The sequence below is a fragment of the Arachis hypogaea genome, chromosome 18 (assembly GCF_003086295.3).
Source record: "Arachis hypogaea cultivar Tifrunner chromosome 18, arahy.Tifrunner.gnm2.J5K5, whole genome shotgun sequence".
In the NCBI taxonomy this organism is placed as follows: Eukaryota; Viridiplantae; Streptophyta; class Magnoliopsida; order Fabales; family Fabaceae; genus Arachis; species Arachis hypogaea.
In genome coordinates this window covers 26859090-26917318 of record NC_092053.1, presented here as the reverse complement: position 1 = coordinate 26917318, position 58229 = coordinate 26859090, and the positions used below count along the sequence as shown (strand labels likewise).

The following is a 58229-nucleotide window of genomic DNA, read 5'->3' as shown; positions in this document are numbered from 1 at the left end:
ATCTTCTAGATTTTTTCCCTTTGAAAGCAATAGCTGTGCTTCAACCTTTCTTTTCTTTCCTTGAAGGGTGAGGCAGCATCTTTGGCTGATCGGTTTGGACTGGCAATCGGGCTTCCTGCAGCTAAAGTTGCCGAGTTACAAAAACAGATTCGATACCGATACTCTCATGGAATAGGTAAAAAAATGCCCGTGGTGCATTTCCTTCTTTTGCTTTAACATCATGTATGCCACTTTTTTGCTATGCAATTTCTGTTTTCCCTTTAACAGTGTTAGATTGTCCTGAGAAATAGAGGAAAAGTGGAATCATGTATGTTGCTAAGTGTTCTTAGGTCAAGGTGGCTTGAGAACTTAAATAACATTAACAGATAATAGAGGGGAAATTTAAGCAGGGACAGGGGCCCATTATACTCGCCTCACCATTGGATAACTCACAAGTAGGGTTAAATGTGAGTGCTGCCCGAGCTTAGCTTGTTGGAACTAAATTTAGTTTTATGGCTTCCTTTACAAACAATCCTTAAGGCTCAATCTCAACTGATTAAAAGTTTACGAGCTTCTCTACTTAGACATAAATTGAGCCTCTTGTCTGTAAGGAAACAATCTATGATATAATTTACATATCAATACTATGAACGTACACTATCTTACTAAAGTTACATAATAACGAAAGAATATTAGAGTTTAGTACAATTATAGAAACCAACACACACTTATTGAAAAATGGCTCAAGAGCTACTAACTCAAATATGATCAAGCTTAAACATGGCTGATTTTTCATTTAATAAATGAGCCTTACCCAAGAATCACTCTTCCGGAGGAGGTGCTCTCCCTACTAGGATGTTTGGTTTATCTAATTCTGGCAGTACATTTGGACTTCCCAGCTCTGCCGTTAATAGTTTAGTATTCATGCTGATATCCACTGATATGATATAATTAACTCTATTGATTCCGCTGGATGTTCATAGTTAGGGTTAGGGTTTATTTCGATGCTGTTTTTTAACCAATATTTACAAATGCTGCGAAGTATGAAGTTTATGTTTAATATGTATAGTTAATACCTCCCCTTTTTTTATGATGCAGATTACTCATGGACATACATGAGGGCTGACATAGAAGGTCTAATTGAGATTCGAAAGCTATGTGAAGCTGGAAAGTTGAAGATACCTGTTGATAAAACATATCCCATAACACAAGTAAGGGAGGCTCATGAGGCCAAAGACAAGAAGTTGATTCCAGGTAAAGTGGTGCTGGAACTTGATTAACATTCTCAACCTCATCGGGAGTTTACTTAAACCAGATTTTTTCCTTCAATAGATTGTTCAACATAATTGAGAATTGGATAGTGCTCTGCTCTCTCCATCCCTTCCCCCCCCAACACCCAAAAAAAATCTCTTTTTTTCTTTGTTTCCCCTGTATGTAAGGGGAACCTTTTTATTTGTTTGTAAATTTTGATTCATAATATCCAATAATAAAAATCTGTAAATTGGCTTGAGAATTTTGTGTGATGCTGAGGTTTACAACTGTTCACTTTTTTAGTTATGTTCACCAGTGAAAAGTGCTGGCATGATATATAACAGCACTAGAAGTTTGATGTGTCAATTGCGCTCCCCCTTCAATACCAAACCCATGTTCTTTTGAATTGTGACATTGAAAGAGAACATTGCTCAATTATTAGCAGAAAAATTGCAAATTGTATCAAGATTTGGTGCTGGAGGGTAGAGACTTACGCATCTTTTGTTATGAACATTGTTAGGCAGCATTTGTCCTTTCGCTTTATTTTACCTTCTATGAACAAGCTATGTTCCCTTCTTTTCTTGATCAAGTGTGGCACTCGTGTGGTCGTGATCCATATACGTTAACAAAGAAGTGTCTAGATTAAAGGTTGTAATGCTATTATTCGAAATGCAGATGTTCAATAATATATAGTCTTGTGGGGGCATAATCTAACATGGGTTGTAGAGTGTGACACACTTTGACAAGGCACAGCGATGGTCACCAAAACCAGCTGGGAGAGAATGGACCACATAGTTAATGGGATACGTAAACGTAGTTATGTACGTAGAATGCAAATTAGGTTGTCCCTTTTTATTCTCTAATTATTATTATACTACACACTAATCAGCTTAATAATTATTGACGTCTTTTTTAAGCTATAAAGAAAGGTACCTCAAAAAACCTCATTGGCCCACCCTTTTGGTGTTGGCTTTATCCCAAAACAGGGCTCATGCAGAGAAGCCCAAGAAATTAGATACAAACCTATCTCAAATTGTTATGTAGCATTGTCTAGTGGTTATGATGTATACCTTACAACAAGTGCATCTAGGTTCGAGACTTGGTAGTAGATGAAACCTTAAGTATTGTGTACGAGTGTAGTGTGGGTAACTTTGTAATACTTAGGATTGGGACTGTCCAATCCATTTGAACAAAAAATAATTGTTCAGTAGCATTAAGACAATCTGCTTTTCCTTCATTTGATTGATGTACGTGGCTTCCATAATGCCCTTTTAAGTTGCTGTTTTGTCTAGTTGTGGTGTTAATATTTGGTCAAACGCCTTCTTTTTAAGTAACTTTGACCCACTTAGTTGTTTTCGTTATCATTCAACTTTGGAGTTAGGATCATAAAGTGTGTGTGCAACTCTCTTTATATGAGTGATCTTTTTGTAGCAGGACTGCAGGACGGCAGGACCACACTACTACCCTCTAATCCATCCATATTAAATGCTTTCTTTTGTTGCATGTGGTGCGAATTGAAACGGTTAAGGAGGAGTATTTAATATTTTAATTTAACAATTCTATTAATTATTTATAATTATAATTTGGGCGTATAATAGCTTAATATAGATGTATTATTTGACTGGTGAGTGGTGACATACATAGTAGCTAGAATCTCGATTTAACTCTTAAAATCTTCCGATATTACGATTTTAAATGAGTTAATCGATTTTATGAAATTTATACTAGGTCTGACGATTTTACGATTTAAATCTTGTTAAGATTTTACGTTTTACGTACCTAATTTATTTTTTCGATTTCACGTAAAATCTCGATTTTCTCTACCTTGGTGACATAAATAAACTAGGTATGCAATTATACATACCGCAGCTGATTTCTTGCAAAGGCAATCCTGTTTTTATGCCACGCGCCACATGTGCGCGGATTTCTATCATATGCGTGGGGAGCACAGTACTATGCAAAAGGGATCCATTAAGCATTGTTAGAATCTACTTCCACTCTCCTTTTGGTGCGCGTGCATGCCTTTCTTCTCATTCATGCCGTTACTACTATAATTTCTTTTCTCTCTCCATCTTCTATTTCTTGTCCTTCGCAATGCCGTTATATCAGTTATACACCCCCTTTTTCTCCTTTCCTCTTTGAATGTTAGGTCCATACCATATTACCATATAACATAAAAAAGAAGTCATTCCAATTAAAATATCAACGAGTTTAATAAACTTACGAGTAAACAACTTTTTTGGCACAGCTCATGAAACGATTTTGATGAAAGAAAGATGATGGTATAAAGCACTATGATGATGATTATTCATTATTGTGATTGGGATTTGGAAGAAATGGAACTATGGAAGAGGGTTCCATAAGTGCGGTCACGTGCCATGCATATTCCTTCCTCATTGTTTTGTTCGCCACCTTCGGCCTTCGCCTTCCTATGATGATAATCGATCCTATATCTTATCCTATGCCCGTATCACGTGCATCACATCTTCTCAAACTAACCTCTCATTTTTCCACTTTATTTCCTAACGGCCACTCTATCTTTTTTTTTGGCAAGCGAAATTTATTTAAGGAATAAACTATCAAAATAGTATTTAAAAATTTACATAGTTAATAAAACAAATTCTAAAAGATATTAATAGTAAATAAATTCCTGAGAGATATAAAATACGACAAAAAATACTAAATATTAAATATATATTATAAAAAACAATCTTAAAGATCAAATTTTAAAGTAAATTTTTACAATCATTATTAAAAAAATAAGATATTTTTATTCTTAAAATTTGTTAATTTTTGTCAATTGAATTTCTTAAAAAATTATTATGAATAACCATATTTTTTTGAAAAATAAAAAAATTAGAGATTAAATTTTGTTCCTTTTTTTTGTATTTTCTAAATATTTATTCAAATGTTATCACAAAAAATATGAAAATTTGTTAAATATAAAAATTTTTGTTACTTACAAAAAATATAATATTTATTGGTTCTTTTTGTCATATTTTCAAATCATTCAAAGACTGTTTTGTTGATAATATTTTTTACAGACCTTTTAGATAACGGATGAATCTTTTGAGTACCGAATTGGTAGTTAACCTTTATTTAAATTAGTATACCATATTGCAACAAAAATAATTTTCATGGAATATCTAAAAATTAATTTAGTTATGGTCAAATTTATTGGCTCATTTTTTTAATATAAAAAAAGTGAGGTTTTTTTTGTTAAAATGGGTTAATCAAGTGTAATTGCAGGTGTATGGAGGTGGCAGACATATAGACCCAACATGCAGGTAGCGTGTTGGCCTAGAATGCAAGAATCAGAGTTTTAACACGCGAGAAGCGGGCATCAACACAAAGAATGTGTGTTGCGCATGGAGAATGGTTGTTAATGCAACACGTGATCTGTTTGTTGAATGATCATTCTCTTACCCGAAAATTTTACCTATAAATACGAAGCTTGTAATCATTTTAACTCATTGTGAGAAAAGAACTGTTTTAGTGTGGTGGTGGTGTGATGAAGGGTAGTATAAATATGTTGGTGTATTATAAACGATAAAATTATACAAAATATACATGAGGGTGTAAGCTTTGCGTATGAGAATTCGTTTTTTTTATTTCATGCACTATAACGTTTGCAGAGTTATATTATGGTCTTTGTCAAAGCATAGAAAGTGATATCTTAAAGAGGATGAGCAATATTCTGTACAATAATTCCATTATCGTATTTAAGGGCCTAATATAGTTTGACATTATGCCCATCATTGACGAAGTAAGTATGAACAGATATTTTATATTTATCAGCAAACTCAAGTGCAAGTGCCGAAGATTGAGTTGTATATTGAATTTGAACATATAGCTGTTTCTGGGGTTCAACATGACTCATAGATGGAAGATGACAGAGTTGAAGAATATGAAGAAATGAACAGTAATAGTGAAGAGGACTTCGAAACTAACTACGAAGCCAAAGACGAGAACGAAAATGGTGACAAGGCTGGTGATGAGACAGCCATGCAAAATGTAGTGGTTCGCCACACAGGCAATCAACATTTTAATGTTCCATCTTTTATGCGTAATTTGGATTTTGACATCATGCATGCACTGAAATTTTTTAAATATGCGATTGAATGATATGTTTCTTTAATTAATTTATATTTTGGATTGATTGATGAGTGACCATTTGTTTTTTTTTTTTTCTGTAGGTGTTGATGTTCTTAAGGATGGTGAGTTCTGTAGGTGTTGTTGTTCCTTAATTTATTTGCAAACATAGCCTTATGTAATGTTTTGAGTTAGTAAATATAGCGGATTTTCTGTCAAAAATTGCCATGTACTCATTGACCAAGAAGTAATTATTACTATCTATCTTTTCAGTAATGACGTCCCCATATCATTCGGAAGCCCATAAATTATGCCACATCTTCTAGTATTACTTTGTACTCACCTACTAGAAAGTAGAAAGTGTGAGTCTCAAACTTCCACCTTTTGACTAGAAAACTAAGTAATGAAGCATGTTCTCTTATCTTCCTAACCCTTGAGACGTGGTAGAACCTAATTGATCATAATAAATTAGATGCGATCTCATTAAATATCTCAGGTGGATCAAATTTTTGGAGCAAAATGTTTTTATTCGCCTCGTACAAACAACATAACAAACATTAAACATAGATGATCTTGCCTATGAAATAGATCGGCTTCAACTATCCGGTGATGGCCGAGCTATTACCTCGGAGGGTGAACGTCTGACACTTGAGTCCGAGCTTTTCTTTTTACTACGGCGTGAGTGTACGAGCAATGAAGAGGGGGGTGTACCTGCAAAGGCACTCCAAAGCTTAAGTCAGTATATCATCCTATTTGAACTTCATCCAGAAGAAATGCTTTACCTTGCTATATATGATGAATTCTTCGTCCGTTACATTCTCGGCATTAATTGTCGGATTCTAAAATGACTGATATTATAACCGATTTAATTATGCCGTTTGAATGTCGGTTATGATAGGAGTATTAATCTGACCGAGTTATGGCTCATGAAAGGCCGAGCTTATAACGGACGACAGTTATAATTCTTAGCGAGAAAGGCTATAATACCGAGTTATAGCTTGTATTAAAGGCGGCCATATCAATAGATATTATAATATTTATAAACTAACAAAATATATTATATTACAATTATTTAAGTTTTAATATTATAATACTATAATTAACATTATTTTAAAAAAATAAAATTTGAAATTATTTTTAATTATTTGTAGAATATATAATTGTTAAAATAATTTATTAATTATAATATTTACAAATTAAAATAATATTATTAACACTACAATTATTTAAGTTATAATAATATAATATATAATTAAAATTCCAAAATTATCTTTGATTATTTGCTAAAAATAATTAATTTTAAGTTATAATATTTACAAAGTTATAATAATATAATGTATAATAATATAATATTATAATTAAAATTATCTTAAAAAACTAAAATTCCGAAATATTTTTAATTAATTGCAGAAAATAATTAATTATTAAAATATTCTAATTATTTATTAATTATAGTATATACAAATTATAATAATATAATAAATATTATACTTAAAATTATTTTAAAAAAATAAAATTATGTAATTATTTTTAATTATTGTAGAATATATAATTATTAAAATTTTATAATGATTTCTTAATAATAATATTTACAAAAATTAAAATAATAATATTAACAATACAATTATTTAAATTATAATAATATAATATTAGATTAAAATGTTTATCTTAAAAAATAAAATTCCAAAATTATTTTTTATTATTTGTAGAAAATAATTAATTATTAAAATATTATAACTAATGCTTAATTGCAATTTGTATACGTTAATTATAATATAATTAACATTACAATTATTTATGTAATAATAATATAATATTATTTTTTAAATTATTTAAATAAAATAAATTCACAATATATCTTTATATTATTTACAGAATAATTAATTATCAAAATATATAACTTTAAATATACACTAGCTATATATATAACTCATGACTAGTTAAAATTAATAAAATAATTGGTAATACAAAAAATAATATTAATGAACTATATAAAATAAAAATAATAATAAACTTATATAATTGAGGGATTTTTTAAATAAATAAAATAAATCTTTTAATTACGAAAATATAAAATTTATAGATTTTTTATCGATTTAAATTCTATGTCTTATGTCGTTTACCGTTTAAACGAAATAAGAATGTGCGTATCTCGTTTACAGTATAAACCAGTTACGCACATTTTTATTTCATTTACACTGTAAACGAAATAAGTGATAAGCACGTCTATATATAGAATTCATTTTTACTGCCGTTTGACTTCTATTTTCATCTATTTCTTGTACTTTTCTTCCACTTCTAGCTTTTTCTAATTATATTATCAAGGTACTCGGAGATTATGGCACGTGCAGATGCATGGGATGAGGGCATCAACTGTTTGAACGTGACATATCGCTGGAGCAATCAACTTTCAGGTTAATATTATTATTTTTAAGTTTAAGTTAAATAAGCATATATTTATAGTCATTGTGAGGGTACTTTCATAGATGTAATATATATTAGGTGGTACAATGTATTATTAGTAAGTGTTACTTGATAGGTATGGTTTACCATTTAGTTACATTATTTTATGAACTAAATTTTTATTACGTTATGTTATTTATTTAATTTGATTTCTATATTTTTAGTTTTAGTTTTGAAAATTTGGTAGATATTTTTATAGTCAGTATTAATGAATAAGTGTGATTTTAGTTATTAGTTAAAGTATAAGTAAATTGTTATTTCATTTTGTTTTTAATTAATTTGATTTCTATATTTTTTATTTGGAAAAGTATATGGAACCAAAATGTGACCAGCCAAAAAGTAAACAAAACCGTTTAATTAAAATCACTTTTTGAATAATATGTTTGAAAATCGCTCTTGAGATCACGGAGCACAAACTAAAACCCGATTTTTCATGGAACCCAAACACATTTTGGCTAATTTTTGGCTGATATAATTTTGGTTCCCTAGTTGTTCTCTTTTTATTTTAATGTTGATAGCTTTGTATATAACATTTTTTAACTGTTATTCAATTTTTTAATAGGACTTATGAACAATTGATATGTCTTTTTGAACAGTCAATCTTTAAAAATTAATTATTCTATTTTTAACTGAGCTATGAAATGTGAAATACTTGTTTAGTATATTTTTAGAAAAAGTATAGGTGAACAATAATTTTAGTAAACAATATGAACAATAGGGTTACAAATGTAAATTACTCATAAATTTAATTAATGATGTAATTAATTTAATTATAATAATTATTTTTCAAAATTTAAAATATCAGATTTTTTAGTAGAAAATAGTTACACGTTTCCTATCCTTTCACACCTTATCTCTTCCCTCTCTTGGTGGACCCTTTTTTCTTCTGCACTCTCAACCCAGCCCCAACCTTCCGTTCGACACCACCGCCATCACCACCGGCGACCACCGTCGCCTACCCCCTCTCTCTTTCCTCTCTTCTCTTTTTCTTCCCTTTTTCTCCATTTCTCCTCAATCTCCTGTACGTTACCCCTGGTCTCTGTGCAAAGTCCAACCCCGCGCGAGAAACCCCAGTGCAACCCAACAGCGGCTGAGCTCTGTGCCGCTGCAACACCGCCTTTGCTACCCCTCTCTTTCCATTCTTCCCCTTTCACCAACACAGGTTCCATGCTTCCTCCTGCTCGTGTTCTTTCGTTTATTTATTTTAACTAATTTTTAATTCTGCTTTTAGTGTTTAGATTAGACTTAGATTAATGGATTGATACTTTTTGCATTCCAAAATGTTTGATGGCTGATTTTTCTGGATTGATTGCTGCTTAAATTGAGTTTAAAATCTCTGTTTACATATTGTACACACCATATGCTCGATGAAATGCCTGAGTGAAACTTTTTGTTTAATTCTTATGTTTGGTCAGTATTTGTCTTAAATTTTGTTATCTTTAGGCATTATAATTCAAAATTGTGTAATATTATGCTATTTTTAATGATGTTTAGATTGAGTTTTGACATGGCACTTGATTATTAGTTTTGTTTAAACACAAAATTGGTTTAAAATTTTAAATTTAGTCATTTGATTAGTGTAATTTAAGAAATGCATATCATGTTTAGTTAAGTGAATTGAATAAAACTACCAATTCAGGTATGTTTTAAACATTCCACATGGTTGCCATTAGATTATTTTAAATTCTCATCCTTATGCTTCCATGCCATGCATGCACAAACAAATTTGGTCACAACTCACTTTACATATGGAAATATATGCTCTAAGTGGAGATGCTGTTCATTTTGGATGCTCACTAAATGTGTTTTTTTATTTTTGCATTCTTTTTTATTTTTTCACGTTATATAATATTGTTAGAAAATATATGTACAGTTGTGCATAAGATACAATATAGTACTCAAATGTCCCAAAATTTCAATTAGCAAGTCCATAATATATACAACAGTGATTACTACTATAAAAAAAATAAATTAATTAATAAACAAATAAGGAGAAGAAGAAATAAGAGAGAATTGACAAGGAAGGAATTGAAGAAACGAAAATGGAGAATGGGAATGTATCATTCACATCCAAGAAGAAATAATGAGCTTTTTGACTTTTCAAAGCATAGAAATAGACTTGGTTTTAGATTGTGTAGGTGTGATTCAGATGTAGCAAATCCATGCATGCTCTATATAAATACTTAATATAAGCCTGCCTAATTAGGTGAGATTTTTTATAAGTACACTTTTCATTGTTATTATTTCTTGTAAGTTATGTATAGTAATAAATTTTTAATGATATTTTTGGAAAAAGTATTAATAAAATCTTTTTATTTGAAACTTGTTTAATAGTACGGTATCTAATTAATTTGTATATGTTTGATTGTAGGTCATAGAATGTACGGACATTACTGGAAGTGATGATACGGATCTTGTTGATGAGGTTTGGTCTCTAGTATATTGCTGTTTTTTCGTGATCTGTATATTTGAATCGACCATTAATCCTCATGCTCATCGAATGATGTATGTTTTGAACTGATTCGCAGTTACTGGATCATAGTTGCCTTGCCGAAGATGAAATACCAAGAGTTGGAATGCGGTTTGAGCATTTGAAGCTGGCTTAGGATTTTTATACAACATATGCAAAGAAAGTCAGTTTCGATTCAATAGCGTAGAGAATGGTTATTTGGTACCCAAATAGTTATTTTGTAATAGCCTTGGTGTGGTGTGTATAATTAGTTACAAATATATTAAACTGGATATTCGATTTAATAGGATAGCGGATGTTTATTTCTATTGTTACCTAGTTGGTTATTTTGAATAATTTGGGTGTAGTGTGTGTGATTTGTTAGAAGTATTATAAATTGGATGTTCGATTTAATAGGAAAGCGAATGGTTATTTCTTTTGTTACCCAGATGGTTATTTCGAATAATATGGGTGTAGTGTGTGATCAGTTGCAAGTATTTTAATATGGATGTTCGATTCAATAGGATAACGGATGGTTATTTTTACTGATACCCAGATGGTTATTCGTAATAGTCTTGGTGTAGAGTATGTGGTCAGTTACAAGTAATAAAGGTTGGATGTTCGATTCTATAGGCTAACAGATAGTTATCTCTATTGTCACCCAAATAGTTATTTAGAAGAGTCTTGGTGTAGTGTGTAAATAGTAACAAATAGTAGAGGTTGGATGTTCGATTCCATATGATAGCGGATGGTTATTTTTGTTGGTACCAGATGGTTATTCTTAACTAATAACTTTTACGCTTCGCTAATATCTTGAAACATAATCAAATTAGTTAGAGAACTAAAAATGTTATTCACCATGAAAATTTATCCTTTCTGTTGTAACAAAATTCCACCACGTAAACAATGTGAAAAATGTATTTGTGGTCTTAAGACTAAGGTCCAATTGGGGTTAACAACTTAAATAAACTCTTTTGAAAAAAGAGCTTAAAGTAGAAGGACTTTTATTAATAGCAACTTATAAATAAGTTATTTTGTGTTGATTTTTAGTTATAAAAGTACTTATTTTAAAGTTGTAGTGTTTGGATAAATAATTGAAAAAATACAATTTTTTACACAAGAGAATGGATATTAAAATTCTAATTCATAATAATCTTGATGGCAATGCAAAAGAAATTATTGTATAGTTAGTACTTGTTATTTTATTGTGCATGATATGGTAGGTGAAAATAAAAAATGAATATGAAATGTGTGTCAATGTATATTTTGTTGCTGTTTTTTAGTTTTTTTATTGTGACTTTTCATAATTTAAAAGTAAAAAAAAAAAAGTAGCTTCTTCTACTTCCCAAACGAGCTATAGGTACATCTATTGCTTTCTCTGATTCCGGTTCTTCCTCACAGGTTCATCAATAGTCCGCTCGCATTATTTAGAAAAGAAAATTTCACACACATAAAAAATATTATTTCTATATAACTATGTATTATTTTTAAAATTTTAACACGAGTCTTTACAACATCCATGATCGAAAATAATAAAGTCATGAATATGTAGACATCAAATATGATGCAACTATAGTATTTACAACCAATTTAACTCATAAGCCACTACTAAAAGCCATCTCTTTTTTGCATCCATCGTTTCTTACAAAATTAAACATGCGTAATTCATAGAAATTAAAAGTCAATCACATGAACCAGAAACATATAAAGAAAATAATTCTTAGATATGAAGCCCAAACTCCATCAAATTTCATACCGTTCGTTTTAATCCAAGCATCCATGAACCATGTGATATTACTATCAACCGCGTCGTGCGCAATATGAGTAACATGCAGATAACAAAAAATCAAGTAAAACAAGGTCTTTGGAAGCGTAGCAATCAAAATTGAACTCTAATTACGAACGTCACCAACACAAGTCATAATATAATCAGCTTGATTGACTCTAGATATTAGTAACAATAGAAATTGCTTCCTAAATGCTTTATATCATGTCACAAGTCTAAACTTTAAACATTCATCTAGTATAATTTTTTCCGTTACAAGTATTAATAAAATCAAAAGGACCAATTAACTTGCAAAGTCAAGGCAACGCACTGTTTATTTCGATCTGCTGTGCCAGAAGAACTATTCATATTCTATATAACTATGAATTATTTTAAAAATTTTAGCATGAGTCTTTACAATATCCATGATCGAAAATAAAAAGATTCATAAATATGTAGACGTCAAACATTATGCAAGTATAGCATTGACAACCAATTTAACTTATATCTAGTTAAGCCACCACTAAAAGCCACCTCTTTTTTTCATCAATTGTTTCTTACAAAATTGAACATCCCTAATTTTTTGAATTTAAAACTCAATCACATGAACCAGAAACATATAAAGAAAAGACTTCTAAAATATCAAGCTCAAACTCCATCAAATTTCATACAGTTTGCTTTAGTCCAACCATCCATTAACCATGTGATTTTACTATCTTTGCTGTAATTTCAAAAAAAAATATGAATATCACCGGCAGAACACCAACAGTGGTGCGCATTATGAGAACACAGACAGATAACAAAAGAACAAGTAACACAAGGTCCCTAGAAGCATGGCAGTCAAAATTGAACTTCTGATAACGAAAGTCACCAACACAAGTCATAATATAATCAGCTTTATAGGCTCTAGATATTAGTATCAATAGAAATTGCTTCCTAAATGCTTTATGTCATGTCACAACGCGTAACTTTAAACATTCATCTAGTATAATTTTTTGCGGCCCAAGTATTAATTAAATCAAAAGGACCAATTAACTTGCAAATTTAAGGCAACGCACTATTTATATTGACTTAGTCACTGTTTTTAAAGTCTAAAGCTGGTATATTTAAAATGTTCCAAAATATTGATTGCGATGGTAGTCAAATATCCTGATTAAGATGTAAATAGAGTCTTCACATGGTCAAACTCAATGCCAAAACTACTTTCATTTAGATCCTATCTGTAACAACCACCATTCTAGAAACAAAATTAAATTCAAAATTTGAAAATCAGTTAGGAGATAGGCTTAGAATTTTAAATTTATGGATAGGAATCTAGTAACCACCCTCGGTTTGAAATTAAAATTATCCCAACCACCCTATCCCCAAATGTATATAAATAGGGGTGCACCTATAGGTAGAAAATCACTTCTCTCAAATACCAAAACCTTTCCCTTCTCTCTCTACAAAATATATTCTGTGTGCAAATACAAGAGGCAGGCTCAAAGAAGCGTTAGAAAAAAAAAAAGAGTAGGGAATTATGTTTTTTTTAATGCTTGGCATGTGTTATGTTCCATTTTTATTTTTTCCATTCACGAATGTTATCATGGCATTAATTATTTTTCACTCATCCTTTATCCATGTTGATCATGTCTGACCATCATGTTATTCATGTCTTCTTGAATAATTAGTACATGTCTCCTTATGATGTTCATTCAATTAGTTACTATACCCATTTTTGTGCTCTTTCATATGATTATATTGTTAATATTCCCTTAGGATCGAGAGTACATGCCTTCTTATAATGCTTATTCAGCTATTTAATATACGCCATTTTATTATGTGCTCTCTTATATTATTATATTATTAATATTCCCTTAGGGCCGAAAGTACATGCCTTCTTACAATGTCTTATTCAACATACCATATTCTATTATATCCATATATGTGATCTCTTATATCATTATGTTATTATTACTCCTTTAAAATCAAGAGTACATGCTTTTTCAATATTTTATTCAAATATTTAATATACCCAACTATTATATGCATCTATGTGACCTCTTATATCATTATGTTATTATTACTCCTTTAAAATCAAGAGTACATGCTTTTTCAATATTTTATTCAAATATTTAATATATCATATTCTATTATGTGCATCTATGTGACCTCTTATATCATTATGTTATTAATACTCCTTTAAAGTCAAGAGTACATGCTTTCTCAATATGTTATTCAAATATTTAATATACCCTATTCTTATTATGTATATGATCGTTTGCACCATTATATTATTCCCTTAGGATCAAGAATACATAACTTCTTTAATATTTTGTGCAAGTACTTTGATATGACATCTTTCAATCCATGCTATTATACTACCAAGATCTTTTAATTAGAAAATTCATACATATGCCAGAGTCTCATGTTTTTCATATATCCCTTTATCATCATAATTGTCCCTTTTCTTGCATGATCTCTTCTTATATGATTTTCCTCTCGTGTATGGTTAAACAAAACCTAATTGTAAATTAAACTGAGAGAATGATCTTTCGGTAAGGGAAGGTGATCTATCAAGATGAACCTTCGGTAAGGGAAGGTGATCGCCAAAACGTTTGGGATAAGAACCTTCGGTAAGGGAAGGGGACTCCCACCTTTTATACCGGTTTGAACTCAATACCTTCCATAAAAGTTATAAGTTAAGAAAGGAGAAAGCATGAATGAAAAGTTTGATTATGTTTTTTTTAAGATATATTTATGACTATGTTAATGTTACTTAAGATGTTATCCTTCTATTCTCTTTCTATATTCTTTCCTTTTTACCTATATGTTTTACGCTTTACAAGAGGTTCATATTACATGTCATATCGTACGACTTTCTTTTAAAATTCCGCACGTGGGCTGGAGATAGATATGGAGGTGTTGCATAGCACTCCTACTGAGACGTTAGGTTCTCATCCCTTTTTCTTTTCCCATACTGTCTCCAGAGGAACATGGCACAGCGGATAGAGACGACGCAGTGCCCCCGAAGGTAACTTCTGAGTATGACCCCTCGAAGCACGCATGGGTAGTTACGACCACTACTACCGTGCTCCAAACTATCTACTTAGGTCAAGAGTTCGTGGAAGGAGAATCCCAGCTGCCCATCGAGTCCTAGTTCATCCTACACAACGGAACCAGATCTTCACTACGCGAAAAGGTGTTGGAGGAAAACCACTGATACCTCGATACGTGAATAACTGAAGGGTCCTGACCAAGGATAGGATAGGACACAAGTATGGGAGCCTCTCCAACGTAATTAGTTAAGACGTATTAGTTTCTTTTCTTTGTTTAATTACCTCTAAGCATTTTATTTTGAACCGTACTCATGGATAAGTTCATTATTTCATATTTATCATCGTTTTAGTACTACTTGTTTTCTTCTTCACACGTACTTCCTCCCTTCCTTGCGTAACGATTAAGTTTAGTCTCTTTCTCTATCGAGTGTGCCATCTTATTTAAAGACCCTCAAAGATAGGATATAACTTAGGGTGTTACACTATCCAATCAAATGCATCAAATACAAGTAGACATGTGAGGAAAAAGTAAAATATACTTTCAACTAAAACTAGAAAACTGTAAATTTATTCCAAATTATAATTACAATTTTTTCCTTAAATAAACAAACAGGATACCAATTCAAACCTATCTCTTCAAAATCAAACATACATAATCAGACAATTGAATAGTTATTCAAACGTGCCACCCAGTTAGGTTAGGTATTCGGAGGAAAAAATGTCTACATCCTAAACCAAATTTCAAACAGTTGTGCCAAAAAAAATAACCATCCATTTATGTATAGAAATGACCATCTGACTTAGATTGACTAAACAACTCATAAAGCAACAAATTTTAAGCATGTGCTTCACACCAATTGCTGACTAACTAATACCTGGACGCAAAACAAACCCAAATACAGTCAACCATTAAAAAACAAGTCACGAAGAACAGGGTCCTGAGCAACATGTACGGGTTAGTATTTTTTCCAGTTTCCTTATCTTAACAAACACTTGAAAAACTCAAACAGGCCCACCAAGTCCTACAAGCAGCAAAACCTTTCTATGCAACTCATAACATGAAAATTACTTTGAACATATATGCAACCCATAACATGAAGGAACGACTATCGGGAACTGACCTTCAATAGCGGCATGCAAACACACCCCACGGTTGCTTTGGTGTTGCCCGAGGAAGACTCCAAGCGGCGCAAACATGCAGTGACTTCAACCTCCGGAGATGGCCGTTAACAGACAACGTGGGTGGCAGCTGGCCGACTTCCACACGACGCCGACTCAGGGATTTGCCTGCTGCTGCTCTTCTTCACAATGGAGGCCTCCCGGGGATGGTCGATTCGGTGATGGGCAGAATGGACGACGGGAAGGAGCAGAGAAGAAGCACCGGATATGGGTTGGTCCGAGTTTCTTAATGCCGTTTCAAATGGGGTAGGGGAAGGGTACTAGTTTCTGAATGGAGGTTGAATTGAGGGGAAGGGGAAAAGTTTTTACGGGCTGGTCAAAAAGGGGGGGGAGTGGGTGGGAATGTGGGATGATTACGATGTTAATAATTAAGAGGATTAAAATTAGGATTTTGGGAAGTGGATATATATGGTAAACTGTGTTAGTAAGCTAATTGGGCTAGTTTTTAGGGTCTGTTGTTCATATTATTCAACAAAATCATTGTCCTCCTAGCATTTCCCATATTTTTATTTTATTTATTTTGACTGTTAAATGTTTATTTTTGAAATATATTTCTTATTCCATTTTTAAATTTTTTAACAGAGGTCTTGCCTACTTCTTCCTAGACGAGTGAGTCACACGTTTGCACCACCGGAAGCCATTGTCTTCTACTTGAGAGAGGTTGGGTTTGGCGATACGGTGCCACTTAGGGACTTTGTTTTTAACAACTCCCTGATCACGACATTTGTTGAGCACTGCCGTCAGGAGACCCATACTTTCCACCTGCCATGGGGTGAATATACCATCACCCTGTAGGATGTTGTGTACCATCTCGGGCTACGCACGCATGGGGAGTCAGTGGGTGAGTGCTTCCGTGATTTTTAGACATGGTACAGACACTCAACCTGGGATTGGGTAGAGCAGCTACTTGGTGCCAGGTCAAGAGCAGGGTGCGAAAAGGAAGGAATCTTTCTCCATCAAGCTGACATAGCTTTGGGACCGAGTCCTGCACGAAATTCGAGTGACCAGATCCACCACCGCCGACATCACCAACCTCCGCAGAAAGCTCCATTACTTGTTTCGCTATGATTCTACCATGGATGTCAAACATGAGGCGCACATGCTTGTCGCCGTGGAGTCAAAACAGCCGAAACCAAAAAACTCTATTTTCCATCTGTGCTAGCAACCTATACCCAACCTTCCGACCTCTTTTCTACCGCTAGTACAAACCCTCCTCAATATCAGACTTTTTACCTCGGACAAAGAACTTACTCGCTGAGTGTGTAATAGAATAGGATTATCACACTCAAATATCATCCTAGTGTCACTATTTCTCATATGACAATTGAGATACACATTTACAATCACATATCCATTACTACTAGATATTTTTGCTTTATTTTAAAAAAAAAAATAAAAGAGAAGAAGTGAAATATTTGTGTTGAATACAAATGGTTGTAGAGAAGGCTCGGACCTTGCTATATATAGGTGTTCTCCATGCTCACTTGTCTCCTGCATGCAGAGAAGGCTAACAAGCATTTTGTGTGTTGCTCAACATACCACCTATGTTAAAAAAATCGGTCTCCAACGTTGAAAAGATTGACACCTACTGCCTGAAACACACAATTTGCATGTTGTGCAGAATCAGCTGCGCATCCTACTTCTGGTTCTACTACCTGGATCACGTTACCTGCAAGTTGGCGAGGCACGCATGCTAATTTTGTAGAATTATAAATTCACAATCCTGCATAATATTTCATGAAATATATATAAAATATACAAATGTCTTTTTCATATTAAAAATAGTTTTTGAAATTTATTAGCATTTTAAATTTTTATAAATATAACTGATATTTTATTTATTTCTCATGTATATAAAACTAATTTTACTAATTTATGTATAAGTTTTTTAATATTGTATATTTTTATAAATAAAAAAGATAATTTACTCTAAATATACTACTTAATTTGATGCGAAGTATAATCTTTTTGAAAAGCCATTTAAAAATTATAAATGTGAAAAATGTTATGATTGAATGTATTTTCTTTAATTCATTAGTAAAATGTAAAGAAAATATATAAAAACAATTTACTTAAAAAAACCTTGTATATATAATGCTTTTATAAACGCGAATAATGCTAATGTATTCTCTTCACATAAGTCACTTTACGAACATAAGAATATGAATTGTCAGAGACTCACAGCATTCTTCAACATAGGTTGAAACTTGGATATATAAAATAAGAGGTAAATATTATGATACCTAAAAGGTGGAGTTTAAATTAAAAAAAATTAATATTTAATTTTAAAAGTATAAAAATAAATTATTTTTAAAAATTTAGAATTTGTTATAAAAATTAAGCTAGCACAAAATAGACATTAACTCATATCCACCATAAAATTCTTTAAAAAAAAATTATAATTGAGTTAATACTTTATTTGGTTTTAGAAATTTAAAGTCAGATTTAATTTGACTTTTAAAATTTTAATTGACTCAAATTGAACCTCGAAATTTATATTGTAACTCACATTAACTTTTGAACTAATCTCCATTAACGACGTGTTGATTTGGTACATTAACTTGTTATGATTTAGATTCCTCACCTAAAAGCTTGATTATTGTTTCTGAAGCCACAAAATTTTTAAATTAAACTTGTTATTATAATTTTTATAAAGACGTGGGGAAGCCAATTAAATTTTTAGAAGGTCTAATAGATCTTAGTCATATAAAATTTAGGCGAGGAGTCTAAATCTGAGCAAATTAACGTATAAAATTAACACGTTATTTACGAAAATTAGCTCAAAATTAACAGGAGTTATTATTATAAATTTTAGAAGTCGAATTGAATAATTTATAATTTTAAGAGTCAATTTAAGTTTGCCTTCAAATTTCAAGGTGGAATTCAGTATTAACTCAATTATAAATTTATGACAAAAATATTATATTAATGTATGTTATTCTTTTCTTATAATAATATTTTAATTTAGCTGGAAAATAAGAGAATTCAATATTTCATTCAACTGAGAGCCGAGAGATAAAAAGCTAAGGAAAAATACACAACAATAATGGCGTGTCTTCTGAGTTGTGACCGTGAAAACTGAAAACCGAGAAGTGAGAAATGAAAGAGCAGAAAAAGCCACATGTTACAGACACAAACACTGTTACAAAGTACAATACATTGTGTTGAGAATTTAATTTCACAAACACAATGCAATTCAAGCCTGCACTTCAAACCTTTTACACCACACGCATGGAAATGGATGTGAAATGCGAATCCCGTTCTTTTCTAGAAAAAGAAAAGAAAGTGTCATGAAGAAATTAAATATGAATATAATATAAGATAGATTAAACTTTATGATCTGGCCACGTTCTTGCATATACTTGTATTTTACAGCGTGGTAACCATTTGATTTGAGAAAAATGTAACCACCACTACAAGATCACTACATGGAATCAAATACATGAATGTATGGGGATTTTGTGTTGGTGTTATTCCAACCATTTCCACATGAGATCACTTGCAAGCAGCATTGTATTATGGGTTTGTTTTTATAGACTAGGAGTATTTGGACTTCTACAACTACTACAATAATAATAATAATAATAATAATAATAATAATAATAGAATGCATTTGATGTGCATGTTATAGAAATAGGAAACACTAACATTATAACAAATAAAATTATAAAATGCCTACTCATTTAAGATATTTTTATATAAAATAATTGATATTTGTTAAAGAATTTGACATATTTAATTATACTAGAGTAAATAGTTATTTTGGTTCTCGAAAGATTTAGATTTTATCAAAATAATTTCTAAAAGATAGTAATAATAAAATGACTCCTAAAAATATATTCTATATGACAAAATAATTCTAACGTTGAGTCAACAATTAATTTATGGAAAAATATAGGTATGCAATAAAAATACTAAACAATGTGAACAATAGATATATCGGATGTTCAATTCACTGCTAGGTGTGCGGATGGTTATCCTAATATTAAGATTTAGGTGGGTAATTTGGAGATGTCGTGTGTTTTTACTTTATTGGGCCAATTTTAGAGCTCATTGTTCATATTGTTCACAAAAGACATTGTCTACCTAGCAAAGTCCTTTATTTATTTAGTTAGTCGTTAAATTTTTTGAAAGAGAAAGTATGAGGAGCCAATATATGTCTTTTACAATGTGTACAATAGGAGTTAATTTGAAATTAAAATTAAATTATGGGCAATTAATTAATTTTAAATACTTTTTAATTTGAAATTTGAAACAAATTAGGATTACGGTCAGTTATAGAATAAAAAAAAACGACATCTCTCTCTCAATACGGTGTGACTTCCTTCCTTCAATTTCTCCTCAAATCTCGCAGGTGTAGCGCCGCCACGGTCACCAACCGCCGTCCGACATAGCGCCTACTCTGTTCCAACTGACGTCGTCTTCCACACAGGCCACCGCCCATATCGTAGCCGACCATATCGTCATCGAGGGTGAACAATCAAATAAGATGAGCAACTTACGTTTGAAATATTGATAATGGATAGTTATTTTTCAAATGATTTAGATGTTTACACTATATGCAAGTGGAGTGTTTAATTTTATGTTTAATAAACATTCATGATAGGACCAATTTTGTGATGGTTTTAATTTGATGGTATGCTTATATGTATGGGAATTTGTATAAATTAAGTAATCATGGCATATTGATTTGTCGCTGGATGAAATTAGTTCTTTTTTGGACTATCTTTTATGAATATATGAAGTTATATAACCAAATTTAAATTGCATGTATAAGCATGAGAGTTGACTATATTTGGAGACTTTACTACTCAGTAAGTAATCACCCATGTTCCTATGCATGATGCCCATAGGTCCCCTGTAATCTTAGTAGTGATGTATATTGAATTTGAGTTACAGCTAATGGTACTATTATTATGAAGAATATATTTGAAAATGAAAATTAAAAAGGCAAGAGTTATCAACTGATGGGATATTTAATTTGCTTCCTGCATGTTTAGATTAGAATATATGTATATAATTATACATGATGGACATTGAATGAATGAAAAAAGCAATTCTAGTCACTATCGGCTCTGAAACTGAGGACTGAACTGTGTGTATGGTAGTTGTATCTATTGCATGTTCAGCTATGTGATGTACAGTGTCGTTGTGAAAGAGAATAGATAGTAGTTATAATACTTATATAATAGGTAAAATGAAATAATTAATTCAATTACTATCATTGTCATGTTTATGAATTTGTTAAAAAGCTAAAATGGGTACGATGATTGACTTGATTTCTATTTTTTATTGCATTTTTTGTGCTGGTTAGTGAGTTTTTATGTACATGATATTTACTAAGGATTTATCTTATTATTTTTTTTAGATTTCTACGTTTATTTTGGAATTATAGGCCATGCAACTATCGGATATTACTGAGGTTGGAAGTGAAGAGATGGATCTTAGTTACGAAGTTTGGATTCTAGTTTAATTTTGTATAGTCATGATTTGCATGTTTGATTTGAAAATTAATGGCATTGATTTTTTTATCTGAAACGTAGTTACCGGATCACGGTTTCCTTCAGGAGACGAAATACCAAGAGTTGGAATACGGTTTGCGCAGTTACAATTGGCTCATGAATTCTATGTTACCTACGCAAAGAAAGTAGGATTTGCAAATAAGATAAGGACGACAACATGTGACAAGATCACAAAGAAACCCGTTAACCAAGCTATCCACTGTAATTGGGATGGGTTTCGCAGGTTTCGTTGTGAGTGCAATCTTTCTGAGAGTTCAGATGTGTTGTGCTGTCACTATCTTGTAGTTTTCTATTCATATAAAGTGTATAAAGTACCTACCTATTATGTTCTCCCTCGATGGAGCAAGAACATAAAGTGCAAGCATACTTATGTCAAGAGTAGTCACGACGTCAGTCGGTCGGATGAGAGTCATATTGCATTCAGGGGATTATGTGCACACTTCTACAATATTGCTCAAGAGTTCGTCAATGATGATGACAAAACAGCATTGCTACATGCTGCTCTGGAAGAAACAAGGGCCAAGCTGACCACACACCGTGCTAAGAAGAGGTCCGAGAGTGTGGCGGACACCCACACCAGCATTGGCTCACAGAGTTCGAACGTTGTCGGTGTAGTCGACATCCAAGGCCCATCGAAGGTCATCACAAAGGATCGACTAAAGAGTAAGAGGCTCGGTGCTGCCCTGGAGAAGTCCTTCAAGAAATCTGCTCGGAGGAAAAACAAGAATGCCTCCCCCAGTATATGTTTGTATCAATCTCGACCTTGCACATTTATTTGGTATAGTACTATGCAAGAAGTTAATTGTTGTCATTTTTTGTGTTGTTTAGCAAGTGGTTTGTCCAGAGGCATCTCAAGATATAAACTTCGGTGCTGTTGTTGGCCGGAATGAGCCCCAACAACTTGGTGGCTTCATGTCTTTGTTAAGCTCCTTCGACAAAAGTTAGAATATGTTGGATATGGGTACGCTTGCGTTTATTTTTAATCTCCATGTATATAGGGTTCCGATTGGTATTCATTTATTATCAAGGTTAGATGAAGAGGGTGGGTTTATGTTATAAATATATATTTTTAAGATTTATATGCAATTGTTGCAAGAGTCTATACTTGATTAATTTCCATGAACCATTGTACTTTGGCCGGAATGAACCATTTTACTTTATTAATTTCAATGAACTGAATTCATAATGATTATACATGATGGTTATTCTTTATCTTACAAGTAAGGTTATTAAATTTGTTAGAAATTACTTTATGCTATACTACATAGTCATTCGGTACGTACCTAGTCGTTTTAGATAGTGATAACCTGGTTATCTTTATTTAGATACGTTGGATGTTCATTTCTATACGTGATCAGATGTTCACCTTTGTTATGAACGTGGATGGTTATTCTTGGGTGCTTAGTTGTATTTGATGCTTGTTGGTTATGCTTTATCTGACTATCATGGTTATCAAATTTGTTACAAGTTTCAAAATGTTATTTTACATGGTCATTTGGTATGTAGGTGGTCGTTTTAGAAAGTAATTACATTGTTATTTTTACACAATTACGTTGGATGTTCGTTTTTGTATGTTATTGGATGTTCACTTTCTTAGTATTCATGGATGGTTATTCTTCAGGTAATTCAACCTATACCACCTGTAGCATGCATTCCAAAGGAATCACTAGATCTTGTGTCAACACCAGTGATCATGATGTCAACACTTAACAAATTTAAATCAAATCTGAAATACGAAAGAGATATCCCTGTGCTAAGACATAACAAACCGGATGTTCAGTTCAATATGTATCTAGATGGTTACTTTTATAAACAAAATAGATGGTCATTTTGACTCACTCGTAGGTGTGTTATGCCTGAACAACTGTACACCAACAGATTCACAGAAGTTTTTAAAAAAAGTTTCCACTGGAAACAAGTCCTCCAAATGTATCATAAATAAATGCCCAAGACTCTAAGCGGTAAGTAAGCTAAATAACTTAAGGTAATTAAATTCATAGTAGTTAAACCTAACTACGCTACTTCTTCCTCCCTTTGATTATCCTCTCATTTGGCAATCCTTCCGCACGTACCATCAATGTTCTCGTGCTAGGTGCAGTGAATGGTGATCTAACTTCCTTTCTCTTGTTCCATGGTTGATTGCGCCTTACAGGTTCAGCTTTGTCCTCTAATAATGAAAGAACCTGATCAACCAATGCATTTTGTAGCCCACAGACAATGTCTAACATCAACTCCATCTTGTATGATCTGAGTATATCATGTATATAGATTTACCAGGCGAATTAGGAGTAAGAACCGTTACAGTGATATATGTTCAAATTTATGCGTGATATATGCCCAAAAAGTTTATTAAAGTCACCTCATTCCATTCATCAAGAGCACGACCTTTGGTCAACTTTCCATGAACTTAATAACATAGATGCCACAATCAGAGCTATAGGCAAATAAAACACTTATGCAATCGGGATAACAAGAATCTTATATAGGGTATGCCGGACGTATGCGGGAATTGCAACTCTCGCCATGTCCTCAACCAATCTCCCCTGGAAATCAAGGAACAATATAGTAAAATAATGTGCTATAGAATTAGCTATTATAATTGTCTATCGGGAAAAGGAATATATTATGTTACCACATATGCATCAAGTTTATCCTGTTCATCATCTTATGGTACAGAATGCAAACTGTCGATTATCACTAGGCACTTCGCATTTACCTCTGTTGAGTTAAGAAATTAACTAAATTAATGAATAATGACAAATATTAATTTATTGGGCTAATTAACCAATTAGTATTGATTATTTCTGATCAAATGTTGCAGGCCAAAATTCCTTGTTGCAGCAGCCCAGTAAGATAGATAAGAAAACAAAAGCTGGTGGGCTACAAAACAATAACATCCCAAAAGAATCAAAGTAATGAAATCAGATGGGCCAAAGAAATCAAACGAGCTTAATAAATTATAACCGACCCAAGCCCGAATTCATCTCTCAGGCCAATCCCTCCAATTTGCTTTCAGTAAAGCAACGTTCACTTTTTTCTCTTCGATCAGAACTCAGAGAAAGATAGATAAAGCTTAGTCTCTAAGCTGTTCACCAAAGAAGAAAGAAAGAGAAGGATTAAGCAAGAAAGGCAGAGGTCTAATCACCCAGATCAAACCAAATCAAGCTAAGGCAAAAGTTAAAGGTAACTTATTTCCTCTTGTATGCATCGTGCTTTCTTCTCCTCTTCCCCAACTCTTTGCCAGTCCAAATTGGGATACATGGGAAAGATGACCTCTGATCAACACTGCTGTGAATCTATGGTCAAATGTGTGTCTTGGGAACCAAGTAGTATTTCAATGGTTCAGATCTGGTTTACCATTGGAAGACTGTTTCTCTTTGCTTCCCTGAGGCTTTCGGTCAAGCAAGAGAAAGTCAGACTAAAACTTCTAATTTGGGGATTAACTGGAAAAAGTGATATGGTATGTTGGTAGCACACAACTCAAGGAGTTGACCTAGGAGGGAGCAACTCAACAACATGCAATGAGATACAAAAGAAGATTTTTCATCCTTCAAAAGCCAAGGAGAGATAACCAGAGTTCTGAGGTTTATGTTCTAAGAAGAGTTCTCTGAAGAAGTTCATCAACTTGGAAAGTGCTTCCTAGTCAAAGGAGTATTCCGCCAGAATGAGGAATTAAATCAAAGGCAAGCAAATCTGGTTCATCACATACCAAAGAGGCTGTTGAAGCATTAATCTCCTTCATATTTTACAGATTGTAATTTTCTTTTTAGTGTTTATCTTTCTGTAATTTCTTGGGATAAAAGGGAGAATGAGAGAGCTCAAGTAAAAGCCTAAGAGTGGAAAGAGGCAGAGTAATACACTTGAGTGAAAAGCCCAGAGTGATTTTAGATTTCTTTAGGTTGATTCTATGTCTTGTATCTTGTACCAGTGAGGTATCCCTTTCTTAGTTGGGTTAGCACTAAGAGTGAAGAGTTAGGTATTAGCATAACCAAGTCAAGTTAGGTTAGAACTTGAGTGTGAAAAGATTGTGTCAATCCTGTGGAATTGGTGTATGTAATACTTTAACTATAGTGGAAATTTCACCACTGTTGTGGTGGAGACTAGATGTAGGTTGCATTGCACAAGGCAACCGAACCAGGATACATGATGGTGTCAGCTCCTCTCTTTCCTGCTTTGTTCTATTTTTTGATATTCATGAGATAAAATGAAATTGTCTCATAAATTTTTCGCTGCTGAGTTCAAACAGATTCAGAAAAAAAGTTTGTTTTAAAAAGTTATTTCAGTAACATAAAAGAATGCCATAGATTCAACCCTCCCTTTTCTAAGCCTTCTACAACCTTCAATTGGTATCGAGCGCCAAGGTCTCAAGAATCAAGCTTCGCCGCTTGGAGCAAAGGTCCAATGGTGAACAACTTGGGCACAACCACAGTTGCCTATACTCTAACTAAAGGCCAGTCAAACAATAGGCCTCCCTTCTTCAATGGGAAGAACTATGCCTACTGGAAAGAGAGGATGAGGATCTTCATTAATCCATTTATTACAACATCTGGAAGATTATTGTCAGTGGTCCCAAGATTCTAACAAAAACAAGTGCTGATAGAATGGTGACTCCAAAAGAAGAAGTTGAGTGAATAACGACGACAAGAAGCTAATGGAGCTGAATGCTAAAGCCATCAACCTTCTTCACTGTGTGATCAGCTTTGAAGAGTACCGAAAAGTGTCTAGATGCAAGACAGTCAAAGAAATCTGGGAGAAACTCCAGGTTACACACGAAGGCACTAAACAAGTCAAAGAAACGAGGATTGATATGCTGCGAAAAGAGTAAGAGATGTTTAATATGAAGGATGGAGAAAGCATTGATGAAGTGTTTGAGAGATTCTCAATCATAATCAACAACCTTGATGTTATGGGTACAACCTACTCAGAATAAACCCTAGTGAGAAAACTCCTTAGAAGCCTCACAAAGGAATGGGAAACCACTGCCACTGTCCTAGCTGAGAGCAATAACCTAAGTCCTATAACCTATGAAGAGCTGAGAGGAAAACTCCTTGCCTATGAAGCCACACACAGAAACTCGGACTCAAAGAAAAAGGGAATAGCCCTCAAGTCAAAAATAGAATCAAAAGAGAGTGAGTCTAATGATGGTATTTCAGATGATGAACTTGTGTTTTTTGTTAGGAGACTTAGAAGGATGATGAAGAACAAAGGCAAGCACAAGGGTTCAAGCTCAAAGGAACACAAGATGGACTTGAGTAAGGTGACTTGTCATCATTGCAAGGAAGCTAGACATTTTAAGCTCAACTGTCCGAAGCTCAAGAAGGAGGACAAAGGGAAAAAAGAAAAGAAGAGAGTGCTCATGTCATCTTGGGAGGATCTTGAGAATGACTCGAATAAGGAAGAAGATTTTGAAGGTGAAGATAAAATCAGCTTCATGGCTGGTAATGATCATCTTGATGAGGTAAATTATTATGACTTGTCCATAGATGATTTACATGCTATAATTGATGATCTTACACTAAATTCTTCAAAACTGTTGGAAAAATACACTAAGTGTAAATCTAAAAAAGAAATCTTGAAAGCTGAAAATGATTTTTTGAGAGAAAAGGTGAAGGAAACTGAATGTGCCTTGGATATTATGGAAGAAAACAGATTTCTAAAATTTGAACTTGAAAAAATAAAAGGAAAGCACATTGTGGATCCTTCTCAAGAGCTAATTGCTGAAAATGAAAAATTAAATGAAATGATTAAAAGGATGAATGGTGACTTAGCAAAATTTGCTCAAAGTTCTAGTAACTTGGACAAATTACTTGCAAGTCAAAGACCATTGTTTGAAAAATTTGGTTTAGGTTATGTAACCAAGGAAAGTGCAGTTCTTAATTATTCCTCTATGAAATTTGTGGCTTGTTCATCAAAAACTAAATCCAATTCCAATAAACCTGGTCTTGGATATGCTCCCACACATGAGGAAGAACTTGATCAATTTTACACTAGTGAAACTGAACCTACATCAAATAGGTCAGATCTGGGATACATTTTGAATAATGAGGTTGCTGTCAAAAATCCACCATTTTACAACAAAACTTCATATTCGAAAAGTCCAAATGCTTTCAAAAATTCTGGTTGGAACACTTTTGCAAAGAGGAACAATTACAACAAAAATCAGTTTGTCAAAAGAAAAATACCTCTTCCAAAAACCAGAAAATTCCAGTCCTTTAATTATTTCCAGCATAATAAATCACCTCAATTTCAGTAATATGCATCAGAAAATCATTGTTTTAATGTTTAATTACTCTACTGGTCCCTATAGTTTCGCAAAATTTTCAATTAGGTCCTTATACTTTTTTTTCTTTTATTTGAGTCCTTGCACCAATTTTTTTTTTAATTGAGTCCCTACACTTTTTTTCCCTTTTATTTAGGTCCATGTACCAATTCTTTTTTTTTTAGTTAGGTCCCTATAAAATTAAGCCAATTACTACTAAGAGGGACTTAATTGAAAAAAAATTTGGTGCAGGGACCCAATTAAAAAGAAAAAAAGTATAGGGACCTAATTGAAAATTTTACGAAACTATAGAGACCAACAGAGTAATTAAACCTTGTTTTAACTGCAAGAAATTTGGTCACTCATATTTACAATGCTTCATTGAAAAAAGAATTGTAGAAAACCAAATTTACAATGTTGTGTGTGATTTCAATGCACTTGGGCAACCAAGATAGATTAACTTCAAAGGATCCAAATTAATTTGGATACCTAAGGTTACTTGAAGTTTTTAATGCAAATTTGCCTAGCATCCAAGAACAAAAAGGATATGTGGTACTTAGATAGTGGATGCTTAAGGCACATGACTGGAAGGTCAACTTTCTTCATCAAACTAAACAAGTATGATGGAAGTTTTATGACCTTTGGAGATGATGAAAAAGGTAAAATAGTTGCTATTGAAAAAGTAGACTGTGATGCAGGGAATCAAGCTCAAAAGGACGATGAAACTTCATAAAATCATGAAAATGAAAATTCTGGACAAACTGAACTAGAAACTGCAGCTGTTGAAAATCCAACAAGAGACACTTCTGTTTTGTCTCATGAATCTGAAGGAAATCCTGAAACCAACAGCTCCCTGAATCCCTTGGTGACTGAGTCTGCCTCCAAGTCCACCAGACCTTGTGAATGGAGATTCTTAAAGAATTATCCTGAGAAATTTGTCATTGGGGACGTCTCTCAAGGTGTTAAAACTCGATCTTCAACTAGAAAGAAAAATAAAGAATCAAACATTGCTCTTCTCTCTCAAATGGAGCCTCAGAACGTAAAGGAAGCCCTTGATGACCCCTCTTGGGTAAAGACAATGGAGGATGAGCTTCATGAGTTTGAGAAGAACTGAGTTTGGACATTGGTTCCAAGGCCGAATGGTAAGAAAGTGACCGGCACCAAGTGGATATTTCGGAACAAGCTAGGAGAGGATGGTAGCATTGCAAGAAATAAAGCAAGGCTAGTGGCACAAGGATATGACCAAGAAGAAGGAATAGACTTTGATGAATCCTTTGCTCCTGTTGTCCGAATGGAAGCCATAAGACTTCTCTTAGCTTATGCTACTTTTTATGGTTTTAAATTATATCAAATAGATGTGAAATGTGCATTCTTAAATGGTGTAATAGATAGAGAAGTGTGTGTGGAGCAGCCACCTGGTTTTGAAAATAAAGAATTTCCTAACCATGTTTTCAAATTATCAAAAGCTCTCTATGGTTTAAGACAAGCTCCTAGAGATTGGTATGAGAGACTTAGCTCTTTTCTTTTGAAAAATAATTTTCAAAGAGGCACCACATACACTAACTCTATTTATCAAAAATTCTAATGATTCTTTTATTCTAGTCCAAATATATGTTGATGACATTATTTTTGGATCAACCAATGAATCCCTTTATTCTTAATTTGGAAAACTCATGACAAGTGAATTTGACATGAGTATGATGGGTGAACTTAATTTTTTCCTTGGACTTCAAATTAAGCAAACTAAAAATTGTATTTTTATTCATCAAGAGAAGTATACCAAGGAACTAGTTAAGAAATTTGGTATGGAAAATGCCAAACCCATGGGAACTCCCATGCACCCTAATTTAAAATTAGATAAGGGAGAAACTGAGAAAGATGTAGATGAGACTAGGTATAGAGGAATGATTGGCTCTCTTATGTACTTAACTTTCTCTAGACCTAATATTGTGCAAAGTGTTAGAATGTGTTCAAGATTCCAATCAAAACCAAAAGAGTCTCATCTTTCTGCAGTTAAGAGGATCATTAGATATGTTCATGGCACATCCAATTTTGGTCTATGGTATCCTAAGATTAATGATTTTTCTGTAGTTGGTTATTGTGATGCAGATTTTGCTGGTGATAGAGTTGATAGAAGGAACACATCCGGCTTATGTTGCTTCCTTGGAAAGTCCTTAAACTTTTGGTCAAGCAAGAAGCAGTCAACAATGGCTTTATCCACTGCAGAGACTGAGTATATAGTTGCTTCCTCTTGTTGTTCTCAGCTTATGTGGTTAAAAATACAGCTTGCTGATTACAAATTAAATGCTAAAAATATTCTCTTGTTGTGTGATAATATGAGTGCCATTAATATTTCTAAAAATCCAATTTTGCACTCTAGGACTAAACACATTGAAGTGAGATTTCACTAAATAAGAGAACATGTTCAAAAGGGGGATATTAGCATTCAATTTGTTAAATCAGAGGAACAATTAGCTGATATTTTTACTAAACCACTAGCTGAGGACAGATTTTGTATGCTTAGGACTAGTCTAGGGATTTTAAGCTATGATTCATTGTTTGAAAGTTGCTGATGTTTTTGTTGGAGTTTTTGTCTCATAAACAGGTATGAGACAAATCTGGGCATATGAAGAACCTTCTCTTAACAATGTTCTCTAAGCTTTGAAGCACGTGCAGAATCATCTGGGCCAACCTTAAACTTCAGAATCTGGGTGGTCCAATATGCTTCCTTAAACCAAACTACCTCTGGCCCTAATATGAGTGTTACATGATTCATTTATTTATTGTATCAGGGTTTACTTTATTTATTTTATTCATTTTGTCTTTCAGTCAAAAAGTTTCAAAATTTAAAATAACTTTCCATTTTATTTTTAATAAAATCAAATCTTTCTTTTGGTGATGTCAAGTCATTTCAAAGTCAAATCAGAGGTGATGCAGTTGCATGTTTTAAGAAATTTTTTTTGGTACGGTTACCAACACTTCTTCGTCTCCCTTCATAACTCCTCCTCAAACTCTTCAGTTTCCCCCACTACCTTTATTGCTTCTTTTTGTTCAAAACCAGAAACCAACCAAATGAGGAAGAAAACTATTTCACAAAAGCCTCCTCGTGGAAAGATCTTCAAGCTTCCTACAAAACAAAAACCTTCCACACGCTCTCAAGACCGAACCTTTACCCCTTCTCCTTCTCCTTCTACCTCTCCTCCTTGCTCGGATCCAATGGCTCGCACTAAGAACCCCTCAAGGTTTCCACCCTCAGCCAAGCAGACGCCACCACCAAAGGAACCTTCTTCTAAACCTGGTTCATCGAAGCCAAGCTCTTCGAAAGGGAAATGCCCAGCTGCTACCGAACCTACCTCTGAGCCCACTCAACCTAAGACAAGGTCTGTTTTCTTGCGTTCTCATAAAGGTAAACCTCAACTCCTTCTTAAATCTGTTAGAGAACTAGACATTGATCCCTTTGTACACAAATCCCACTTCATGACATCTCACTCCAACTATAACCCTTACAGATTTAAGTCTGCCATGAATAATAATTTTTTTGGAGGAGTCATTAAGTACCATACCCTGTGTCCCTCTTTTCTTGCTGATTTACCAAATCTGAAAAAGAAATGTTTTTCTTTTGTTAAAAATTTAGAATTTCTAGACTGGAATTACCTTTTTAACATAAAAAAATCAGTGTACCCTCTTTTGGTCAAAGAGTTTTATGCTAACATGACATATCATGAGGGCAGTGTTCATTCTTATGTCAAGGACCGAGACATTGTGCTAAACAATGAAACAATCAGTGATTCATTGAAATACACTGATGTTGGGGCTTGTGCATATACCTCTGTTAAGTGGGATGAAGGAGTTAGTATCTCTTTCAATGATGCTTTAGCTCATATTTGTGAACATGTTTCTCTGATTGATAGCATCACCCCTACTCATAAAGCCTTGGGTTATGAACGTACTCAGTTGCACCATATTGTAAATCACATCATACTTCCTCAGAGTGGTTCATATCAAAGGGTATCTTATACTGACACTCTTGTTTTGTATGCCCTGCTCACTAAAACAGAAATTTCTTTTGCTTATTTGATGGTAAGATACATGTTTGACTTTGTTAGAAGTGAGAAAGACAAATCCCTTCCTTATGGCATGTTTCTAACTTGTATTTTTGAGCTTTTTGGTGTTGACTTGACCAATAAGGATTATGAAAATAGACATTCATATCTAAAGGGGGGTGGTTCAGTAAAACAGCAAAAAGGACTTACTCGCTCTGAAAGGGTGGTTCTAGATGATGAAGATGATGAGTTCATTCCTGAGGAATCTCCTCCTCCTTCCATTGAGGGCACTTCCATCTCCACTGGACAAAAATCTGCTCTGTTTAATGTTGTTCGAGATGTGGTCTAAGAATTTATCTCCCAATCCAATCATATGATCGCCATGAGTAAGGAACAAAGGAAGCTGGCAAGCAAGCATGAGAACTTCCTCCGAAAATCAAGAGACAGAGTGGCTGTCTTCATGAAGTTCATTGATAATCTTCAACAAGATGAAGATCATGCCACTGATGCTGAAAAGGATGCTGATTCTAAGAAAAATGGTTCAGATGCCTAGATTTGTCTCATGTAGCTGCTGCTGTCTGCTCACTTTTGTCTCATGAAAACTGTTTCTCTTGTTACTTTTGAACAACTTTCTGTTATTCCGGATGACTATAATACTTTAACTACTGCTGCATTTACTTTCAATTAATTTGAAATTTGGACTGTGCATTAACACTTTCTTGTAGGTTTTACGGTGCAGATTTTGACTTGATCTTGCCTATTTTCCACCCTTGATGACAAAAGGGGGAGTAATAGCATGAGTAGCATGAAATATGCGAATTTTTAGGGTAAATTTGATTGCTGCTACTAATTTTCTGTGAATTCTAACTGCTGTTGAATTTTATTGTGCATTTGGATTACTGCTGCTGTGGTCATTTTTGTGAAATAAATCTGATACTTGCTGCTATGAAAGCTTGATAAGGCTATGATCAGACTAATTTAACCTTACCTTACAAGTTTTGTTGTTTTATCCTGCCTTGGTTAAACTTGATGCTCTGTTTTGTTGCTGACATAATATGTTCAGTATTGGGCTGGATATGTGTTGCTGGTTATGTAATATCCCTTAGTCAAGTTAAATTGTGTGTAGCTCTTTATTGTGCTCTCTATAAGAATAATGTATATAGGAACGAAAAGAAGAGAATAAATCTAGGGGGAGCAACTCTTGAAAAGGAAAGGGGGAGCAACACAAAAGCAAGTGACATCATTCAAAGAGAAGTTTCTTAAATTTATTCAAAGTTCAATTCATTTTGATTAATGTTTTAATTATGTTTGTCATCAAGGGAGAGATTGTTGAGTTAAGAAATTAACTAAATTAATTAATGATGACAAACATTATTTTATTGGGCTAATTAACTAATTAGTGTTGATTATTTCAGATTAAATGTTGTAGGCCAAAATTCCTTATTGCAGCAGCCTAGTAAGATAGATAAGAAAACAAAAGCTGGTGGGCTACAAAACAATAACAGCCCAAAGGAATCAAAGCAATAAAATTAGATGGGCCAAAGAAATCAAACGGGCTTAATGAATTATAACCGACCCAAGCCCTAATTCATCTCTCAAGCCAATCCCTCCAATTTGCTTTCAGTAAAGCAACGTTCACTTTTTTCTCTTCGGTCAGAACTCAGATAAAGATAGAGAAAGCTTAATCTCTAAGCTGTTCACTAAAGAAGAAAGAAAGAGAAGGATTAAGCAAGAAAGGCAGAGGTCTAATCACCCAAATCAAACCAAATCAAGCTAAGGCAAAAGTTAAATGTAACTTATTTCCTCTTGCATGCATTATGCTTTCTTCTCCTCTTCCCCAACTCTCTGCCAGTCCAAATTGGGATACATGGGAAAGATGACCTCTGATCAATACTGATGTGAATCTATGGTCAAATGTGTGTCTTGGGGACCAAGTAGTATTTCAATGGTTCGGATTTGGTTTACCATTGGAAGACTGTTTCTCTTTGCTTTCCTGAGGCTTTTGGTCAAGCAAGAGAAAGTCAGACTAAAACTTCCAATTTGGGGATTAATTGGAAAAAGTGATATGGTAAGTTGGTAGCACACAGCTCAAGGAGTTGACCTAGGAGAGAGCAACTCAGTAACGTGCAAGGAGATACAAAAGAAGATTTTTCATCCTTCAGAAGCCAAAGAGAGATAACCAGAGTTCTGAGGTTTATGTTCTAAGAAGAGTTCTCTGAAGAAGTTCATCAACTTGGATAGTACTTCCTAGTCAAAGGAGCATTTCGCCAAAATGAGGAACTAAATCAGAGGCAAGAAAATCTGGTTCATCACATAGCAAAGAGGCTGTTGAAGCATTAATCTCCATCATGTTTTACAGATTGTAATTTTCTTTTTAATGTTTATCTTTCTATAATTTCTTGAGGTAAAAGGCAAAATGAGAGAGCTCAAGTAAAAGCCTAAGAGTGGAAAGAGGCAAAGTGATACACTTGAGTAAAAAGCCTAGAGTGATTTCAGATTTTTTTAGGTTGATTCTATGTCTTGTATCTTGTACCAGTGAGGTATCCATTTCTTAGTTGGGTTATCACTAAGAGTGAAGAGTTAGGTATTAGCATAACCAAGTCAAGTTAGGTTAGAACTTGAGTGTGAAAAGATTCTGTCAATCATGTGGAATTGGTGTATGTAATAATTTAATTATAGTGGAAATTCTACCACTGTTGTGGTGGAGACTGAATGTAGGTTGCATTGCACAAGGCAACTGGTGCACAAAATTGTTACTCTCTTACAATTTCGCACACATGACCAGCAAGTGCACTGGGTCGTCCAAGTAATACCTTACGTGAGTAAGGGTCGAATCCCACGGAGATTGTTGGTTTGAAGCAATCTATGGTTATCTTGTAAATCTTAGTCAGGAAGTCAATTATGTTTATCAATTGAATTGTGAGTAACCAGTAGAGCATGAATTAAAAATTACTTGTTGTGCAGTAATGGAGAATATGTTGGAGTTTTGGAGATGCTTTGTCTTCTGAATCTCTGCTTTCCTCTGTCTTCTTGTTCACGCACGCACGTCCCCCTATGGCAAGCTGTGTGTTGGTGGATCACCGTTGTCAATGGCTACCTTCCGTCCTCCCAGTGAAAACTACGCTCACGCGCTCTGTCATAGCACGGCTAATCACCGGTTGGTTCTCGATCCGGTTGGAATAGGATTTACTATCCTTTTGCGTCTGTCACTAACGCCCAGCCTTCAAGAGTTTGAAGCTCGTCACAGTCATTCAATCCTTGAATCCTACTCGAAATACCACAGACAAGGTTTAGACTTTCCGGATTCTCATGAATGCTGCCATCAGTTCTAGCTTATACCACGGAGATTCTGATTAAGAGATCTCAGAGATACTCATTCAATCGGATATAGAACGAAGGTGGTTGTCAGGCACACGTTCATGGTTGAGGAAGGTGATGAATGTCACTGATCATCACCTTCATCACAGTTAAGCGTGAATGAACATCTTAGATAGGAACAAGCGTGTTTGAATGGAAAACAGAAATACTTGCATTAATTCATCAAGACACAGCAGAGCTCCTCACCCCCAACAATGGGGTTTAGAGACTCATGCCGTCAGAGAATACAAAGTTTTGATCTGAAAATGTCATGAGATACAAAATAAGTCTCTAAAAGTTGTTTAAATACTAAACCAGTAGCCTAGGGTTACAAAATATGAGTGGACTATCATGGATGATGCAGAGATCCACTTCTGGGGCCCACTTGGTGTGCTGGGGCCCACTTGGTGTGTGCTGGGGCTGAGACTTTAAGCAATTCACGTGCAGAGGCCATTTGTGGAGTTGAACGCCAGTTTTTGTGCCAGTTTGGGCGTTCAACTCCAGTTTTTTATCCTTTTCTGGCGCTGGACGCCAGAATTGGGCAGAGGACTGGCGTTGAACGCCAGTTTACGTCGTCTATCCTTGTGCAAAGTATGGACTATTATATATTTCTGGAAAGCCCTGGATGTCTAATTTTCAATGCAATTGGAAGCATGCCATTTCGAGTTCTGTAGCTCCAGAAAATCCAATTTGAGTGCAGGGAGGTCAGAATCCAGCAGCATCAGCAGTCCTTTTTCAGCCTGAATCAGATTTTTGCTCAGCTCCTTCAATTTCAGCCAGAAAAATACCTGAAATTACAAAAAAACACCCAACTCATAGTAAAGTCCAGAAATATGAATTTTTCCTAAAAACTACTGGAAATAAACTAAAAACTAACTAGAACATACTCAAAACTATATGAAATTATCCCCAAAAAGCGTATAAAATATCCGCTCATCACAACACCAAACTCAAACTGTTGCTTGTCCTCAAGCAACTAGACAAATAAAATAGAAGACTAATAGGTTGAGAAGCAATAATATCTCAGAGTTTTTGATTGAAGCTCAGATCCTAATTAGATTAGCGGGACTAGTAGCTTTTTGCTTCTGAACAGTTTCGGCATCTCACTTTATCCATTGAAGCTCAGAGTGATTGGCATCTATAGGAACTCAGAATTCAGATAGTGTTATTGATTCTCTTAGTTCAGTGTGATGATTCTTGAACACAGCTTCTTTATGAGTCTTGGCCGTGGCCCTAAGCACCTTGTTTTCCAGTATTACTACCGGATACATAAATGCCACAGACACATAACTGGGTGAACCTTTTCAGATTGTGACTCAGCTTTGCTAAAGTCCCCAATTAGAGGTGTCCAGAGTTCTTAAGCACACTCTTCTTTTTGCTTTGGACCTTGACTTTAACCGCTCAGTCTCAAGTTTTCACTTGACACCTTCACGCCACAAGCACATGGTTAGGGACAGCTTGGTTTAGCCGCTTAGACCAGGATTTTAGTCCTTTAGGCCCTCCTATCCACTGATGCTCAAAGCCTTGGGATCCTTTTTATTTGCCCTTGCCTTTTGGTTTTAAGAGATTTTGGCTTTTTCTGCTTGCTTTTCTCTTTTTTTTTTTTTTTTTGCAAGCTTTGTTCTTTGCTGCTTTTTCTTGCTTCAAGAATCATTTTGATGATTTTCAGATTATCAATAACATGTCTCATGTTCATCATTCTTTCAAGAGCCAACATATTTAACAGTCTTAAACAAAAAATTCAAAAGATATATGCACTGTTCAAGCATTCATTCAGAAGACAGAAAGCATTGCCACCACATTTAACTAATTAGAATTTCTCTTATTAAAACTCGAAATTTTATTGCTTCTTATTCAAAAGATCTACTACTTTATTTATGTTTGCTGATGATGAGAAAAATAAACTATAGCTTAATTGGAGATAAAATCAAAATAGATACTAATTACTACTATATGACTCCTAAGGTAAAATTAAAATAAGAACAGTTATCACAGAGTTAAGGCTAAGATTAGAACTCAACAACCTTGAGGTTTGGGAAGTGGATGTTCCTCTAGTCTGTGAGGTGCTTGGTCCTTCAAGAGAGAATTTCTGGCGCTTCAGTTCCTTTAAATCACTCCCTTGCTCCTCTTGGAGTGGGTTGTTTTCCTTTAGGGGCCATGATCTTAGTGATCACGGATAAGCACACCAAACTTAGAGCTTTGCTTGTCCTCAAGCAAAAGAAAAAGAAGGAGATGGGTAGAAGGAGAGCTCCTCCCCACCATCCTGGCGTTTGAACGCCCAAACACTGCCTGTTTTGGGCGTTCAACGCCCAAATGCTGCTCTCCTGGGTGTTCAACACCCAGTTGTTGCCCTTTTCTGGCGTTGAACGCCAGATAGCTATCCTTACTGGCGTTCAGCGCCCACTGGATGCCCATTTTGGGCGCTGAACGCCCAAAATGGCCTTCACTGGCGTTTTCTTGCCAGTAAGCTCCCTATCTCTATTTTGTGTGTAGATTCCTTCTGTAACCCTGTAAACTTATGCAAATGATTCTTTACCTTAGTGTCAGTGAACTTTATATAAACAAATAAAAATAAAAATAGGGCAAAATGCTTAGAGGATTGTTGCCCCATGGCTGGGTTGCCTCCCAGCAAGCGCTTCTTTATTGTCTTTAGCTGGACCTTGCTGAGCTTTTAATCTAGCTTCAGCCTTGAGCATTCTTGCTCAATGTTGCCTTCAAGATAATGCTTGATTCTCTGTCCATTGACAATGAACTTCTTATCAGAATCAATATCTTGAAGCTCCACATAACCATATGGTGACACACTTGTAATCACGTATGGTCCCTTCCACCGGGATTTCAGTTTCCCGGGGAATAGCCTGAGTCTAGAGTTAAACAACAGGACCTTCTGTCCTGGTTCAAAGATTCTAGATGACAGCTTTCTGTCATGCCATTTTTTTTATTTTTCTTTATAAAGCTTGGCATTTTCGAAAGCTGTGAATCTGAATTCCTCTAGCTCATTTAGCTGGAGCAATCGTTTTTCTCCTGCTAATTTGGCATCAAAGTTTAGGAATCTGGTTGCCCAGTAGGCCTTATGTTCCAGTTCCACGGGCAAGTGGCATGCCTTACCATACACGAGTTGGTATGGAGAGGTCCCTATAGGGGTCTTGAATGCTGTTCTGTAAGCCCACAGAGCATCATCCAAGCTCTTTGCCCAATCCTTTCTACGGGTATTTACTGTCCGTTCCAGGATTCTCTTTAATTCTCTGTTAGAGACTTCAGCCTGCCCATTGGTTTGTGGATGATATGGAGTGGCCACTTTGTGGCGAATTCCATACCGAACCATGGCAGAGTAAAGCTGTTTATTGTAGAAGTGAGTGCCCCCATCACTGATTAACACTCTAGGGACACCAAACCTGCTAAAGATATGTTTCTGGAGGAACTTCAGCACTATTTTAGTATCATTGGTGGGTGTGGCAATAGCCTCAACCCATTTTGATACATAGTCAACTGCCACCAGAATATAAGTGTTTGAGTATGATGGTGGGAAAGGTCCCATGAAGTCAATTCCCCATACATCAAACAACTCTATTTCCAAGATTCCTTGTTGAGGCATGGCATAACCATGAGGCAGATTACCAGCTCTTTGGCAACTGTCACAATTACGTACAAACTCTCGGGAATCTTTATAGAGTGTGGGCCAATAGAAGCCACATTGGAGAACCTTGGTGGCTGTTCGCTCACCTCCGAAATGGCCTCCATATTGAGATCCATGGCAATGCCATAGGATTCTCTGCGCTTCCTCTCTGGGGACACACCTACGGATAATTCCGTCTGCACATCTCTTAAAGAGATAGGGCTCATCCCACAAGTAGTACTTTGCATCAGTAATTAGTTTCTTTTTTTGTATTCTATTGTACTCCTTGGGTATGAACCTTGCAGCTTTATAGTTTGCAATATCGGCAAACCATGGTGCTTCCTGAATGGCAAATAGATGCTCATCAGGGAACGTCTCAGAGATCTCAGGGAAGGGGAGGGACGTCCCTTCCACTGGCTCTATCCGGGACAGATGATCAGCTACTTGGTTCTCTGTCCCTTTTCTGTCTCTTATTTCTATATCAAACTCTTGCAGAAGCAATACCCATCTGATGAGCCTGGGTTTTGAATCCTGCTTTGTGAGTAGATATTTAAGAGCAGCATGGTCAGTATACACAATCACTTTTGATCCTACTAAGTATGATCTGAACTTGTCAATGGCGTAAACCACTGCAAGTAGTTCTTTTTCTGTGGTTGTGTAATTTTTCTGGGCATCATTTAGAACGCGACTGGCATAATAAATGACATGCAGAAGCTTGTCATGCCTCTGTCCCAATACTGCACCAATGGCATGATCACTGGCATCACACATTAACTCAAACGGCAATGTCCAGTCTGGTGCAGAAATGACTGGTACTGTGACCAGCTTAGCTTTCAGCGTTTCAAACGCCTGCAGGCATGCTGTGTCAAACACAAATGGCGTGTCAGCAGCTAGCAGATTGCTTAGAGGTTTTGAGATTTTTGAAAAATCCTTTATAAACCTCCTATAGAATCCTGCATGCCCCAGAAAGCTTCTGATTGCCTTAACATTGGCAGGTGGTGGTAATTTTTCAATTACCTCTATTTTTGCTTGATCCACCTCTATTCCCTTGTTTGAGATTTTATGCCCAAGAACAATTCCTTCAGTCACCATGAAGTGACACTTTTCCCAGTTTAAAACTAGGTTGGTTTCTTGGCATCTTTTCAGAACAAGTTTCAGGTGATCAAGACAGGAGCTGAATGAGTCTCCATATACTGAGAAGTCATCCATGAAGACTTCCAGAAATTTTTCCACCATATTAGAGAAAATAGAGAGCATGCATCTCTGGAAGGTTGCAGGTGCATTGCATAGCCCAAAGGGCATCCTTCTATAAGCAAACACTCCGGATGGACATGTGAATGCTATTTTCTCTTGATCCTGGGGATCTACTGTAATCTGGTTATAGCCTGAGTAGCCATCCAAAAAGCAGTAGTAATCATGACCTGCTAGTCTCTCTAGCATCTGGTCTATGAATGGTAAAGGAAAATTATCCTTTTTGGTGGCTGTATTGAGCCTTCTGTAGTCAATACACATGCGCCACCCTGTAACTGTTCTTGTAGGAACCAGTTCATTTTTTTCATTATGAATCACTGTCATGCCTCCCTTTTTTGGGACGACTTGAACAGGGCTCACCCAGGGGCTATCAGAAATGGGATAAATAATCCCAGCCTCTAGTAATTTGGTGACTTCTTTCTGCACCACTTCCTTCATGGCTGGATTTAGCCGCCTCTGTGGTTGAACCACTGGTTTGGCATTATCCTCCAATAGGATTTTGTGCATGCATCTAGCTGGGCTTATGCCTTTAAGGTCACCTATGGACCACCCAAGAGCTGTCTTGTGTGTCCTTAGCACTTGAATAAGTGCTTCCTCTTCCTGTGAATTTAAAGCAGAGCTTATGATCACTGGAAAAGTGTCACCTTCTCCTAGAAATGCATATTTCAAGGATGGTGGCAGTGGCTTGAGCTCTGGTTTAGGAGGTTTTTCCGCTTTCAGAAGAAAGTTCAGAGGCTCTTTCATGTCCCCTGAATCCTCCAAATCAGGCTGAACATCTTTAAAGATGTCTTCCAACTCTGATTCGAGACTCTCAGCCATGTTGATCTCTTCTACCAAAGAGTCAATAAGGTCAACTTTCATGCAGTCTGTTGATGTGTCTGGATGCTGCATGGCTTTGACAGCGTTCAACTTGAACTCGTCATCGTTGACTCTCAGGGTTATTTCCCCTTGTTGGACGTCAATGAGGGATCGTCCAGTTGCTAGGAAGGGTCTTCCTAGAATGAGAGTGGCACTCTTGTGCTCCTCCATTTCCAGCACAACAAAGTCAGTGGGAAAGGCGAATGGCCCAACTCTGACAATCATGTCCTCAATCACGCCTGATGGGTATTTAGTGGAACCATCAGCAAGTTGGAGACATATCCGGGTTGGTTTAACTTCTTCAGTTAAGCCAAGCTTCCTGATAGTGGATGCAGGTATTAGGTTGATGCTTGCCCCAAGATCGCATAAAGCTGTCTTGGTGCAATCACCTTCTAATATGCATGGTATCAGAAAACTCCCAGGGTCTTTAAGCTTTTCAGGAAAGCTTTTCAGAATGACTGCACTGCATTCTTCAGTGAGGAGAACTCTTTCTGTTTCTCTCCACTCCTTTTTATGACTCAAGATCTCTTTCATGAACTTGGCATAAGAAGGTATTTGCTCAAGTGCCTCTGCAAATGGAATCTTTATTTCAAGAGTCCTTAGATAATCTGCAAAGCGAGCAAATTGCTTATCCTGCTCCTCTTTCCGGAGTTTTTGAGGATAAGGTATCTTGGCTTTATATTCCTCAACCTTAGTGGTTAAAGAAGCCTTTTTAGAGGGGTTGTTATCAGCACTTATGTGTGTCTGATCCCTCTCTGGCAATTGCGTACCAGAGTTAGAAGCTGGAGTGACGTTAGACGCCAACTCACTGTCTGTTCCTGGCGCCTGAACGCCAAAAATGTGCCCCTGTTGGGCGTTCAACGCCAGATTCTTGCCCATTTCTGGCGTTGAACGCCAATCCTGCCTTGTTTCTGGCGCTGAACGCCAGTTTTGGGCATGGTCTGGGCGTTCAGCGCCAGCCTTCCACCCATTTTCTGGCGTTTTAGTGCCAGAATTATTTTTCCCTGGGCTCTTACTGTCCTCAGGGGGATATTTGGTGGGTTGCTCATTTCTTGAATTTTTGATGCCTTGAGGTGGGGCATTTAATGTTTTCCCACTTCTTAATTGAACTGCTTGGCATTCTTCTGCTATTTGCTTTGATAGCTGCTACTTTGTTTGCTTAAACTGTTCTTCCATATGTATATTAGCTATCCTTGTCTCCTGTAACCTGTCTTTGAATTTAGCTAGCTGCTTTGTTAGAAAATCTAATTGATGATTGAATTCAGCAGCTTGTTTTACAGTACTGAATTCAGCAGTTACTGTTTTAACCTCTTCATTCATGGAAGGGTTGCTGCTTAGATACAGATGCTGATTCCTGGCAACTGTATCAATGAGCTCTTGAGCTTCTTCAATTGTCTTTCTCATATGGATAGATCCACCAGCTGAGTAATCTAAAGACATCTGAGCTCCTTCTGCAAGCCCATAGTAGAAGATGTCTAACTGAACCCACTCTGAAAACATTTCAGAGGGGCATTTTCGTAGCATCTCTCTGTATCTCTCCCAGGCATCATAAAGAGATTCATTATCTCCTTGTTTAAAGCCTTGGATGTCCAGCCTTAGCTGTGTCATCCTTTTTGGAGGGAAATATTGATTCAGGAATTTTTCTGTCAGCTGTTTCCATGTTCTTATGCTGGCCTTAGGTTGGTTATTTAACCACCTTTTAGCTTGATCTTTTACAACAAATGGAAACAGTAATAGTCTGTAGACATCCTGATCTATTTCCTTATCATGTACTGTGTCAGCAATTTATAAAAATTGTGCCAGAAACTCTGTAGGTTCTTCCTGTGGAAGACCGGAATACTGGCAACTTTGCTGCACCATGATAATGAGCTGAGGATTCAACTCAAAGCTACTAACTCCAATGGAGGGTATGCATATGCTACTCCCATACGAAGCAGTAGAGGGGTTAGAATATGACCCCAAAGTCCTCCTGGACTGTCCATCTCCACTTATGTCCATGATGGATCTATGGATATAACTTGGACTGATTTACCTTTTTATTTATTTTATTTTATAAGAAGTAAATACTTAAATAAAATAAAATAACTAAAAAGAATTTGAATTTTGAAATAAATTTTTTTTTCGAAAAAAATTAAAAATAATTAGTTAAAAAAAACGAAATTTTTGAAAAAGAGGGAAGATATTTTCGAAAATTAGAGAGAGAGAGTTAGTTAGGTAGTTTTGAGAAAATTAAGAAACAAACAAAAAGTTAGTTAGTTAGTTGAAACAAATTTGAAAAGATAAGAAGTTAGGAAGTTAGAAGAGATATTTTGAAAAGATATTTTTGAATTTAGTGAGGAGAGAGAAAAACAATAAGATAGTACAAGATTTAAAATTTTTTTAGATCTAATGCTCCTTGTTTTTGAAAATTTTGGAGGGAAAACACCAAGGAACACCAAACTTAAAAATTTTAAGATCAAGACACAAGGAAACTCAAGAACACTTTGAAGACTCACAAGAACACAAGAACATGAAGGAAGAACACCAAACTTAAAATTTTTAGAAAACCAAACCAAAATTTTCGAAAATCAAAGGGGAATTAACAAGAAAACACCAAACTTAAAGTTTGGCACAAGATTTAATAAAAAAAAATATTTTTGAAAAAGAAGGTTTTGAAAAGAGTATAAAAGATTCTAACCCAATCAAATTAATGTTCTAGCCAAATGAGTTATGGGACCTTCAAAAATTTTAAGAAAGATTATTTTTGAAAACACCAAACTTAAAGTTTGGCACAGGATTTAATAGAAAAATTATTTTTGAAAAAGGTTTTTAAAAATATGATAGCCAATTATCATGAACATAAACACCACGTTCTAAATAACTGAGCTATAAGTTTAAAGTATTTTAACAAGGGGTAATTAATAAAAGACTCTAAACCAAAAAAAAGAAAGATTTTTCCTAATCTAAGCAACAAAATAATCCGTCAGTTGTTCAAACACGAACAATCCCCGGCAACGGCGCCAAAAACTTGGTGCACAAAATTGTTACTCTCTTACAATTTCGCACACATGACCAGCAAGTGCACTGGGTCGTCCAAGTAATACCTTACGTGAGTAAGGGTCGAATCCCACGGAGATTGTTAGTTTGAAGCAATCTATGGTTATCTTATAAATCTTAGTCAGGAAGTCAATTATGTTTATCAATTGAATTGTGAGTAACCAGTAGAGCATGAATTAAAAATTACTTGTCGTGCAGTAATGGAGAATATGTTGGAGTTTTGGAGATGCTTTGTCTTCTGAATCTCTGCTTTCCTCTGTCTTCTTGTTCACGCACGCACGTCCCCCTATGGCAAGCTGTGTGTTGGTGGATCACCGTTGTCAATGGCTACCTTCCGTCCTCCCAGTGAAAACTACGCTCACGCGCTCTGTCACAGCACGGCTAATCACCGGTTGGTTCTCGATCCGGTTGGAATAGGATTTACTATCCTTTTGCGTCTGTCACTAACGCCCAGCCTTCAAGAGTTTGAAGCTCGTCACAGTCATTCAATCCTTGAATCCTACTCGGAATACCACAGACAAGGTTTAGACTTTCCGGATTCTCATGAATGCTGCCATCAGTTCTAGCTTATACCACGGAGATTCTGATTAAGAGATCTCAGAGATACTCATTCAATCGGATATAGAACGAAGGTGGTTGTCAGGCACACGTTCATGGTTGAGGAAGGTGATGAATGTCACTGATCATCACCTTCATCACAGTTAAGCGTGAATGAACATCTTAGATAGGAACAAGCGTGTTTGAATGGAAAACAGAAATACTTGCATTAATTCATCAAGACACAGCAGAGCTCCTCACCCCCAACAATGGGGTTTAGAGACTCATGCCGTCAGAGAATACAAAGTTTTGATCTGAAAATGTCATGAGATACAAAATAAGTCTCTAAAAGTTGTTTAAATACTAAACCAGTAGCCTAGGGTTACAAAATATGAGTGGACTATGATGGATGATGCAGAGATCCACTTCTGGGGCCCACTTGGTGTGCTGGGGCCCACTTGGTGTGTGCTGGGGCTGAGACTTTAAGCAATTCACGTGCAGAGGCCATTTGTGGAGTTGAACGCCAGTTTTTGTGCCAGTTTGGGCGTTTAACTCCAGTTTTTTATCCTTTTCTGGCGCTGGACGCCAGAATTGGGCAGAGAACTGGCGTTAAACGCCAGTTTACATCGTCTATCCTTGTGCAAAGTATGGACTATTATATATTTATGGAAAGCCCTGGATGTCTACTTTCCAATGCAATTGGAAGCATGCCATTTCGAGTTCTGTAGCTCCAGAAAATCCAATTTGAGTGCAGGGAGGTCAGAATCCAGCAGCATCAGCAGTTCTTTTTCAGCCTGAATCAGATTTTTGCTCAGCTCCTTCAATTTCAGCCAGAAAAATACCTGAAATTACAGAAAAACACCCAACTCATAGTAAAGTCCAGAAATATGAATTTTTCCTAAAAACTACTGGAAATAAACTAAAAACTAACTAGAACATACTCAAAACTATATGAAATTATCCCCAAAAAGCGTATAAAATATCCGCTCATCAGCAACCGAACCAGGATATATGATGGTGTCAGCTTCTCTCTTTCCTGCTCTGTTCTATTTTCTGATATTCATTAGAAAAAATGAAATTGTCTCATAAATTTTTCGCTGCTGAGTTCAAACAGATTCAGAAAGAAAGTTTTTTTTTAAAGGTTATTTCAGTAACATAGAAGAAGGCCATAGATTCAACCCCCCCTTCTCTAAGCCTTCTACAACCTTCAACCTCAAATGCATACACCCACCAATAGCCCCTCCAACAATTAGGAATTAACCACTGCAACAAAAGTACACAAGATTGAATATGCCTCTTAAAAAAACAAGTCAACTACCTCAACCATGAAAGAACGAGAACATCATCGAATCAGATAACAGTCACAGCATAATTATGAAAAACCCAGTTTACTTATCATGAAGAGACAGGATGCCTTAAGCAACTATTTACTAGGTCTAGGAGACGCACCCAACCCATTATAAACGTAACCACCAACAAAGAAGAGTAGATTCAATCAACGCAATAATATGGCACACCCGAAGAGCAACATATACAGATAAAAATAACCATCTTAATAGTATGAAATAGTAACCATCCATTTCATATGGACCGTAGAATAAATATTTGATTCTGAAGCCCACTTTGGGCAACATATACACATATTCTTACCTAAAAAAAGGACATGCATAAACTAGTGCAATTCAACCATCCAGATATTTATTGACATAACCATCTGTTCCATGTCAATCCAGGAATGAATATCCGAGTTCGGAGTACGCTCTAGGGACCATGTATACATTTTCTTACTAAAATACAAGACAACCCTCAAACATCACCATACTCAAACAAAATACTAACACAGTAAACTTCCCATATATGAAAATCAACCATCTATGGACTAAAACTATTCATATTTACTAGTCATATAACATTGGTCTTTTTAGTATTCAATAAGTCATACATTTAAATAACAAGATATATACATAATTAAAATTAGAGGATATAGATTAGTAGTATTTCTGTAAGATTAGTAATTTTTGATAGAAAAATCAAGCTTTCTTGGAAGATTAGTGAGTAAGGACACTTCCATGCCTTCATGAAACAGAACATAGCCACTTGAAGATAAAAACAACAAAAAGGCAATAGGGAAGCGGTGACTTTTGTGCTTTTATATGCCTTCAAATGATCTAATTCATACAAATATTATAATATCAACTCCTGAGATACACTACATGGTTGCATTATCAATTTTATTCATGGCTACTGGTCTTAGTGAACAACCATACACACTACTGGACCCATATCTTGTCCTTTCTTTTAGTACAAAATTAAAACCCTTCACACCTAACATCTTTTATATATGTTCTATAGTTAAATAAACTAATTTAATACCAAATATAAGAACATTAATCTCTTTATCTGATATGTTCATAATAAAATTAAAGTAAGTGGTATGTGTGATAGTAAAATCTAACTTGAACTTTTTCAAACTAAATAAACGGTTAATATAATTAACATCATATATGCATTGTCTTACTTACAAAAAAAGAGACCCATCAAACAACAACTCATTCAAACAAGCTTATAATGTACTAAGATGAATATAGCAGTCACCATCATGAAAATCGACCATCCAAAGGTTTGGTAAATTAACCAACCTAGTCGCACTTTAACTCATCATGTGTACATCAAGATATCGGCAAAGTCAAAACAAATCATACTTCTAAAATCAAGGCAACAAAGTTATATTGAACTATGATCAAATAGAAAAAGAAGACATGTTTTCAATTTATTGACTTACGCAATACGAAGCGCGACTTAGTGAGCATATATACAATTACACAACCTCAGAGAATATTCAATAGTACTGAGATAATAAGATTAATTGCTTACGAGGAAAACAAAAAAAAATTCCCTGAAAAGAAAAACAATTAGGCAAATAAGTGATTGTCGATGGAAACCAACCATCCGATAACATGCTAAAGTGACCATCTTATCAGTGTCAACTAGAGATCGACAATGGTCCACACAGCGAGGGGAAAAATGTCCTATTTGAACCAAGCTTTTGCAATTCTTCCCGCGCAAACATTAAATCAATTGTAACCATCTACATCAGAATTTTATTCAACAAGTTCCAACAAACTAAACATGCAACCAATTAGGTTTTCACTGTGATCAATCGAACAACTCAGCAAGATAAACAGTATCCACTACTAGAAACAGGAGAAACAGGAATCATGAGAACAAGACATTAAGCCACTAACCGTATAACGTCGATGATGGTAGGTGTGGTCGGGCAGGCACACCAACGAAACCGTGAACCATCCAATGGTCACGCAGGAGGGAAGACCCAAGCCGTCGGTTGACATAGGATGGCGAGCGTGAACGAGGTTGGGTGATGCAGGTCGGGTCGGTGCAGATGGGGGTTCCAGATCATGCGGGGATGCAGCGGCCGGGTGTTTAGCCGCGACGTTGCAAAGCAGTTGCTTCCAGCGAGGGAGGTCGCGCGACGGAGGCTCTGTGTCAGGCGGCAATTCGGCGGGGGATGCTCAACCGTTACAGTGCGCACCGGTTACTGCCAGCAAGGGAGGACGGGAGCGATGGAGGTTGGCCCCTGAAGTTCTGATCGGCACGGACGCAGTTTGCAGGTCACGTAGCGGCTGCGGGGACGGGATGTTCAGCTGCGACAGTTGGGTTTTGGGGGGTTAGCGTGACCTTCCATTCAAAAAAGGGGAATTAGGGAAAAATTAAATTTAGGGGTTAAAACAAAACTGAACAGGCATTAGTGAATTAGGGTAAAAGGGGGTTAATCCTCATTTTTAATTCATATTGGGCCTAACAAACAACCCATTGTAGCCATTGTATAGATACTTCATTGGCTTCCTAGCGGGATTCTTTTTGAAATTATTAACTTACTTTGGTTTCGTTTATGAAATTACAAAATATATTCTCACATTCTCTCTTTCATCTCTCCGGTAATTTCATCAGCATCACACCATTTCCCCACCCCCACCATTCCTGCCCTTCACCTAGTGCAACCATCCCACTTTGTCAGCGCTACCCCTCCCCACCCAAATACTAATCTTCAATATTTTATGATCGACATTTTCAAAAAATGGCTTACCTAAAATATTTTGATTTGTGCATGTACATCTATGCTTAAAGAAAAACAAAAATATATGCAAAATACTAACATTTCTTTAAACTAAAATTTTAGTGTATTATTTTTTTATTTTAAGCCACTTGAATACTGATTAAAAGTATTTAAAATTTAATAATTACAAATAATGATTTATGCATAGATAATACTACCAATATTATAAAACACTTCCGGTGCTACTTGTTTAACAAGTTTTTATGTAATTTTCATTACTTTGCAGAGGTTTTGTTGATAAAAAGAGTTTTTTAATTATAAAGCATCTTCCTTAACCCAAAAATTGTGATAAAATATTTTAGAAATTTCACCCATGTTTAACTAAATAGAATATTTTCCATAAATAATAATAGAAATGTGGGAAAAATACACAATTAAACCAAATGGAGAACCAAATTATACAATTCTACCAAATTGAAAAATGTTATCTGGATCTTCCAAAAGCACATTCTTATGTAATTCGAATGAGACCCATTCGAATTAGGCAAACCAACACTAATTCGAATTAGTAATGATGCTTGTAATTCAAATTTGGCCAATTCGAATTATTCATGCTTGTAGTGTTGGGGTAATTCGAATTAGCATGATTCAAATTATGCATACATGTAGTCTTAGGGTAGTTCAAATAAGAGTGCTTCAAATTATGCATGCAAGGAGGGCCCTAGTAATTTGAATGAGTCTATTTCAATTTATATATATATAATTCAAAATTGACTGCTTCGAATTATCTAGCCTCCGACGTGTATAAATATGGTGTGAACGTGAATTCCTCCCATTAGAGTGAAATACAATGGCTAGTGAGGAGAATTTTTTAGTGTTAATGCACTATAGAGGGTCGATTAAGAAAAAAATACGTTCTGGTATTAATTTTACTGATAAGAATTCCCTCAGTATTTTTCTGAAACCTACAACGAGCTTCGCTAATTTCGTGAATTCTACAATACAGAAACTGGGTATACAACAGGTTGAGAAGTTATTCTATCGCATTCCGATTTCAGTTCTGTGAGATGATGTGAAATACGATTCGTTTGTCATAGGGAGTGACGAGGATTTGGAGGTTCTGTTCCATTGTCATCGGTAGTTTTCCGAGGTCAGGACACATGAGTTATTGGCAAAGCTTGTAGATGTGGTTTCTAGCTCAGATGGTTCGAACCGGAATACCCAAACTCCAGCAACGACAGCCTGTTCTAGTTTGAGACCTGTTGGTGCATCTTCATCCGTGCCTGTGATTGTACCTCAGGAAATGGCGGTTCTCCCCGTCCTTTGCAGTTGATCTTAACCGTAGTGGTGACGGAGAAGTTGCTATTATTGATAGGGTGCCGGTTTCATTACAACGTGGGGCACCGCATGGTATAGATGATGCATTGCTGGATGATGATGACGTTGATGATGTGGAGCCGGACATCATTGCCGATGATAGCGGTGATGACATAGCAGCGAGTAATCCAGTTGGGGCTGGTAGAGCGTCCAGCTCAGGGACTCAACAGTACCCCCTCCCCCCCCTCCACACTTTTCATCTTTGGACTTGGATGCCATGAGACGGGAGGGAGTTCCTGACGAACCTATTGGATTTGGTACCAGAGATACCAGGGTACCAGAGGTCTATCAGAGTTTCAGGTTGGTCAGCAGTTTAAGGATAAAGTGGAGGCCGTGTTAAGCGTGAAGACATATAGCATCTAACGCGTGGTACAGTACAAAGTGGTGGAGTTCGATTATCGCACGTACCTTGGGAAGTGTACGAAATTTGGTAACGGGTACACATGGTTGATTAGGATCAGTCTCCACCAGCGTAGATGTATTTGGGAGGTAAAACGGTACAATAAACCTCATACTTGTCTGGCCATGTCGATTTCGAGCGATCATAGGAGTCTTGATTATCATGTGATCTCGGCCTTCATACTGCCAATGGTTAGAGCTGATACAGCCGTCTGTATCAAGGTACTGTTGAATGTGAGAGAGGCACATTTCGGGTTTAGGCCAACTTATAGGAGGGTTTGGTTGGCTAAGCAGAAGGTCGTGACACATATTTATAGACATTTGGATGAGTCATATAATGAGTTGCCACGATGGGTCTTAGGTGTGCAGATGACGATGCCTAATAGTGTTGCAGTGTTAAGGACGAGTTCTGTGCAAGTGGGTGGGCAGGTGGACGACTCGCAAGCCTATTTTCACCGAATTTTTTTGACATTCCCACCGCATATTGAGACATTCCGGCATTGCAAGCCGTTGGTCAGTGTCGACGGGACCCACTTGTACGGCAAATACGGGGGTACGTTGCTAGTTGCGATTGCACAAGACGGAAACTCCAACATCCTGCCTATTACATTTGCACTCGTGGAGGGTGAGAATGCTAAGTCCTGGTCATTTTTTCTATCCCACCTCTGCTATCATGTGACTCCACAGCCGGGTATTCTGGTGATATCAGATTGGCACAACGGTATCAAGGTAGCACTTGAGGCTCCCGACGGAGGTTGGCTACCACCTGCTACATACCGTGTATTCTGTATTCGACGTGGCTGCAAATTTTGCCCTAACTTTTAAGGGCAAGGATGCACGGAGGCTTTTGGTGAATGCGGCGTATGCCAAGACTAACGTTGAATTTGATTACTGTTTTGATATTCTACAAACCGAAGACCCTTCCATGTGGGACTGGGCTAACAAGATTGAGTATGCGATGTGGACTCAGCATCGGGATGAGGGTAGGAGATTCGGACAAACGACGATGAATATCTCCGAGTGTGTGAATTCCATACTGAAGTGAGTCAGGAACCTTCCGGTTTGTTCACTGGTGAAGTCCACGTACGAGAGGTTGGTCGAGCTATTTGTTCACAAGGGGAGAGACACAGAGGCCTAGTTGGGAATCAGATAGTAGTTTAGTCAACATTTGGTGAAGGCTATAGAGGCTAATCTGAAGACATCTAGGTGTTTCACAGTGACTTTGTATGACAGAGATAATTCTGAGTTCACTGTCACTGAAACCACGCCTACTGGGTCCTTCTCACTTGGTAGTTATAGAGTGTCACTCAGGGTTTAGACATGTGATTGCGGATATTTTCAGGCACTTCACCGGTTGTCCCAATGAAGGTGCCAAAACTGCAAGCTGTATGGGAACCAACGATCACCACATCTGCCATCCTTCGACATCAAGAAGTCGATGTCTAGTGCGGCTAGGGGTCGAGGTTGTACTCCACCAAACTGCGGTAGCACCCTATTTATCTAGTGCCACTCTATGACAGCAAAATATATCAACGCTATCACAAACCTCCATAACGTCGTATGCCAATGCTCCAATATCTCCGGATGTACAACCTGAACTACGTCATGAGAGCTATACGGCATCCAAATGAACTGTGAATAGAAATAGTTACGAAACGTCATCGTTGATAATACAGCGTTGCTAATCTAAAAGAGATTTTAATTATAAGGAGTGGTTGAAATACTCATATCCCCTGCCTAAAAGAGATCTATCCTGAGCCTCCAACTCGCAACTCGAGGTCCCTTCTCGCTCGCTGTAGAGTTGTGACCTGACCACCTGCAACCCACACCCAGGTTATCACTAAATGAAGCTAACACCAAATAATATATTAGAAAAATTGTGAATAGGATAAAATAATAGCATATAATGAACCTAACACCTAATAGTTGTGACAAATAAAGCATTCGAATATAATAGTACCTCGAGGCCAAAGGCCACCCGAACGTATCATATCCAGTGGGTTTGAATCTAGGAAATCGCCAGAAGATCCATGAGTGAAGCAGCTATAACAGTCCGGCTAACTTCACCACTTGTCTGTTTGCTACGCAGCACATGCACTAGTATAACCATAAGAGAGCAGCTGATCCCCAGTTGTACCCACCCATATCCTCAAGCCTGGCTACGTATGGCAGCCACCTAATGTGAATGCGAGTACTGGACTTATCACCAAATAGCTGATTCTCCAACAACATCATGATATAGGCCCGGGCATACCTCCTAACAGTGGGCTCATCGGCTCCATCAGAAAGCTCTCCGAGTGTCTCCTAGAACCAGCTGCAATTCACTGCAAACTTCTGGATGCAGTTTGCAGGAGTCAATACACCCAGTAGCTCCTCGAACCACGCCCAAGCTTGGCGACCACCCTCGATGTATGTATGAAAATCTATCAGGCAACCACTAACATAATGTCCATCGATCGGCAGCCCTAACTGGTACACCACGTCATGCAGTGTAATCATGTACTCCCCGAACGACATTTGAAATGTGTGTATCTTCGGACGCCATCGCTCCACGAATGCACTAACCAGGGGCTCATCCAACCTAAACCAGCTCTCGTTCAGCCTTGCAAGATGGTATAAACCGGCATATGCAAGTATGGAACGATCCTCTCGTCCAGGCGCATACCCTGCTGTCGTCGCATGCTCGTGATACATCGGTGGGCTGCATAAAGAATATATCAGATTGTCTCTCAGCTCGGAACATATTTATACAACATCATTCCCTAATGCATATCTTAATCCAAATAATACAACTTATACTCTACCAAATAATGTTACGTGTTAAGATAGAAAATAACATCACATATACATCAAACTAGGCCTAATAAAAAAAATATTTTCTTAGACATATTTTCTTAAAAATAATATAATATTAACATAAAAAATTTACTTCAATGATTACTATTCATGTTAACAAAAAAAAAAAAAACTTACTCTAAATAAGTTTCACCCTCCATTATCCTTACTACTCATAATTTTCTATTTATTTGTAATCACTATCCAAATTAAAAATTGATCCGTCGAATGTCTACAAACTAATAAACCACTAATATAACCACTCTATCTAACTTAACAACGGTAAATAATGACTACCATTATAACAAACAAAAAGCAAAAATATAAAAACAACACATTAAATCCTATTTTAAAAGAAAAAGTGCACACTAACCTCTTCATTGATGACACCAACTATATGGGCGACTCCATCCAAACAATAAAGTCGGTTCGCGTTATCCCCCATCAGCAGAATATAATGTTGAACACTTTGTTAGAGTCGTAGGGAAAGAATTTTTTCCGGGATTTAGTGGGGCAGGGGTTGGGGATTGTAGTTCGAATGAGCTCAATTCGAACTCTATTTATAGAGAAAGGTTTGGTAATTTGAATGAGAGAAATTCGAATTATCATGGACCGTCTAAACCTTGAGTAATTCGAAACAGGCTGTTTCGAATTACTATGTGCAATAAACGGTGGGTTAATTCAAATTTGGCTGATTCGAATTAGTGTGGCTCACGTGTGTAGTTCAAATCGGAATGATTTGAATTACCCTAAAATTCTATGCATGCATAATTCGAATTGATCCAATTCGATTTATGTTAATCACTTGTGATTCGAATTACTCTTGGATTGTGTAATTCGAATGAAGCTCATTCAAATTATATAAAATTGTCTTTTTGATAGATCCTTGTAACGTTTTTTCTTTTGGTAAAATTGTGTAATATCTGTCTCCATTTAATTTATCTATGTGATTTGTCCTAGAAATATTCTAATTAAAATATCTGGCATACCATTTTTTTCTGCTGAAAATTTTCTTTTTGTACACTTCAGATTGACGGGAGACGATACCAAAATTTCCTTTATCCATGCCTAAAAAGAATATGCTTGTTTTTCCGATATTTCTTACTCAACCTTTTCTCACCCGCCCTCATGTATTTCCTTTTTTTCTCCTTTTCTTTTTAAACCACATCACTTTCTGTCGTTACCAAAGTCCAAAGTTGTTTATCTGCCAGAAGTCTCGTGCAAGCAGATAATTTTAACTTTCCCTTTCTCTTCTTGCTCAACACTTGATGAACTTTGAAGTTTTCACCATCAGCTATCATTCAACACTCTCCATTGACTTGATTTAATCATAATATGATTCATCAGGATTATGTTGTGTGCATTTTGCATACATTGTGTGACATTCTATCAACCTGCATGTAATCAAGTCTAAATTACGTTTACATATAATTATAAATGTGAATCCAGTACGGCAGTAATCATCATCTTAGCCAAGAATTTTCACCCCAATAAAAGAAGGGGCATTATTGGCATAGTGGAACTGGACCCCACAAGCACCGTTTTGCCAAAAGATAAAACACCATTTCGTCACCCTCCGGCATTAAACCCTTTTCTCTTCTCTCATTAACACACCACGTAACATAAGCATAACCCTTCAATCTCTCTGCAATATCTTTACAACACCACAAAATAAAGCACAAAGCTCCTTCATTTATCAAACCCCATTATTCACTTCACCCTTATTATCCTTATTTTACCACTCTCTCAAAAAAAAGAAAAATCTTGTTCTGTCATTCCTTGGCCATATCCTACCACTAAAGTGTCTTCTTCCAAATTCCACACACCCCCCCCCCCCCAACAAAAAAAAAAACCAAAAATTGAGATATAAAAGAAGAAAATAAGAGAGACAATGGAGACAGAAAGACCCCATAGGAGTAATAGCAATAGTAGCAGCAGCACAAGCGAGCTCTTTGTATGCTTCACTTCAAGGCTATCTTCTTCATCAATGAAGCTCTCTTCCAAGTCACTCCTCAGCCCAAGCAGAACCAGCAGAGACCCTCCTCCTCAGATTTCTCTGTCTTCTTCCCTCAGCAGAAGGCTCAGAAGCAATGGAAGCATCAAAGGAGGTGGCCAAGCTTCTCCAATGTTCCCAGCAACAGCAACTGTGGGAGGGAAGAGAAGAGGGTGTGGGTTTGAGAACCCTGAACCTTCTTCACCTAAAGTCACTTGCATTGGACAAGTGAGAGTGAAGACAAAGAAGCAAGGGAAGAAGATGAGGGTCACAAGGTCAAAGTCAAAGAGAAGAACTACAACAACAAGTGAAGCTAGCTTCAGAAGAACATCAACAGAAGGTGGAGGACAAATAACAAACTCTTCAGATCTCACGAGGCAGAATAGTTCTTCTTCTGCTACATACTTGAAGCAGCAGCATAGGAATAACCAGAAATGGGTTCATCTTCCATTGACCATTTGTGAGGCTCTTAGGGAGTTCAATTGCTTCTTCCCATGTAGGTCTTCTTGCATGAGAGACAAAGGGGACAAAGGGAATCATCATCATGACCATCATCATCATCATCATGGTGGAAGAGAGGGTTCATCATGTGGTGCTGCTTTTGCAAGGTGGCTGCATTTGGCTTTGCAAGAAGGGAAGGAGAGGGAGATTGAGGTGGTGATGGGTGAGGAGGAGAATGAGGTTGAAGATTATGATCATGATGATGATGGTGGTGGTGGTGATTTCGGTGGGAGGAGCCATAGGAGGCACGTGTTTGAGGACATTGACATTGATGTTGTGGAAGGGAAGAAGGAAGAGAAAGAAGAAGAGGAAGAAGAAGAGAAAGGAAGGGTTAGCATTTGTATTCCACCGAAGAACGCTTTATTGCTTATGAGGTGCAGATCTGATCCTGTTAAGATGGCAGCTTTGGCCAACAGGTTCTGGGATTCACCTGTTCACAAAGACCAACATCAACATCAAGATGATGAGGAGGAGGAAGAAGTAGCAGAAGAGGAGGAGGAGAATAATGTTGATGATGATGTAGATAAGCAAGAACGAGAACCTGAACAAGAAGTTGAAATGGAGGAAGGCGAGGAAGTGCTAATGAAAACTGAAGAAGAAAGGATTAGCATTTCTGAAAGAGAAACAGAAGCTGGTTTTGTGAACATTGAAGAACACAACCAAGCATCATCACTTATGGAGCAGCCAGAAGAAGAAGAAGAAGAAGAAGAAGAAGAAGAAGAAGAAGAAGAAGAAGAAGAAGAAGAAGAAGTAGTAGCGGTGCAGGAAAGTTGCGAAATTGAAAGCAGAACAAACGCAGAATTCAGTGAAGAAGCTCGTGAAAGCAATAATCAGCACACCGAAGAAGGAGAAGAAACAGAAACAGAGCAAGTTGAAGTTGAAAACGAAGAAGAAGAAAATCACAATCAAGATGGAAACTTTTCATGCGTTTCAACCCTAGAACCCCATCCAGATCTCGATAAACCGGAAGAAACTAGTCTTCAAGAGGAAAAGAAACAAGAAAACGACGAAAGCTCAGAACTTTATTCCATTGCAGAAACCCTTACAGCTCCGCAACAAAACGACGAAGCAGAACCCAAAACGACAACAATGCCTGAACCATTAACAGATGAAGAAGCTTCAACAGAAGAGGAGCAACAACAGAACGTGGCCGCAGAAACACCGCCGCCGCAACTGCCGGAAGTAACACCTCCGGCGAACGAAGCATCTGAGCCAAACAACGGACTCGGGTCAGAGGAGCGAAAAATCGGGTCAAACGGCGAGGAGAAAGAAGCAGAATTAGAAAGAGAAAAGGAAGAAACGTTACCGGAATGCTTGCTTCTGATGATGTGCGAGCCGAAGCTTTCAATGGAGGTATCGAAGGAGACGTGGGTTTGCAGCACCGATTTCATACGCTGGAGACCGGAGAGACCTGTCGGAAAAAATTCCGGCGCCGGACGGAAGGTCCACGCGGCGGTGGAAGGCAGAAATAGCGTCGATAAGAAAGCAAGCGCTGCGGCTCCGCTGCCGCCAGTACAGCCGGGACGGTCGTCGTGCTCGTTCCCGGCAGCGCCTGGATTGTCGATGGCGGCGATGATTGAACAGAAGTTGGCAGCTGGACCGAAATCCAACGCTGGCTACGAGCCATTTGTGCTCACGCGCTGCAAGTCGGAGCCGATGAGGACGACGGCAAAGCTCGCAGCCGATGCGTGCTTCTGGAAGAAGCCCCACGCACCGCCGCCAACACTCGGAGTTGGAGCACCCGCCGGGGTTGGATTTTGATATACTTTTTCCCTTCAATTTTCTATCTCTTCTAAATTTTACTTGTTAGTTAACAGAATAATTAACTGTTGTGTACTAATGTCATGTGTAGATTAAGAATTAAGATTGTGTTAAAAGCTTTGGTTAGCCGTTGATAAGTTAGTCATAGACTGTTATTTCACTGTTTGGAAATTGGAATTGAATCCTTTGTATAAATTCTATTCTATTTTTGGGATTTTAAGTTTGGAAAATTCTAACTAATTTAATAACTATATATGCCAAATATGGAGAGAGATATTCCATGTAAACTATGTTTCTAATTGTGTTTTAGTTGGTACATAACTACATAGTATCAGCTGCCAAATATATGGATTTGAAGAGTAAGGAAGAACATTAAAGGTAGGGGGGCATTTGGTTCTTTGTCTGTTGATTCCCACAGGTTGGGTTAGAATCTTTTTATGGTGGTCAAAATCTCATCCGTCTTATCTTAAATTGGCTGTTGTGTGCTCTCATTCAGAATATGTTGTCATTATCAGAGTTTCTTAAATGTCGCATTGTATTATTTACAACTCATGTTTGTTGCAACATATAATGGTGAACCAGTGTTGGAATTT

General features: G+C 36.2%; 4 protein-coding genes and 1 long non-coding RNA gene across 5 annotated transcripts in view; 3 read left to right on the top strand and 2 right to left on the bottom strand.

Annotated features, from left to right (window-relative positions):
• LOC112771457 (uncharacterized) overlaps positions 1-1492 on the top strand; it is a 4538-nt gene extending 3046 nt beyond the window's left edge. The window contains exons 6-7 of the mRNA XM_025816218.3: positions 67-175; positions 1078-1492. Of these exons, the coding sequence (XP_025672003.1) occupies positions 67-175; positions 1078-1259 (291 nt within the window). The 3' untranslated portion in view covers positions 1260-1492. The remainder of the gene's footprint in view (positions 1-66; positions 176-1077) is intronic.
• LOC140181582 (uncharacterized) overlaps positions 1-1546 on the bottom strand; it is a 2133-nt gene extending 587 nt beyond the window's left edge. The window contains exons 1-2 of the long non-coding RNA XR_011876453.1: positions 794-1546; positions 1-279 (exon numbers count right to left, since the gene is read on the bottom strand). The exon at positions 1-279 is cut by the window's left edge and continues 587 nt beyond it. This is a non-coding gene — a long non-coding RNA (uncharacterized lncRNA). The remainder of the gene's footprint in view (positions 280-793) is intronic.
• Positions 1547-50364: 48818 nt separating this feature from the next.
• Positions 50365-51591, top strand: LOC112769818 (uncharacterized). Its single transcript, XM_025814283.1, has 3 exons — positions 50365-50447; positions 50603-51326; positions 51373-51591. The coding sequence occupies exons 1-3, from the start codon at positions 50365-50367 to the stop codon at positions 51589-51591; spliced, it is 1026 nt and encodes a 341-aa protein (XP_025670068.1).
• Positions 51592-52283: 692 nt separating this feature from the next.
• On the bottom strand, positions 52284-53240 carry LOC140181325 (protein MAIN-LIKE 2-like). Its single transcript, XM_072224864.1, has 3 exons — positions 52989-53240; positions 52654-52850; positions 52284-52362 (listed from the first exon to the last, which is right to left on the bottom strand). Exons 1-3 carry the CDS (start codon positions 53238-53240, stop codon positions 52284-52286), a joined length of 528 nt encoding a protein of 175 aa, XP_072080965.1.
• Positions 53241-54480: 1240 nt separating this feature from the next.
• Positions 54481-57923, top strand: LOC112770755 (uncharacterized). The gene has a single exon (XM_025815151.3). It carries the CDS (start codon positions 55273-55275, stop codon positions 57634-57636), a length of 2364 nt encoding a protein of 787 aa, XP_025670936.1. The 5' UTR covers positions 54481-55272; the 3' UTR covers positions 57637-57923.
• The last annotated feature ends 306 nt before the right edge of the window (positions 57924-58229 follow it).

Excerpts from the sequence above, each read along its gene's own strand:
- LOC112769818 (XM_025814283.1), top strand. The coding sequence starts at position 50,365 with ATGAGACGGGAGGGAGTTCCTGACGAACCTATTGGATTTGGTACCAGA. Across the intron at positions 50,448-50,602 it reads GAGGTCTATCAGAGTTTCAG|GATCAGTCTCCACCAGCGTA; the intron begins GTTGGTCAGCAG and ends ATGGTTGATTAG. Across the intron at positions 51,327-51,372 it reads TACCACCTGCTACATACCGT|GGCAAGGATGCACGGAGGCT; the intron begins GTATTCTGTATT and ends CTAACTTTTAAG.
- LOC140181325 (XM_072224864.1), bottom strand. The coding sequence starts at position 53,240 with ATGTATCACGAGCATGCGACGACAGCAGGGTATGCGCCTGGACGAGAG. Across the intron at positions 52,851-52,988 it reads TGCCGATCGATGGACATTAT|GAGACACTCGGAGAGCTTTC; the intron begins GTTAGTGGTTGC and ends AGCTGGTTCTAG. Across the intron at positions 52,363-52,653 it reads GGATCAGCTGCTCTCTTATG|GTGGTCAGGTCACAACTCTA; the intron begins GTTATACTAGTG and ends TGTGGGTTGCAG.
- LOC112770755 (XM_025815151.3), top strand. The coding sequence starts at position 55,273 with ATGGAGACAGAAAGACCCCATAGGAGTAATAGCAATAGTAGCAGCAGC.